The sequence below is a fragment of the Astatotilapia calliptera genome, chromosome 9 (assembly GCF_964374335.1).
Source record: "Astatotilapia calliptera chromosome 9, fAstCal68.1, whole genome shotgun sequence".
Lineage (NCBI taxonomy): Eukaryota > Metazoa > Chordata > Actinopteri > Cichliformes > Cichlidae > Astatotilapia > Astatotilapia calliptera.
In genome coordinates, this window is record NC_137430.1 from 29,576,438 (window position 1) to 29,648,526 (window position 72,089).

The 72,089-nt window shown below is 40.3% G+C and overlaps 2 protein-coding genes and 2 long non-coding RNA genes across 8 annotated transcripts in view; 3 read left to right on the forward strand and 1 right to left on the reverse strand.

Annotated features, from left to right (window-relative positions):
• The first annotated feature begins 769 nt into the window (after window positions 1-769).
• On the forward strand, window positions 770-47,207 carry LOC113029427 (C-C motif chemokine 3-like). Of its 2 annotated transcripts, none has more exons than XM_080306626.1 (4): window positions 770-1,102; window positions 6,343-6,469; window positions 6,540-6,598; window positions 46,870-47,207. In XM_080306626.1, the coding sequence occupies exons 1-4, from the start codon at window positions 1,033-1,035 to the stop codon at window positions 46,893-46,895; spliced, it is 282 nt and encodes a 93-aa protein (XP_080162752.1). In that variant the 5' UTR covers window positions 770-1,032; the 3' UTR covers window positions 46,896-47,207. The 2 variants fall into 2 exon arrangements, with proteins under 2 accessions (XP_080162752.1, XP_026036075.1); XM_026180290.2 differs by lacking the exons at window positions 770-1,102; window positions 6,343-6,469; window positions 6,540-6,598 and adding exons at window positions 45,265-45,437; window positions 46,513-46,645; window positions 46,716-46,777.
• LOC145431160 (uncharacterized) lies at window positions 21,721-24,155 on the forward strand. Of its 2 annotated transcripts, XR_013911494.1 has the most exons (5): window positions 21,721-22,350; window positions 22,448-22,565; window positions 22,834-22,908; window positions 23,009-23,096; window positions 23,950-24,155. It is a non-coding gene; the product is annotated as an uncharacterized LOC145431160 (long non-coding RNA). The 2 variants fall into 2 exon arrangements; XR_013911493.1 differs by lacking the exon at window positions 23,950-24,155 and having other exon boundaries at window positions 21,734-22,350; window positions 23,009-23,189.
• Window positions 47,208-52,443: 5,236 nt separating the features above from the next.
• Window positions 52,444-72,089, forward strand: part of LOC145431158 (uncharacterized) — a 59,799-nt gene continuing 40,153 nt past the window's right edge. Inside the window, exons 1-4 of one of the 3 annotated variants that reach the window (XR_013911492.1) lie at window positions 52,444-52,592; window positions 59,394-59,499; window positions 67,372-67,968; window positions 68,290-70,199. Coding sequence is in view for 2 of the 3 variants with exons in the window: in XM_080306624.1 (XP_080162750.1) it covers window positions 59,482-59,499 (18 nt within the window). In the remaining variant the exon portion in view is untranslated. Of the gene's footprint in view, window positions 52,593-58,914; window positions 59,039-59,393; window positions 59,500-67,371; window positions 67,969-68,289; window positions 70,200-72,089 lie in introns of those variants that run through there. The other 2 variants (XM_080306624.1, XM_080306622.1) reach the window with 2 other exon arrangements.
• Window positions 56,540-57,392, reverse strand: LOC145431161 (uncharacterized). The gene is made up of 3 exons (XR_013911495.1): window positions 57,067-57,392; window positions 56,860-56,980; window positions 56,540-56,728 (listed from the first exon to the last, which is right to left on the reverse strand). It is a non-coding gene; the product is annotated as an uncharacterized LOC145431161 (long non-coding RNA).

A 72,089-nucleotide genomic window follows, 5' to 3' on the forward strand; every position in this document is an offset into this window, starting at 1 on the left:
TGAGGGGACTTTTTTTTATTTTATTTTAACCTTTATTTAACCAGGAAGAGATTAAAATCTTCTTTTTCAAGGGAGACCTGGCCAAGATCCACCTTCACCAAAGGTGCCTTGACTTTCTGCAATAAACACTTCTGGAACTTTGAACCAATGAGACCAGAGAAGACAGTTTTTAGCTATAATGCACAGCATCACATCTATTGAAACTAAACACTGCAGGTGAGCACAAATAGAGCACAGCAACCACAGGAACAGTATTTTAGAGTCAAATATGAGGCCATCTGTCAGAAAGTTTATGCTTTATGTATATTTAAGTCTGAATAAAAGAAATGGGATAGCTAATGCGGCTATGAGGGGGGAAATTAGCAATGCATACACAAACCATTTTCCATGTGATGTATTTAGTCTGTGTTAGAAACTGTTGATCTGTGTGTGTGTGTTGGAAGATAAAGACAGTCGACATGATCACATTTCTGTCACACATTTCCTGCAGAGCAGAGTGTGAAACTTATCTGATCATCTGTCAAAAGTTAACATAAATAAAATAAACATTAAGAGTGAGTTCTTTTGTGTTTCCAGTGGTAAAACAGCTTGATGCAAACAAGAAACCTTAAACAATTTATGTGAAATTACAAGAAAAAGTTTAAGTCGTGGGAATTTATAAGAAAAAATAAGCATCCATGTGGATCAAGACTGTTAAGTGGCATCATGAGTCACTGACAAACAAAAGTCAATGGGTGATTTAGATTCATTACTCATGACTGTTGATATCAATCATCAGGCTCTACACCATATCTGAGTGTCTGTGAACTTCGTGTATTTGAGGCTGTTTGTCAGAAAGCTCTCAGTGAGGTGTCTATAGGTTGAAATACTGAGATATGCGTGATATGCCACACCCTGCACACAAATACACAGACCTATAATCACACCTCATCAGTTGTGCCTGCATGTGTTCCTGCACTTACCAATAAATAACCAAACACGAATCAACTTGTATATTTTGACTCTGATCAGTGAGACAGACCACCGGTGAAAATGTCTGTGAAGATCCTCTCCATCACTCTCCTCCTGCTCTCGGTGTGTGTGTGCTTCAGCTACTCTGCAGGTAACTATGCTCTCACTTTCTAATGGAAAACAAAAAGAAAAAAATACATAAAACTGATCACAGCATGACTTTTTCCAACAATGGCTTCTAGCTATTTGTGATGCTGGGGTACACGTCTAACTTTTTGGCGATTTTATTGGGTATGACCGCTCTGTAACGACTTTCAGATTTTCTTTAATTTATCTCAGACCTACCATTTATAGGCTCAAACATCCAACGACATGAATGCTTTAAAAGCATCAACATCAGCTCTTCTCTGACAGCGTGGTGGGAGTTTCTAAAATTGACGGCGTCTTCATTAGTCCCATGCAAACGTACACCTATCTGGAATAACCCTGACATATTACAAAACAATAATATGATAAACTTTTCAGATTGGAGTGGTAAAGGAATCAAATATTTAGAACATATACTAGAAGGAACAGAATTTATTTCATTTGACGGACTAGTTACACAATATGGGATCAACAAGAAAAGATTTTTAGAATATCAACAAATTAAATCCATAGTAAAAAAGAAATTTAAACCGGGTCAAGTTGAACTACAAACACCACCAAGTGTGATTCAATTTCTTACTCTTAAAACCCCCAAATTACTATCCAAAATATACAGAATGCTTTCTAAAACAGATGAATCAATATCACTTCCTATTGCAAAATGGGAAGCGGATTTATCAGTTAACTTAGACCTAAACTTCTGGTCTCAGATTTGCTTAAAAACCTTTCATCTAATTAGAAATCCCAGTCTTCAATTAATTCAATACAAAATATTACATAGAGTGCACTATACAGGTCATCGGATGTTCAAGATGGGCTTTACGTCTACCAACAACTGCTCACACTGCCAAACCAATTCACCGGACAATTATATCCACGCTCTTTGGTTCTGTCCACCAGTTCAGAAGTTTTGGCGCGAGATATGTGAAGACTTATCAAAGTGTCTGAAATGTAACATTCCAACTTCCCCCTTAGTGTGTTTGTTGGGCAGCTTAGATAATGTCACTTCAGAAAAGAATATCGCCCATATGGTTTTCACTGCCCTATGCATAGCCAAGAAAACAGTCCTCATGAACTGGAAAAATAAAAATAATCTTAATTCTAACCAATATAGAAATTATCTATTAGATTACATTAGTCTTGATACAGCCTCTGCCACCACATCAGATCAATTGCTCTGGGCTCCTTTGATCAGCTCCATCACCTAGTGGGGGTGGGGGGTCATAGTTTGGTCCCGCCTTCACTGTTGTGATGGTGTGGGGGTAGGGACAGGCTTAGGGCATCGGTCGGTTCCCCGGAGGCATCTTCCTTGGGGGGCTCAACCCGGGGTAGCGGTCATGTCCGGTTAGGGGCTCTGTTGGCTCTCGGGTGACTGTTTCCTCGCGGCTGCGTGCAGCGGGCTAGGGGAGGGTCTGTGCTGACGGACGTGGGTTACTGACCTTGTAGCCTGGCTGCCCCTGGGTGGGTCCGGGATGGGCGTGAGGTTCTGGGGGCGCTCCGTCTCTGGGTTGGGGCCCGGGCCGGGCCTCGGGGGCCCGGGTCCTGGTTGGTGTGTTGCCGGAGTTGTGGGCGGGTGGGTGCATGGGGGCCCAGTCCTGGAGCAGGGTGCCGCCGGTGCATCGAGCCACCTGGGGGGCTCTTCAACTGGTGGGGGAGATTGTCACATCTTGCAGGAGCTTTCCTCTCTTCAGGAGCTCTCTCTGCAGGAGGGGGAGATACAGGAGAGGTGGAGGAAGATCTCAGCCTGGGTGTTTATTGTTTTATATAGTCTGGAAGATGAGTGGATGGTGGGGTGGGTGCAGTTTTCTCTGTGGTGGGGTTGGGTGGACTGTCCCGAGCTCTGTGGGGCCGGGAGGCGCTGCTGCACTGGGCCCCGGTCTGGATGGGCCTGGGCCCCCTTTCCCTGGCGGGTCGCGGAGTATGAGGGTGCCTACTGGGGTCAGCGGGGGAGCTGGCCCCAGGGAGGGGTCACTTGCCCCTCCCTTCCTTCCCTCCCCATCTCCAGCTGCCTCCCTCTTCCTGCTCCACCACAACCACCCAAACATGCAGGACCTTGGAGTAGGGGTATGTCACCAGGGTGCAGAGGAGGCTACCACCCCCCCCCCCCCCCCCCACCCCCTCTGTCCCCTTCTGGCTGCCTCTGCCTCAATTTTATCCCACAACTTAGACATTCACATTACTCACACTCTCATTACACATACATATAGGATCTTGGGGGTGGGCACGATACACGGAGTCCAAAGTACCATCAGGGTGTACACCCCACCCCTGGCGTCGTCGCCCACCTCTCAATTTTAAATACACGTAGACATTGAGGGCTAGCAGGAGGGACCATGCGCTTACCTGCTGCTCTCTGGCAGGTAGCTCCATGCCCTCCTGGGTTTTAAATGCACCTTAGAACACACATGCATCAACATTACAATGAGCGGGTGGAGGGAGGTTTGGAGTCTTCTCTCACCCCCATTCTCTGCGGCCTGCTGGAGCGGGGGGGCTAGGAGGAGGAGTTGGCCATCCGACTGCGGTCTGGAGTGTGGGGCCTCCCTGCTGCTGCGGAGTCGCGGCGGTCTGCCTCCCCCCACCGCAGGGAAAAGGGTAACACCACCTGGGTCTGGGTGCAGTTCCCCCCTCCAGGGGCAAGGGTACCTAGACCCGAGGCTTAGAGTACGCTTGGGGAGTGTGATCGTGTGTACAGCGTCTCTTTATGTCTGTCTCCACGTTGGTTGAGTGTGGAGTAAGTGCATATGAGAGCATGAGGGTGGGAACGGATGTTTGTATATGTGCGTGCCTGTATGTCTGTGTCTATATGTCAGGTTGGGTGTCAGGCGCCACCTCTCTGGGGACATCTCAGGCCCTCCAAGGTTTGGAGGCCTATCTCCCCCTACCACCACTTCCCCTGCCAGTGGCGGACTCCCTCAGACATCGGTGTGTTGGTGGTTCTTTGTGTCTGGGGGTGGGCGTCCAGGTACACACTGGCTCACTCCTTGGCGGCCGCTTATCAGGGCCTGGAGCCTGGGGCTCGCTCGGGCCACTTTGGAGGTGGGGTGCCCCCGGCCTCTCGGCCTGGGGCTCGGTAACTCAGGCACGGCTGGCTGCCGGCGGAGCTCACGGGCGCGTCACTGCAACTCCCCCTGGCTTCTGCTCCGCGGCTGCTGAGTGAGCCCTCATCTGGGACTCTCCTCAGCTCTTTCTGGGACAGTGGCGCGGCTGCCCCTCTGTTGGTCTTCCTTGGTCTCTTGTGTTCTGGGGGCCTCTGGATGTCTGGAGTTTTGATCTCCTCCACACCTGCTTCATGCCCTGGAGGACGGGGCTGTGGCCCCCCCACACCCTCTAGCAGATCATTACATGAAGGAACCTTTTAAAAAAACAAGCGCGTCCATGCTCACAGGTGTACACACGAGTGATCACACCCACAAACTACACCCTTTTTGGCTCCTACCTCAAAGCACACTGTTCTGTTGATCTTATGTGCTGCACAATAATGTTTAATATTTAGTATTTACTGTCATATTCCCATATATCATTGTGATGTTGTTTATTCTATTACTCTTGTTCTCTTCTGCTTGCTTTCTTTTTTCTTTCTCAGCAGGTGATCCAGGTGATTGATATATGCATTTTTTTTCTTTTTTTTGCTGCCCATTCTTTTGGTTTTTGTCTTTTGCCCTTCTCCCCCGTCCCTCTTCTCAGCTGTTTCTCTTTCCCTCTTTCTTTCTCCCCTTCTTTCCCCCAGTCAAGTCTGTCCCGTATTCAGTAAGTGAAAATAAAATAAACAATAAAAGGTGAATCAAATGGACCATTACGGCAAGGCTGGGATGGTCAATTTGGTAAAGTAAATCCGTTGGGCATCTTTCTTTGCCTTTAGACAACAATTCTGATGGCAAAAGAGCCAAACGGGACAGGCAAAAAAAAAAAAAAGAAAAAAAGAAAAAAAAAAGAAAAAAAAGATTTTCTTTAATTTAGTCACATTCTGGTTGATTGGTTAATATTAACAATAATTAAACTATATATATTTTATTTCCAGTGACATTAGAGAATTATGTTTTATGGGGTGTTGCATGCTCGGCATCATTTGCATCGCCCTTTTGACTGTCATAACTCAAACCTTACTATGGTGGCACAGTGTGCAGTGGTTTCTTTCAAGCTAAATCTGTAGCCAGATCTTGATGCTGTTTTCATGGGGGTTTTTCTGTGAGGGGTGTATACATTGTGACCCATTGGTTAAGTGTGATGGTGTGATCTACAAGCAGGAAATAGTGACACAGAGACACAGAGTATAACATGATATGTTGCAGCTATGGGATAATTCTGTTCAGCGTTCAGCTACCTGCACCTCTTAATTCTGTCTTGTATGATTAAACATTATTAATTTTCAGTATAATCCAGTTTTATTCATATAATATGACATCACAGCAGCAGTCACCTCAAGGTGCTTTAAATTGTGAAGTAAAGATACAATAATACAGATAAAATTATATGACTCCCCATGAGGAAGTAACAGTAAGGAAGTAACCTCCTGCAGAACCAGGGTCAGGGAGGGGCAACCATCTGTAGGGACCTATAGGGTTGAGGGGTAGAAGACAGTACTACAAACATACTGTGAAAGAGATCCAGAGATTTAAAAATGCGTCATTAAACAGAAATTGATGTTTAAACACATAATAAGTGAGACTCTGAAGAAACACTGAGTGCATCATGGGAAGCCACTAACAGCCTAGACTCTGGAAAGTCATGTTTTTCATATAATAACCGTTGCTAGCAAATTAAGCTTAATGTGTTTTCTCATTTTGATCCTCTGGAAAGGAATTTGGTGTGCTGTACTGGAGAATAAAAGCCAGAACAATCTGAGACTTCTGTTAAAAAGTGTTTATGGAAACTTTCTCAGTGATCCAGGAAACAAACACAAAGGAAACGATCACACACCCTCCATTATAGAAATAATAGAAATAGAGAGTATTGACAATATGTGATTCACAACCTCAGAACAATGTTCATGCACTGTTTTTATCAGAGACATTAGAAGACAGAAACATGGTTTATTAGTTTTCATATCCTTTTTTGCCTCTCTGTGAGCTTCATTTTCTGTCGAAGTGTAAAAAAAATGCTTACATTCACATAATTTCAGGTAACATTTGTCTTGTTTTGCGATGTAAGGAGTTTCATCACGTTTTAAACCTGGAGTTAACTTTTGAGTTTCTAATCAGACTTTCTCAGGTCAGATAAATTAGTTTTTAACCTCCTACCTCTCAGGTCCACCTGGTCCTAGAAGTAAACGCCCGTGCTGCATTGATGTCACCGACATCGATATGAGCCCTGAGGTGGTGGGGGAAACATATCGTGAGCAGGCTGCAAGCGGACGCTGTGTGAAGGCTATAATGTAAGTCAGCACACGTTGTCCTACATACAAACATATACAATCTCTATAATTTTCTGTCTTTTATTTCCAGTTTTAACACAAAAAAGGGACAACTTTGTGCTGATCCGAAAGCTCAGTGGGTCAAAGATCGTAAGTCGTGCTAAAAATAAACACACACAGAAATAAATAATAAAGTATTTACAGAGAAAAACTAAAACTACTGCCAAAATGAGGAAGGAGTGAAGTCTGTCTGCTACATCAGTATTTTCAGCATTTCCATCACCTTTAAAGGCTTATTCAAACCAGAGCGCTTTCTCAGCCTGACTGTTTCAAAACATTTTTTTTTGTAGATTAATTTTTACTGTGGAGTAAACCTGTATTTTATTCACGCTGTTGACTTCATTGTTTTTTAATTGATAATTGGGGTTCAGGTTGCTTTGTCTTTTCTTTTTGTTTTTGCTTATTTGTGGATCTCTTTCTTTGCATTGTGTGTTTATGTGAAGCACAATGTGGCTGTGAAAAATAATATAAAAATTAACTTTTAAGCAAATATTTTCCTGCTGTTGTTTCAGTGCCCACCAGACCCTCACAAAATGTCACACACATCGCTGAATGTATTCCACTAGTGCTTTAATTGAGGATGCTCACTGAGTAGACTGTCCAGGTTTTTAATAAAACTTTATCTTCTACCCAAAAGTGGGTCAGCTCCCTTTTTTGTCAGTCTAAAGACGTTTAATGACAAATTTATCCCCAAGAAATCTCAATATATGAAAAAAGCACAATTTAGAACTTCATCTCAGTTTGCCACTTTGTTAAGGAAATACTGCTTCAGTTAATTAATAAAATGCATCAGCACAACTTCCAGACAGAAAAGTTCACCAAAAATATCTTGGGGTTTTTTCTCCTTTTTTTTATTCCTGTGGACCCATTTAAAAAAAGAAATTTCTATAGTAGTCTTTTTTAAAAACAAACAAAATGTCACACACATCGCTGAATGTATTCCACTAGTGTTTTAATTGAGGATGCTCACTGAGTAGACTGTCCAGGTTTTTTATAAACCTTTATCTTTTACCAAAGTTCATGCAGCTGACGAAAGAAAGAAGCAGAATTTTAGCAGACACCAAGACATAACATGGAGTGAGGGACAGACAGAGACGGAGAGAGAGAGATTTCCTCAGCTAGCCCCAAAAAAGTGTTGTATAACATTAATTTCCTCATCATTTCCCTCCTGTTTATGCTTAACTCTTACAATCATCCCAGAATGCAGTGCACTGTGTTTTTCTGCTAATATATATGGCTTATCTCTATTTAGTGCAAGGTCTATTTGCACTATTTACAATATATACAAGGCAACCAAGCTCTCATCATTGCAGAAACTTGCTCACACAGCACACAGAGGCTGTGTCCCAATCCAGCGACCACACGCGCAGTTCGCTTACTAGGAAGTACGAGAAGTGTGGAAGTGAGAGGCTTGTGAAATGGGACGGTCTGGCCTTCGTCGCGCTGCTCAGGTTGCCTAGCAACCATGATACTAACCACGAGAAACGTTTCATACAGCTTTGTTTGACAGAAATCATGGAGAAAAAATGTTTTTTTGTTCATTCATTTTTTTATGACATCACTTTGATTAGTTGAGTATCTGAGGCTGAGACCACAGGACTGTAAAACATGATTGTTGGGCTTCATTTCTGTACTGAACAGTCATTTAAGATTAGTTAGTAAATAACAATTAGTTAATGTTGTTCATGAGACTAAAGTGTCACTGTGGTAATGTAAATATGATATGGCCAATATTATAGTTATTGTCAGATTATTATGATATATTACAGCAGTGAACTTGAACTCTGTGTCAAAGATTCAAGTTGCAGTTATTTATATGTCCTATCACCTTAAATCTTCACTCAAAGACAAGCATCTTTGACAGTGTATATATAGATGTATCATATATAAGAGACAAATATTATTCATTTAATTTGTCGGCATTACTAAATTTGGCTGTGATAACTGTGTCTGATAAAATGAGGAAAAGACTGATATATTAAATATTCCTTTATTGGGTGAGAAAATCATACCATGTCATAACTGCTTTAAGTCATACAGAAAATCCAGATATTGTCATGGTCCTGGGCCATGTGGGCCCAGTATTCTTAGTTTTCATGTATTTTTGTATTTTGTTCTTTATTTAGGCCATGCTTCCTGGGTTGATCTGTTACGTTGTTCCTTATGTGTTTTCCCTTCGTGACTCTTACCCCCTGTGTGCCCCTCTGCGTATTTATGAGCCCTCGTCTCTCTTTGTGCTTTATTCTATGTTTTCCCTAGCCCGTTATGTCTGCGTTCTTCCCGTGCTCTCTCTCCTCCTGTCTGAACCTCTGTGCCTGTACCCGTCAGCGTTATGTTCACCCCGCCCTGTCTCGTTATGGTTATCTGTGTCACCTGTGTTCCCCGTGTGTTCCCACTTTCCTCGTTAACCCTCTGTGTATTTCTGTCTGCGTCTTCCTCTGTTCGGCGTCGCGTTCTCCCTCATGTTGTGTGTAATTCTCCCCGTGGTTCGGTTCCTTGTACAGTTCATGCGTTAGTTTTCCCAGTTTTAGTTTATTCTGTATTGCTTCCCGTGGCCAGCAATAAAGCTGTGTTTTTTGAGTTTATCTCCGTGTCGGTGAACCTGCATCTTGGGTCCTTCCCCTGCCTGCCACACAACGTATCATGACAGATATGTGGTGGTATATGCAGCATGCGAACGCACAACCCTCTCTTTTCAACCAACGGCAGTCACTCTCCTCTCCAAATAACTTCTGCTTAGCTTTCCGAGCTTTCCTTGGGTCCTCTTAATCAGCGGCCTCCAACCTTTTTTGCGCCATGGACCGGTTTATGCCCGACAATATTTTCATGGATCGGCCTTTAAGGTGTCGCAGATAAATGAGGGAGGGGCTAATAATCGGCTCAGTCATTTTTAATGATCGTTGAAAGCCCAGATCGTAATCGTGATTAAAATTCGATTAACTGAGCAGCCCTAAGTCAAAGCAACCAATAAATAACAGCATCCTAATGGGACAACTAATACAGCTATGAAGGGGAAATGATCTACAGATGTACAAACCTGTGGGTATTTAGTCTGTATTTTACTATTACTGAATGTAGTACAATAACATGTTACATTACTGAAAATTGGAATAGAGTAATGGGATTTAACATGTTGTTTTGTATCCTTAACTTTGTGTCCCAGTGCTCCCACTGACATGCAGAGGGTTGGTGAGAGGACTTTTTTATTTATTTATTTTAACCTGTATTTAACTAGGAAGATCCCATTGAGATTAAAAACCTCTTTTCCAAGGGAGACCTTCTACCTTCTACAGTTTTTAGCTATAATGCACAGCATCACATCTATTGAAACTAAACACAGCAGGTGAGCACAAATAGAGCACAGCAACCACAGGAACAGTATTTCAGGGTCAAATGTGAGGCCATCTGTCAGAAAGTTTATGCTTGGCCTGTTGGGTCATGAACAGGGAAATGAACCCAAGTACCCCAAACAGCCATGCCCTTATATTTAAGCCTAAATAAAAGAAATAGAACGTCTAGTGCAGCTATGAGGGGGGAAATTAGCAATGCATACACAAACCATTTAACATGTGATGTATTTAGTCTGTGTTAGAAACTGTTGTTCTGTGTGTGTGTGTTGGAAGATAAAGACAGTCGACATGATCACATTTCTGTCACACATTTCCTGCAGAGCAGAGTGTGAAACTTATCTGATCATCTGCCAAAAGTTAACATAAATAAAATAAACATTAAGAGTGAGTTCTTTTGCGTTTCCAGTGGTAAAACAGCTTGATGCAAACAAGAAACCTTAAACAATTTAATTGAAGTTACAAGCAAAAGTTTAAGTCGTGGGAATGTATATGAAAAAATAAGCATCCATGTGCATCAAGACTGTATAGTGGCATCATAAGTCACTGAAAAACAAAAGTCAGTGGGTGACTTAGAGTCATTACTCATGACTGTTGATATCAATCATCAGGCTCTACACCATATCTGAGTGTCTCTGAACTTTGTGTATATGAGGCTGTTTCTCAGAAAGATCTCAGTGAGGTGTTGATAGGTTGAAATACTGAAGTCTCCCTGATAAGAGGGGGAGGTGTGATATGCCACAACCACACACACAAATACACAGAACTGTAAAAACACCTCATCGGTTGTGCCTGCATGTGTTTCTGCACTTACCAATAAATAACCAAACACGAATCAACTTGTATATTTTGACTCTGAGCAGTGAGCCAGGATAATTGGGAAGGATCACTGTGTAAAGACCACAAACCTTTACATCAGTCATATGCTGGTATCTGCTCAGTCTATAATTGTAATTTTTTTATCCAGCATTTACTCGACTTTTACCCACAAAGCTTCAGACACCCTGGAAGCTGTTTTCTGGACTAAGTTTTGTTGGTCAGTCATGGCATTTTAAAAGGCGTCCTTTAGGTCTACATTTAGAGGAAGTCTTGGAGATTTTTATTATTTTTGAGTACAACATTCACCTGATGTAGGCAACACCAGACTGCAGATGAGCTGCATACAGGGCTGGACTGGGACAGAAAATTGTCCCGGGCATTTTGACTAGAGACTGGCCCACCATTATAGGAAAAATCATAAAGCCTTTGAATGCAAATAAACACTGTTGTGACAGTGATGTACACTGTTTTGATGGTATATATGCATCAATCTATCAATCGTTTGTTGTAAGATTCAGATAATTATTTTTTAAAAGCTAGACATTTTAAATGAGAATAAGAAAGAAAAGTATTTCTTTGTGCCCACCTCTCCCTGTTAATGCCCTACCTGGCCCCCCTGGCAACACTTTGCTAGACCCGCCCCTGCACAGTTACCAGCTGTCAGCTACTTAGAAAAGGATCCTGGTGTTATTTGTCTCTCAGAAACAGTTCATAACTTCCCTTCAACTCATTCATGTCACCTAAAAGGTAAACCTGTTTCTCCATCACCTGTTCAGCTCTGATGATTCAGTAAGGACATCTCCTGGTTTCATCCTCATGTTTCCCTCTCACCAGATAACCAAACCATATCATGACCAGCAGCTTTACAGCTGTGGCTCCAGCAAACATCAGCTGATACTAGAAATTAATATTAAATAAATTCTAACAATAGCTGATCAAGCTTAAACGTGCTGCTGTTGTTTAGCGCGACATCCGCTGGTTTCCTCTTTCGGCGCAAAGTGGGCAATAAACAAACAAGAGAGCCGATCAGCTGATCATTGATCAGTTTCATGATTGAAGTAGAAACGGGAGAGGGAGGGGGGCGATTGAAAGAAGAAGAGGCAGCTGTGCAGCAAAGACACAGAATAACTCCAGCTTTGTGCCTTTTTCATTGTAGCTGAATTACGGGACAAACTGTTCCTTTTCACCTCAATAAGAAACGCGTAATATTTTCTCTGAATACCAGACGGGACGGTTGACAACTCTAATAACTTATGAACAAAATAAAGTTTAACATCGTTAACATCATAGCACCCACCCAGCTGTATAGAAACTCAGTCATGCTAGCTAGCACGCAGTACGGAAAAAGTCAGAATAACGAAAATAAACTCCACCTAAACTTGGTTTATATCTGACCCAGAGAGACTGCAGGTCATAACTTCTTACCTGAAGTTCAGTTCACACTTGGACCGGCGGCTGCCTCGGGTCTCTTTTCCTTCTGCGTCCCTTTTCCTTCATCCACCTGCTGCCTCCACCACTTGCTAATGTTACTGAATCTGTGGAAGCTCCACGATGCCACCACACGAAGTAACAAGTAACGACCCTATCTAAATCCCAGTAACGACTAACGCGTTCCTGATTTTGGCATAATAACTAGTTACCGTGCTCATTACCACAATAATAACGTAGTTACTGTAACGCGTTACTTAATAACGCGTTAGTCCCAACACTGCAAATCAGCGACCAATATAGCCACCTTTCTTTGCAAGGACACTCAAAAGCCTGCCATCCATGGATTCTGTCAGTGTTTTGATCTGTTCACCATCAACATTGCGTGCAGCAGCAACCACAGCCTCCCAGACACTGTTCAGAGAGGTGTACTGTTTTCCCTCCTCGTAAATCTCACATTTGATGATGGACCACAGGTTCTCAATGGGGTTCAGATCAGGTGAACAAGGAGGCCATGTCATTAGTTTTTCTTCTTTTATACCCTTTCTTGCCAGCCACGCTGTGGAGTACTTGGACGCGTGTGATGGAGCATTGTCCTGCATGAAAATCATGTTTTTCTTGAAGGATGCAGACTTCTTCCTGTACCACTGCTTGAAGAAGGTGTCTTCCAGAAACTGGCAGTAGGACTGGGAGTTGAGCTTGACTCCATCCTCAACCCGAAAAGGCCCCACAAGCTCATCTTTGATGATACCAGCCCAAACCAGTACTCCACCTCCACCTTGCTGGCGTCTGAGTCGGACTGGAGCTCTCTGCCCTTTACCAATCCAGCCACGGGCCCATCCATCTGGCCCATCAAGACTCACTCTCATTTCATCAGTCCATAAAACCTTAGGAAAATCAGTCTTGAGATATTTCTTGGCCCAGTATTGACGTTTCAGCTTGTGTGTCTTGTTCAGTGGTGGTCGTCTTTCAGCCTTTCTTACCTTGGCCATGTCTCTGAGTATTGCACACTTTGTGCTTTTGGGCACTCCAGTGATGTTGCAGCTCTGAAATATGGCCAAACTGGTGGCAAGTGGCATCTTGGCAGCTGCACGCTTGACTTTTCTCAGTTCATGGGCAGTTATTTGGCGCCTTGGTTTTTCCACCCGCTTCTTGCGACCCTGTTGACTATTTTGAATAAAACTCTTGATTGTTCGATGATCACGCTTCAGAAGCTTTGCAATTTTGAGACTGCTGCATCCCTCTGCAAGATATCTCACTATTTTTGACTTTTCTGAGCCTGTCAAGTCCTTCTTTTGACCCATTTTGCCAAAGGAAAGGACGTTGCCTAATAATTATGCACACCTGATATAGGGTTTTGATGTCATTAGACCACACCCCTTCTCATTACAGAGATGCACATCACCTAATATGCTTAATTGGTAGTAGGCTTTCGAGCCTATACAGCTTGGAGTAAGACAACATGCATGAAGAGGATGATGTGGACAAAATACTCATTTGCCTAATAATTCTGCACTCCCTGTAAAGGACTGCCTTAACTAAATTAACCCTTTAAGACCTACCATAGAACCAAATCCACCAGAGTTTACTTTATATTTTTACATGCTGTAGTGCCATTTTTGGGAGCATTTCAAGTTGCTATACAGCCTCTACTCAATGTGGTCATAGAAGTAGGTGCAGATGTGTCACAAGTTAATCTAGTAGTAGGCTGTGGTACCTCCACGATCTGATATCCTCATGTTGGTGTTGTTCCCAGATCATCATATTAAATGTTGTTCCAGGATCAACATTGCAAGTGACCAATCAGAATGTTGTGACGTCATACTTTTGCGACTTTGGGAAAAACCGGGGTAAAACAAAAAACTGTACTTAAGCTGCGAGAAACCGCCTCTGTCCGCCGATCAACGGACCCTGACCCTAACCCTAACCCTTTAATAAACAGTAAGCAGAATTGATATTGTCCTTGCAACATTGGAATTTCATAAATGCACGAATGGCTTGGCGCGCAAAAGAATAACGTCACAACAATGTGATTGGTCTCTTGCAATGTTGAACCTGGAACAACATTTTCATGATGGTCTGGGAACAACACCAACACGAGGATATCAGATCATCCAGGGTACTTAGCCACAGGTGGCAGCAGTGAACTGACCTCATTTGAGACTGCTCCAGCTGCTATGTGATAGTGGATCTGCTACAAATTGAAGATCATATTCAAGTTTTGGAAATCAACTCTTGTATTATGTTGAAAAAAAAAATCACATTGATTATGTTGTGGGTCATTTTGACCCATACTGTGTAAATCCACTCACAATTGTCAAAAAACTGCAATAAAACAATGGCAACTTCATTTTCCATTAGATAAACATGTAGAACACAGACATACAACAGTTTGACTTTCCATAACTATTTTTAGGAACAATTTAGTAAAGGTTTTTCGTTCTTATAAACACATTTCTTTTGCATTTAACCGATGTTCTCAGTTTTTCAGTGTTCAACATTTTCGATTTTGTCCACATGATGGACCGAATGTAACTGTGTGCTTTCTGCAGATGTACTTCTTGTATTTCTGACAAAAAGTGCTTGTTTTTAAACATGAATCTTCCTAAGATTTAAAACAAAAGATTTCTACGTCTCCTCCAGACTCAAAAACTGATGACAAACCAATCGACACACCTGAGTCACTGACTTTCTTAAATCCACTCACTCTCACTGGCTGTTTATTACTAATCACTGTGTAACTGCTGTAAATTCACAGTAACTGCCATCTCCTTACAAATCTTCATTGGATTAACCACACTTATATAACTACCAATTCTCCAGCCATGTTGATGGATTGCCTAAATTGGCTGAATATATTCATTTCCAGAGAAAAGACACAGGCAGACTATGCTTACAGCAGTGGTTCCCAAACTTTTTTTGCTGGGCCCCCCTTTGTTTTACAAGAAAAATGTTCACACATACAGTAACTTTACTGTATAAAGAGCTAACATCTCAAAAATGTCAGGAGTAGTTAGTCATTACAACAAGTGTTTGTGAACTAAAAATGGAGAATGTGGGATACTGTTTGTCCATGATTTGAACAGCCAAGTGCTCCTGACGCAGTGAAAAGCAGGGAAGACCTACCTTGGCACTTGTGCAGGTGAAGCCAAAGGGAAGATATGCTTCACCATATTTTCTAGTCTTTGGCTTAGAAAATATGAAGTTGAAGTTGAAAGAAGTTGGTTTGGAAGTTTGGAAACATATTCAGCTATGCTTCATCTCCTGCTTTGCGTTTGTGTGGGCGCCCTGTGCTAGCGGTGTCCAAGCGTTTTTTTTTTCGCCCTTTTCATACTGCGCCACCCCTGCAATGGCTCTGCACCCCCCCCCCCCCCCCCCCCCCCCAGAGGGCGGCCCCCACACTTTGGGAAGGTCTGGTTTACAGGATGTGATGTGACAACACTAATGAAACATTGATGTGTCACATTTGTCCAAGGCGTATTTGATTGTTGTGGAAGACAAAAATATTAAAATCATGATGGACAACAGGAGTGGTAATTTCTATGACGTTGTGTATATAATTTGGCATTTCTTACTGATGTAGGCCAAAATAAATACATTATATAATTTCATTTAGTTCAGATGTTTATTTGCAAGACGCACAAACAGACAACATTGGAAGCTACAAATGTATTGTGCACGAAACAATTTCAAACATGGTGCAGGTGTGTGTGTCACAGGTTGATCTGGCTGTAGGCTATGGCACTTGGCCAGAGGTGGCGCTGCTTGACTCGAGTCCATTTGAGTGAACACAAAGTAAACTGCACGCTTTAGTTGTTAAGCAAAAACTCTGAAATCGGAGTAATAAAACGTACGAGAGGGGTGATAATGACGACAAGATTCTTCCGATCGTTTACTCTTGCTGTCCTGTGAACAGCATTGGCATGAGGATATCAATAGGTAAACTCGCGACATTTTTAAACACTTTGTTGTTCAACAGCATCAAGACTGATGGAGTGTGTTTGGGATAACCTCACAAGTGTCACAGATGACACATTTGGCGTTTTTTGCTGGTTTGTCAGTAGCAGCTCCTGAAACGCAAGACTGCCACACATCTGTTCGACCAACGCCAGTTAATCTGGAACCAAGAAAGCTGGCAAATAATTTTTTTTTGCACATGAAACCCGAGAAGTTATACTTACATCTTATGCCATTAACTTGCCCTAGGTCAAGGTTTCCTTCCACATATAGCTTTGCAAAAATTGCATAAAAAGCACTTGAAGCAACAAAAACATAACATTCCGGAAACATGCTTTGCCGATCTGATCAGCTGTTCAAAACACTTCCTACATTGGAATAGACGTCAGGTGAAGTATGGCATGTCCGCCATTACGTGCCCGAAACTGCAAGTGATGTCATTATTGCGGAAAATGTATTTTTTTTTTATCTTTGGGCCCTATAAGCATAAAGCCATGTTTGACTTTATGCTTTTCTGAATAGTTTCTGGGATGTTTAGAACTCAAATTGCACTGCTGTGGCGGCTAAGTACTGTTTAGAACACCAGAATAGGGAGGATGGTGTAGTTTATTAGATTGATACATATATACCAAAATGACACAGTATATCACTGTGACAACAGCGTTTGTTTTCATTCAAAGGATTTATGGTTTTTCCTATAATACCTGGTGGGCCAGTCTCTAGTCAAAATGCCCGAGCCGATTTTTTGTCCCAGTCCAGCCCTCTTGATAAGGTATACAATAGTATACTGTTAATTCTGGTCTAACTGTGTTCATGAACCATACTGGATAGAACTACTTATTTTAGTGCCAAAGGGTTGTTATACAATGCTGGGTTAGACATTGTTTGTTTTGTTCCTTTAATAAGATTTACTAGTAATTTCTTTTATTGTGTCAAATGTGTCAGAGTAAATATTGGACAAGGTGGATTTCTTTCTATATTTTTTTTGGTCACTTAAAATTATTTTATTCAATTGTAGTTACTTTAACAACTGTCGCTAAAACGTGGGTGAATAGTTCCTCGGTTTAGGGTGGACCTGTTCCAAGAAGACGGCGGAAGTATTTGGGGGTTAAGGGATGCTTGTATGTTCTTACACAGGCAGGGGTGTGGGAAGGGTTGCGCTCTCAAATCTGTAAATTCTCAACATGGTACAACGGTTTTTTGTTTTTGTTTTTTTTATATATTTATTTCTTTGCTAGTACAGCTATAACATATGTGATTATATATAGCAGAAGTCTTAATTGAGGTCTGCGTAAGTTAGTAAAAATAAAACAAGTCATTAGTAGGATCAAGAAATTAAAAGCCAAAATTGTGCTTCTACAAGAAACTCATTTGCTAGGCAGTGAGACAAATAGAATGAAACATAGATGGCCAGGTCAAATTTTTTCATCTCCTTACTCCTCCAGTTCTAGGGGCGTTATGATAATGATACACAAATCTATAGCTTTTCATGTTGAGCATGTGATTAAGGATTCTAATGGATGTTTTTTAATACTACAAGGTAACCTACTATCTACTAGACTGAATTTAATTAATATCTATGGCCCAAATGAAGATAATCCACATTTCTATAGCAATTTATTTCTTAAAATTTCAGATTTACAAGTTAAATGTATAATTTCTGGGGACTTAAATTGTGCTTTGAACCCATAAAAGGGTGAATCGTCAGGCATGGATAACACTCATAATAGAATACAAAAGGTGATCAAACAATTTATGAAGGAGTTAAATATAACTGACATGTAGCGAGATCAAAATCCAACCAAATTACAATATTCTTGCTGGTCAGGTACATACAAAGTGTATTCCAGAATAGATTACTTTTGGTATCAACTGAGCTGGTTCCTTATACAAAAGATTGCCCGTATAAGGAAATATTAATATCTGACCATGCAGCCATTACTTTGACTTTCATAGAGCCAAAACTCGAATTAAATGGAGGTTTCAATTGAAGTGGATGCAGGACAAACAGTTTCTTGAGTTTTTAGGCAAACAAATTAATGAATATTTTGAGCACAATTCAAATCAAACATCGGCAAGTGTGAGACCAGCTTTCAATCAGGCCAAAATAAGCAGGACAATGTAAAAGAATTATTACTATTGAGAATACAATATAACGAAATGACAAGTGAAAAAGCAGCTGCAAACTTATTGAGATTAAAGCAACAATTCTATGACCAAGGTGAAAAACCCAGCAAACTCCTGGCTTGGCGTATAAAACAGCAGGAATCTGAAAAAGCAATTACAAGCCTTGAAATTTACAATGGAAACATCATAGTAGACCCATTAGAGATAAACAATGCATTTAAAGTGTTTTATGAAACGTTATTTAATTCTGAATTCAACAACGCAACTAGAATGCAATCTTTATTTTTTAGATAAAGTTGATATACCAAAAATTTCTGATGAAGGCAAGGAAAATGTTGACAGGCAAATTAGTATACATGAAATTATTGATGCTATAAACTCTCTAAATGCTGGTAAACAGCTGGCCCAGACGGATTGCCAATTGACCTTTACAAAATACTCTAAAGATAAATTAGCACAGCCCCTCTTAGATATGTATATAGAATGTTTTAATACTGATGGGCCAAACGTATCATGAGCAGGTAGCAATATGACACTGTGTGAAGGCTATAATGTAAGTCAGCACATGTTGTCCTACATACAAACAAACACACGCAATCACCATAATCTTCTTTTCATTTACAGTTTTAACACAAAAAAGGGACCACTTTGCACTGATCCAAATGCTCAGTGGGTCAAGGATCATAAGTTTTGCTAACACAGATACACACAGATATGAAAAGTATTTGTGGAGATGAACTGAAGCTCCTCTTCGTCTCTCTTTCCTCTACAGTCATTGGCAAGATGAGTGGAGTGTCTCCCACAAAGGCTCCAGTCCACGATGAAACATTGCACCTCTTCTGCCACACCAGCATCTGCTCATACCCAGAAAGCAGACAGGTCTGGCCCGGTAAGTGGTATGTCATCCAGATATGATTAGATTAGATTAGATGAAACTTTATTAATCCCTCGGGTGGGTTCCTCTGGGAAATTCTGTTTCCAGTAGCACAGCACCGACAGAAGTTGCATGTTACAGACAGTGTTGGTGCCTTGAGGTGACTTTTGTTGTGATTTGGCGTTATATAAATAAAATTGAACTGAATTGAGTAACAGAATACATGTACGTGTATTTAAAATACAAAATATGAGTAACTGTATTCCGTTACAGTTACCATTTAAAAAGGTGGTATTCAGAATACAGTTACTTTGTTGAAATAAAGGGATTACACGACGGTCTTTTCCTGTTTCATATGTTAGGCTATGCCCTCTCAATTTTGGTAATTCCACGCCAGTGGAAACCCAAACAAAACACACATTAAGAGGCCCTAATGCCTGTGTCTCAATCTCGCATCTCATAATGGCGTGAAGAAATATTTTTAAATATGATTTAATATGAAGGCAATAGGCAGAATGCTACAGACACAGCCCTAAAGAATGTAGCCTCATGGGCAGTGTAGTCCGTGCTGCAGGGAGAATGGACTGCCATACCCGTTATGTGTCTTTGAGCACAAGAAGGGTGAAAAAGGAGAGTGGAAAAGTACAAGTTGTCACCGGGCAGAATAGGAGCTGGAAGCATGTAAATATAATAATAACCACTGCAGCCAAGAAGAGTGCCTGACGAGCCCAGTTGTAAGTAAGCTATTAAGACTCGACTGTACACTGTATTCGTGTTTTCATCCGAAACAATAAGTTCAGTTGGAGCAGTCTTTCAACGCCTCTCTCTGTCTCTCGCTAGCAAAGTTGACCCACACAACAAAGTAAAGCTATTTTTTGGCTACGAGCCGACAGGGACCCCGCCGTATTAGTCAGAGGTCCCTTTACTACAGTTTGGAGTCGCGGACCTTCAGTAAAAGTAATAAATCACACAGCAATAGTACATTCACGTTGTTGTAAAAAGCATGATAATATATTAAGTAATCCAAAGTATTCAGAATACGTTACTGTCATTGAGTAACGTAACAGAATACGTTACAAAATAAATTTTGGGGCATGTATTCTGTAATCTGTAGTGGAATACATTTTAAAAGTAACCTTCCCAACACTGCTTGTGGGTAACAGACTTCTCCGAAAACATCTGAGCACTTTGGCTCTGTGGCTTTGTGATGTCTTGATAAATCGAGCAGATATTTGAAGTTTACACAGCTACATTGAAAATGTGTAAATATGTTAAAAGTTTATTTTGTGACCCAGAAAGAGTAATATTTCAAACTCTTTAGCCGAGCTCCTCCATCATTGCTGTGTTTGAAAAGTATTTTTTATATTATTATACAAATATTATGAATAACAACTTAATTAATAAAGTATTGAAAAGAGAAATAAGAGTAATATTACAGCTTAGTAGCTGCCGCCATTGTTGGAAACTGGAATTGGCTGGGCCATGCTATGAATTCTGGGATAGGTTGGGCCACAAAGGATACAGCTGACCCATCCCTCAAATTCGGGGAAATGAAGGACACATTTGTCGGCTACATTTGGAGCAAGCCTTCAAATTGGGACAGCCTTCACCGCCTGGCTCTGACGTAATTGGCCTTCAAATGCAGGCCTCAACTGGGACAGTAATTGTTTGTTGTTAGATCGTCTGTGTATCACCCTCTGCTTTCCTCCATGGTCTGCGCCTCAGGGTTTCATGATCTGTGTTACACATGTCTCAGACTCTAAGGCTTTGTATTGCTTTTTGTAGTTGCTCCCAGTTTAGGTTTTTTTATTTTAGTTCTTAGTCACTTTCTGCTTTTGTTTCTATTCTGCTCCTGCCGCCATTAAAGACACTTTCAACTCCTTTCATCAGTGTCTGCATTTGGGTCCACATTCTCTCATGCCGTCTGCCTTAGCAGACATGACACTGATGCTCTGTTATATTTGACTTATCTCATAGTGTATGAACTGCATTTTGATGTTTTATTCAAATGGCTTGAAAAACAAAAACAAAAAAAGAAAGTAAGGGTACCATTTTTGCCTGCATGGTAAATCACGAAAATCCTGTCATCTTTGTCAAATTTAGAAAAATAACTTTTTCATCTTGTTTAAGATGATTAAGACTATATTTTAATTTTCCACATTATCCTAGTTATATTTTGACTTCCATTATCCCAACAGAATAAGGAACCTTTCTGAAGCCTTTCTTTAGTAAAACACTGAATGCTGATGTCAGCATTAACATCTGTGTGATGGGAATATGGCTGCAGCAAACTTCTTTACTTCCCTCTTCTTTCACTTTTTAAAAACACCAGATGCTGAAAGTTAAAATAAAGTTAGTGATGGTGTTCTTGTAAGAAAAGTTTCTGTTCCTTAATCTTTACACTCTAACGTGAAACACTTCTCAAAACTCCGAAGCCAAAAATGCTAATATTGTTATGTAGCAGACAAAATGCATATAACAGACTCGACTTAAAATGTAATGCCTTCAAGATTCTGAATGTGGTTTGGTTACATGTCTACCTGCTATATTTGCATAAAGACAGAAACTAGCAGCATTGCAATGGGCCAATAGTTCAATGTAATGATGCAATGACCACAATGAGTATCATTCACAGAGAATTAGGGAACAGCTGCAACCACAGCAGTGGAAAATGCCTTCTCATTTCAGAGGAGCTCAAACCAGCGTCCCTCTGTGTCCAGGATGTGTACGTCCTCATCAATGAAAGAGTGGCCACTGGCCTGAGGAGGAACGCCAGTCACTTGGATGAGTGATGAAATGTTTCTCCCACTAAAAATGCAACATCCAGAACCTGACAAATTTAATTTAAGTTAGAAAATTGATTAACAAAATTTGTTCTCCATTAATTCTCCAACAAATACACTGATAAAGTATCATGCTGTGACCTCTGGATTCTGAAAACCTCACATTTCAGCAGTCTAAGCCGGGAAGAGAAATTGCCCAATTTTCCAATAAAAATCGTGTGATGAAAGTTGTCATTTTGCGCAATTCCTCTTAAATCACTGTTTACTTGCATGCAAAGAGAGGAGGAGAAAACAGAAGATGACTAATAACTTCTGCTTTTAAGACCTTAAATATCCACCATTTCCAAAAATCTCTAGATCTTCAAGCTCTCCAGGGAAGAAAGTAGATCGAACAAATATAATTGTGTATTCAGAATTTTTCAAGCTGTTTGAAAACGGTAAACTCTGGAAGCCTGTCTGTGCTGCTCTGCACAGTCTTGGTAGTTTTGGCCATGTCTGGATCAGAAGGTAAGATTGAACTTCATATAAACACCATGTAAGGTTTTTCTGTCGGCTCTTCTCTGTTTAAAAATCTTTTCTTTCTTTTTTCTTTTTTTTGTTCCAGGAAAGAATGACGTAAAACTGGCCACGTGCTGCAAAACTGTCAGCAATAAGGAGATCACTGAACCAATTTTGGGATACTTGATCCAGAGAGCAAACCGACCCTGTGTCAACGCAGTCATGTAATTTTTTTATGGCACATTAAAAGCATCAACTGTAGCCCAGGAATGATTTATTACAAATTGTTAATTACTAAGAAATATGAAATCTTTTTTTCACATTAATGTACTGGCTACATAACTTTAGCCTAAAGATGTAGATGTGATGTTTTTGTTGCTCTTAAGTTAAACTTAATACATAACATGTTCATTTACTTATTGTTAATATTATCTCAAATGAACTGATTAAAGTGTTGCTACTAAGTTCATCGTTCATTTCTCGTTCCTGCAGCTTTAAGACACAGTCCGGTGATTTCTGCGTCAATGTGAGAGCTCCCTGGGTTCTTGCCAAGATTGTTGCATTCGAGTGAGTTTTACATCACCTTCCACTGACTCGCATGCTCACTTCGACTTTTCAAATTTGATCAGTCCTCATATACTTTTGTCTTTTGTTGTTTTTCTCACAGGAAAGCAAAAGCTCAGCTTACAACTGCATCTGAGGTCTCCTCATAGAAGATGACTGATGGTGAAACCTTTTCAGGAATGCAGGAAGAAGTAAATACACCAATACTTGAAGCCTTATGCCCTCATTGGGCATTTTTGTACATTTTTTCAACTTTAAAAAAATAAAATAAAATTGGTGATCAATTTGGGCAATTCATTTTCTTTTAAGTCAGTTTTTGGAACTCTAGTGTCTTTTACTCTAACTTGTCATCCATACTCTCTTGATGCATGCCCATAATATTCATTACATGGAAAATAACTGGGTTTTTGTGAGTTTTTAAAAATAAGTAATTAATAAACCAGTTTAAAACTGTTTAAACTGGCATTTAAAGGGCTAAAATCCTGAAAATAATTTAATGTTTGATCATTTTTTAAAAGGGTTCGAGATGATTAAGTCCTTTATGAAAAAAGAAGCAGAAAAAATATTGTTGTATGACGATTTTCATGGCAGATATTTGCCATCTACATTTTTGTACATGAAAATGTTGAACGGATGCAAAGGAGGAGGAGGGCACAAGAGCTCAGCACGTGATACTGACTGGAAGCAACACAGCTGCTGTTGACAAAGCAGCAGAGTCAGATATGAATGTGTATTGAATTCATCGTGTAAATATACCAGATTTATCCACATACGCTAGTTTTCACCTTTTTTTTTTACTTTCAGTAAGTTTACTTTTAGTTTATTTTTACTTTCTTAAGATGCAGGAGAATCTGATTCATCATGATTGAGCATTTCATTAAAGTAATGTTTAAAAGACATTTTTCGTTTGTTCTTTCAGCTGCAGCCTCGCTGGTGTTTAACTGTCTGACAGTAAAGAAGATAAAAGATACGTGCAAACACAAACACATGAAAAGTATTTGCAGAAAAGCTTAAAGCTCTTGTTTGTCTGTTTTTTCGTTCCAGTCATCGCCAACATGGCGAAGATGTGAAGCTGCCTTCCTGCTACAGTATCTCCTTACATACATTTGCTCATATCGTGGGAATTCTTATAGAGTGTCTTTCTTTGACCATGTCTCACTGTGTTTTATTCTTGATGTTGCATTTGAGTCTTTCATGACTCTATTTTAACTTATATTAAAATAAATGGATGTCTAGACGGACCCCCTGAATTAATCATCTGAAATCTTTTTATTCCTTTATTCCACTGCTTTCAGGCATTTCTGTGCATCCAAATTTATATATAGATATCGAAACACACATACACTCATATCTTTACAGTTTGTTAATATCTTCATAGTCTCCAATAATGTTACACCCCAGTGCTTTCATTTGAACCCCAAGTGTCATTGTCTTTGAAAAAGCACAGAGTATAATGCATCTATTTTGCGAAAATAAATAATTACACAAATGTTTCAAGACTTCCAAAAGGGTACCCTGTTGTTCCCTTCGTAATAACAGAACTATCAGATCATACAAACAGAGATAATATAATTATCTGAGAAACAATTGTCAATAAGCAGAGGAGTTATTAAAATATTAATGCAAGACATGGAAGCAGCTGGTGTTGTTCCCAAATTAGGAACAATATTTTAAAATTGTTCCTTGGTTACATTCAAGAGATGTAACCAAGATACTGCCTCTATTAGATAGTTATTAGATAATAACTGCGAAATGGGGTGAGACTGAAATTCTTCTTCTCTTAGACAACCTTTGAGGCTGTCACAGGGCAGTTGTGGAGCTGTTTTGCAAAGAAGAATGGGCAAGGATTTCAGTCTCTTGATGTGCAAAGCTGGTAGAGACATACCCTAAAAGACTGGCAGCTGTAATTGCAGCAAAAGGTGGACTCAGGGGGCTGAATAATTACGCACACCCCACTTTTCAGTTATTTATTTGTAAAAAAATTTTTGAATCATGTATGATTTTCATTCCACTTCTCACGTGTACACCACTTTGTATTGGCCTTTCACGTAGAATTCCAATAAAATTGATTCATGTTTGTGGCTGTAATGTGACAAAATGTGGAAAAGTTCAAGGGGGCCGAATACTACGGAAGCGTAGAGCTGCCACCCAGGCAAAAGAAAAATAGAGGTATATCACGTTATAACGTGAAAACTTTATTGTTCTAACAAGATACTTTTCATGTTTGTACAACATAATATCACATTATTACAATATACATAATTATCACGGAATCTGTAGAAATGGAGCTATTGATGGCTTTTCGAGAGTTATGATTTGCCGTCATGCTTATTCAACAAACAATGACCCCAAAGTCATTGCTGGATTTTTCATAGCAGAAGTTGAAAAGAGGATGGGAACACCTGCTAGGATTCGCTCTGATTTGGGAACAGAAAATGTCACAATGGCGGAGATGCAACGATTCTTGCGATGGATTATGTATCCGAACGTCAGAAACTGTTTTATTACTGGATCCAGCAATCACAATCAGCGTATTGAAGGCTGGTGGGCCTTTCTGTGACAACATCATGCTCAGCACTGGATAAATCGTCTCCAGGAACTAAAAGACCATGACTGCTTTTCTGGATGTTTTTTGGACAAGCAGCTCATATTGTTTACGTGCCTCAATGTCATCAAGGTATGTAACCATGTTTATATTCTTTTAATGAGTCATTGTGTGTGTGTGTGTGTGTTAGAGAGAAAGAGAGACACGGAGACAGAATAAAAAGTTTTCTTTAACACCATCCCTATTATCACTGTGTTCAGGATATGAAAAAATGCATATTTCACTGACCAGAAACATAAAATCACACTGTCTAAAACAATTCACGTTTAATAATTACTTTAAATTTTCCACAGTATCACATGTCTACCACTGTTATTCTTGTTGTTGAGTTTTTCTGACTGTCACTGTGTGGTGCTTTTGGGTAACATGTTGAGCCAAGAGAAATGTGTTCTTTTACTGATATAAGATTTTTAAATTTTTAATATTTAATAGGAAGAGCTGCAGCAAGTTGCACATATGTGGAACACCCACATAATACGCAGAAGCAGAAATCCAGTTACTCCAAGTGGACCTCTGATTCTCATGTACACCATCCCTCATCTCTTTGGAGGCAGTGGATGCTTGTAAGCAAGAATGCCAACAGAGAGGACCTTATACCTGTGATGAAACCGTTTTTAGCTTGTGTTGCCTTATAGTGTCAGAGAACTTCTTACTTCCACCAAGCACAGCAGATGAATCCATTGAACTGTATCTCTTCCTGAGAGCCTATATACTGAAGGACTTATAAACCTAAATATAATTGGGCTTTGGGACTTTTTACGCACATGTTTTTTGGTACAATGTTTTATTTGTGCAATAAACAATAGAAAAGACAATCATTATTATTTTGTTTGGATTTTCGGTTCAAGATAGTAGCAAGCAAGCATGTCTAAATATATTTAACCAAATCTGTGTACTCCAGTGAAGAATCAAAATTAAAGCAGGTCCTTGTATTAGTATTGCTTTTCTATTTTTTAACATTTTGACATTTATTCAAAAAACAGGTGTTTGCTTCCCATCTAAAGAAAACATCTGAAACCTGTTTATTAATTGAAATGAGAACATTGACGTAAATGCTTGAATATGCAAAATGTTTTAAAAATAAATCAGTAGAAAGACATGCATTGAATAATCGCTACCTTTTGACATTTCCAATTATTTTTTAACTGGATTTCTATTATATCTGATTTCTGTTTTAAGACTGTCGAAAACATATTTTTTTAAACTGCTGATCCTATACATTCTCATTCATGAAATATTGTTTTCAATTTTACTGAACACATTGTGCAACTGTTATTCACCCACGAACAGTTTCTTGTAAACTGGCAAATATAAAAATTCTGCATTATTTAATAATTAACAAACACTGTTAGATGTTAACCTCCCTTTTATTTGTGCTCAAGGAGAAGAAAACACAGACTCTTGGTAAACACTACAAAACTTAACTTATGTGCCAATTTCCTGTGTCTTTTATTCCAGTCAACTATTGCATCAAACACATTGCCTTCCAAAGTTATTCCCTTAAAATATGTTCTAAACAAATGACTGGTGGAAAGGTTAAAAAAAAAAGATACATGAAAATAATTAATATTCAATCTGTTGAATTATTACTAAACAAAACATCCCCTCTAGCAGACATCTTGTATCCTACAAAACTGTACCACAGACCTGTGGAAATGACCTTGACACATGATAAGAACTTATAATAAGCATAGTTCATCTCTTGCTGCTAACCATATGAACTTATTAAACATAATTAATTAACATTTAAACTAGTAAAACTTTTAAGTATGAAAATTTACAATTTTCATGGTGGAAACAAATTGATGTTATCCACATTTTCTTTAAAATAAATATGAAAAAAAAAGGTTGTTTTTTTGGGGGGGGGGGGGTTACTAATAAAACACTTCCCTGAAATCTAAGCTCTTTCTTTTTTTATACAATGATGTGTTCCCATTTTGTGGGTTTAAGAAACTTTATAGCTTCGTAGCCCGTCACTCTTAGTGCAAACCTTTCATTCTTTGGTTTAAACATGATGGACTTTAATCAAGCTATGCTGAATTCATAAGAGCTTTTAGCAGCCAAAACATTGTCCAGTTCATTTCATAGTCCTGGGTAGGATGTGTATGTCCATGGTAGTTCCAGAAGAGGGCCGCATGTGTGTGCCACAGGTCATCGTGCCAGTCCATCCACAGGTGTGAACAAAAGCTTTCTCGTTGTTGGCTTTTTATCTTCATACATTAGTAGGACATCTTGTGGGCTTTGAAAAGCTTCTTTTAGGAAGTCCTTGCAACTAAGGACATTTTCTCTGCGGCATATGCTGGTTTTTGGATTAATTGTTTGTGTGCGACTTTTTTTTTAAAATCAATGTAGGTGTATTTTAGAGGGTGTATGAGGAGTGCTGGATCGTTGAACTGACTGATCATCTCCTCCAGAATAGTACCCCTGTGAAGTTTGATGGTAACGCAGACAACATCATATGAACCTGCAGAGCTTATTGCTTCCTTGCTTATAGATGTATCTGGACTACTGACTGCTGTGTTTGTTGGAGGAAGTGTAATGGATGTGATGACCAGATCATCTTCCTCAAACTGCAGGAATGGTTCATCTATTACAGTGTCATCAAGTTGACAAGGCAGAGGCTCTCCAAGGTAGGGTCCAATCCGATTATTAAGTGATGACGTGACAAATCCTACTTCCGGGCCTAAAGTAGTCTGCGTTTAATATGGCTTTTGTGTTGTTAACATGTTTAATGCTTTGTATTTTCTTCTATTTAATCTCAAAAAGCTCCTAAAACAGTCAGTGATCACTGTTGACCTCCCTCGGCTTTTATTACCACTAATCATTTATTTAAGCTCAGTTTTTAAAACCTTAGGATGTAACTACAGCCCAGCCCATGCAGCAGTATATGAACGACTAACCTCGTATTGTGGATGGATTATCTCAGTTGTTCTCCTGGCTGAAGTTTGGTCCTTTTACAGCATCCTGCCATGCGATTACATTTGTTCCTGACCACCGAGAACACTCACGTTAACTTTTATCGAGTGGAAAAAAGTTAGCTTGTTTATATTATGCTAACATGGCTGTGTCGCTAGCGGTCACGTAGCACATCATTATATACCAGCTAGCCCAACTTCAGTAACCCTACAAACGTCACTGCTGTTAAGTTTTCTGTCTTCATTTATGTTGGAAGTGATAACAGAGCTGTACGTTTTAATTTGTTTCCAAAACCCCGCAGTCAGGACATGCTATATTGTATTTAGATGGAAGCTAGCGAGTTAACTTCCTGCTAACTTCTAACTCCGTTAAATGTCATAAATTCCATTTTCATGGATGCCTGGACGTTAAACTCAGTTGTTACACCTGGTAGAGCAGAACGCTGATCATTTTATTAAAGATGAAAGACTTAAGACAGTGTTTTAACTCTCAGTAATGCCACAGTGATCATTTGATATATGGACCTGCAGCAGAGTTTAGGCCCAGACACGGCTAGTGACGTCAGGCTGAACGATCAGATCATTACCTTAGATGTGTCTAATAATACATCTTCATCAGCATTCCTAGATTCTGATGATGAGATCACAACAGTGTGAGAAGCTTCTTCATCTCCATGATGTGAGTCAGTTAGTTGTGTAACATTGTTTACATGTGTTTTCCCTCTATCATAAACTTCTTCATCATTGGAAAATCTTCCTGTGCACAAGTAAAATCTCAACATTCCCATTTTAAGTGCTGAGTAGAGTTCTCCAACTGTGATATCTTCATCAAATACATATGGAACTCCAAAGTGTTCAAAATTAAATAAATAAATAGGACATGATGAAATAAATAACTATGTGAATAAATAAGACACATATATAATGCGAGAATGATATTGTGAAATAATGGAACACATTTTGAAAAAAAAAAAGCTTGTTATTGTGAAATATATTGCATTTTGCTATATAAATGTACTTATTATTGTGAAATATTATTTCATGGTCATTATTTTTCACAATAACAGAGATTATTCCTGAGGCATTTTATTTATTTCCAGCTGTTTTTAATCCAAAATGTCCTTTTTTCAAAGTCAGTCTTTATTTCAAAATCCCGTTTTTCCCAATGGCCTATTTATTTCATAATGCGACTTTTCAGCAGAATCACTTTGTCTGTCAATCAAGAAAGACAGGGCGGAGCCAGTTGTGTGATTGGTTGCTCCTTTACTCAGACATAACTAATAGCAGATGAAGTGTCAATTTAGGTTTAATGGTGCAATGCGTCTCCTACGCAGACGGCGTATGCAGCTCGAAATAAAGTTAAGGCACCGACAAGTGTAAAACACGTTACAGGTGTATCAATGCTTGTGAAGGGCATGGCTGCAGGAGACAAGTCAGTTTCTGAGTTACTCAGAGAAGTTGCTAACCGCTTAGATTGTACGTCTTCACCTCAGTCTGAGAGAGTATTGCAGCAGCGTACTGGAGATGAAGCAGTCCCTGGTCCAAGTTCTCATCAAAACAGCACAGTGTTAACGTTAGCAGATGCTAATGCTATCACAGCTATCTCCACTCCACGAAATGCGGTTCAGGGTAAGTAACGATGTTATTACTGCTTTGTTATTCTGTCTGTCTGCCAAAAATTTGCTTTTTAATCAGTTCAATCACATATTTTTATACTGTTTATATCATAGCAAAGAAATCAATAAATTAGGTAAGAGAAGATAATCGTTTTCTGGGTTAATGTCTGTATCACTATTTACATAGTTGTAGGTAAGAGTTAATCATGACTGTTTTAAAGTGTCTTATCTTCTCTGCTAATACGGAAGTCAAGTAATCTATGTGAACGAAAGGAAGGCAATTTTATTTCAATGTAGTGATTTTGTAAGCGGGTAAAATGCTTGCAAATTAAATAGCAATTAATCTAAGCTTTTAGAATTTTTTTTCAATATTGTTTTTCTCTTTTTAAAGCTGAAGTCGCAAGACTGTTTGCCCCCTTACAGAGCGAGGCCTTCCTCAGCACCACTTTCATCTCTGACCCCGCAATCTTCCAAGAAAGCATGCCGCTCCATTTACACACACACCTTCTTCTGTTTACATGATCATATGTCAGACACAGTGCCAGCTAAAGCAGTCAAATTTGACCTAGCAGCAGCTGGACTTGGAGAGAAACAGATTTCATTCCAAGATGATGCTACATGTCATTTGATAATATTTCAAGATTTAGTTTAACTACCTTTTTACTCTTATGTGTACCATTTTTTGTTGTAATGTACAGTAAGTAATGTGTTTTACAGGAAGGGATGATGACCCAGAAGTGGTCAAGGCAAAGATTGAGGATACCTTCCCTCAGCTAAAAGACACAGGAGGGTTTGAACTGCTGAGAATCTCGAGTACAACACGAAGTCGTAAACTGTGCACAATCCCAAGCCCAGACACTGGATATACAGTGCGATATCTCCGCAGTCCATTGAGTGGAATTGGACAAGCTTTGATCTATATAAGGCCACTGCAGAAAAGTATTGATTTGGAAGACGTGAGTAATGACTAGGGTCACAATATATTATTTGCATGTATTAATAAACTAGTTCAAATGGCTAGCAGAACTCAACTATGTGTCAAATCACTTTAGCTGTCAGCTGGTTAGAAACATGACTGCATATGAGTAATAATGGTTCTGAATGCGTATGTAAGCAATTGTTAGAAAAGGTGTAGAAGGAGATGTCATTTTGTGTTTACAATTTGTTTCTGCTGCTCACATGTTGACAAATGCAATTGCAGAACTGTCAAAATATTTTTATAACAGCATGCACCAGATGTACATATACATACGTATATATTCTTTTTTTTTTCTCCATATTCTCTGTAGAGCCTGACAACCCTCCAGCAACAAGGACCCCCCACAAAATGCCTGAAATGTGACATTAACATTCCTTTAAATAAAATGAAAAACCACATCACTAAATGCACAAAGTAAGGAACATCTTTGATTTTCTGTATATTTTAGTATACAGTGTGGAAACTAAGTAAATCCATCCATCCATCCATTCGCTTCCGCTTATCCTTTTCAGGGTCGCGGGGGGCGCTGGAGCCTATCCCAGCTGTCATAGGGCGAGAGGCAGGGTACGCCCTGGACAGGTCGCCAGTCTGTCGCAGGGCTAACACATAGGGACAGACAACCATTCACGCTCACATTCACTCGCACATTCACACCTAGTGGCAATTTGGATTATCCAATTAACCTATCCCCACAAGCTGCATGTAAGTAACTAAGTAAATCCACTTTATATATTGGTGATGGATGTTGAAACCTCTGCCAATCCCTCTCACAGTTCACTGAGTGGTGCTGAACCTCAGTCTGTTACTGAAAGTCAGGCTAGGCAGACTCGTAGTACAACAGCAAGGTCAGAGGTCCCTGGAATCTGTCCTGCGGGGTAGAGGAACCAGATGCTATCATCTTGGACTCCACCATAAATTCAGCAAGAGCAGAGCAATCATCAAGTGATATGGTAGTACAGGAAAATGCATCTCATCAAGATGAGGAGAAGTCAGTTCTAGGGGGAAAACCAGGTAGTGACAGGAATTAAGTTGGGAACATACCAGACAAATGGCAAAAATTACATATATTTTATTTCTTTTGATTGATCCATACAAATGTGTACCTTTCAGAGTGAAAATGTGAACAAGATGCAACCAGAGCAGCCTGGCTCTACAAGTTTAAGTTACTTTCAAAGTATGAGACCAGAAAGGCAGTAGTCCTGCAAATGGACTTGCGGGAAAGTATTGTGGATCAACGGAGGTCACTTATCTCCCTCTATAAAGCCCCAAAGGTAGAGTGGGCATGCCCTGTCAGCTGCAAACTGGAAGGTATTGTTTCTGTATTGGGAAAACATTAGAAATCCAGTGACTGACTAATCCAGAACTTCACAAGTTTTGCTGTTGGAGAAGGGGTGAAGAGATTGTTCTTCTCAAAGGCAGTTTCTCTAGTACAGTCTGGTTTGCATTTGAATTTTGATATGTATGTATGTATGAAATAGACTGGCCACATGTATAGTGGATTAAATAAGAGAATATTTCATCATGTAAAGAAAATGTGTTTGTTATGTAAATGAGTTAATTGTGTTAAAATTACTGCCTGGATTTCTCATACGCAACATAACCTAGCTGTACTCTTTTCAGGGAACACAGATCTTACAAGACTGTTTGACGGTGAGAACACTTGACTCCATCCACTTCTCAGACCTTGCTTGAGAGTGACTTGTTTTTGGTGGCAGGTAAGAAAGTTATGTACAGAAATAAGAGGAAGAGTAATTTAAAATAATACATGTGCAGCACTAAAGGAAACAGCATTACTTGTGTTACCTTATCCTAACTGTAACCATAAAGATGAAAAATAGATTGAATACAGTTACAAAACTGTTTGTTTTTACTAGAGATGGCACGATACCACTTTTTTATGTCCGATACTGATATCATAAATTTGGATATCTGCCGATACCGATATGAATCCGATATAGTGTTTTTTAATCAACAAAACTGTTTTTTAATATCTTGCTGCATTTTGTATAAGTTCATACTCAAATTTAAAACAACAACTACACTAAAGCTATTCTGTTATACCTGTATGTAAAAAAAAAAAATTTCATAGTTCAGCAATACTGATCAATCTAATAAACTTAAACCTACACCATCCTCCCTATTCTGGTATTTTAAAGAGTACTTAGCATAAATATTAAGCAACCTAACTAATAGGGTTCCAACTCCCAGCAACAACAAAAATAAATAAATAAAAAATAGGGAACCACCCCTCACGCTCCACCTCATGATGCTTAATCGACGTAATCAACCTTAATTTGATGCAGTGTGAAAAAAAAATGCACAGAAATCAATTATTTTTCAAGAATAATTAAATAGATTCAACATCTTTCTTTAACAGAACTGCAGACTGCACAGATGGTACCTTCCCAAAGGAAAAAGTACTATAGCTTACTAGGGTATATATATATTAGACTTAATAGTTACTATATACACAGTAATGGACTTCTATTCATTTTGCATCAAATTAAAACTTTGGGTGTCAGATAATTATTTATTAAAAGCTAGACATTTTAAATGAGAATAAGAAAGAAAAGTATGTCTCTGTGCCCCCTTTTCCCTGTTAATGCCCTATCGGCCCCCCTGGCTAAACTTTGCTAGATCCGCCCCTGCACAGTTACCAGCGTCAGCTACATAGAAAAAGATCCTGGTGTAGAAAGTAATATTAAATACATTCTAACAACAGCTGATCAAGCTTAAACGTGCCGCTGTTGTTCAGCCGCTGGTTTCCTCTTTCTGGTGCAAAGTGGGCCAAAAGCAAACTAGAGACACGGACTCGCGACAGAAAAGCCGATCAGCTGATCGTTAAGCAGTTTCATGATTGAAGTAGCAGCAAGAAGAGGCAGTCGCTTGTTAAGCTTAACGCAGGAATGCTTTACAAACATTCAGAGATGGACTTACACACTTGCTTTACTTCTCTCGGGATAACTTTGTCGGAGATGAAATGCCAGGTTGCTAGCGAAGCTCCAAATGCTATCCAGACCACCGACAGGTCCCGCATGCCACAGCCGCTCTATCACGTGATGCATACTGCTCCGACGTGCTAACGTTCTGAGGTGAGTTACGGCGTGTTGCAAGTTTTGTGAGGTGCTTTCGTGATATTTAATGGATCGGATTACATTTTTTATTTTTCTCCGATATCCGATCCAGTAATTTAGGTCAGTATCGGACCGATACCGATACGTAATATCGGATCGGTCCATCTCTAGTTTTTACCCCCTTGCAATGTTAGGCTAAGTGAATTTATTATGTTTGATCTTAGGAAGAATAATGGGACATTCATTCATTCATGGTGGACCGTGTGTGTCTGGTATAAGTCCTGCAATCATCCATGTCCTTTTTGGTGGCTCACCTGAAACAGCTACAGTTCAGATTGAGGATTGCCCTGATATTGATATCCGCCCCCTGAGTTTGATGGGTGAGGCTGACAGATAAAATTATTTCAAGATGAGAGCCAGGCGCCAGGACTGCCAAAATGAAATAAATAAATATATCATTAAATAATGAAATATCGCGATAGAATATGAGTAAAACGCGCATGCGCAGTGCCTTTGTTTTCATACGCACATGGCCGATTGTTGAGTGAAACAGATGAACCAGAATTGGTTTGTAAAAATGGTGCAACTTCAGTGATGTGGAACTGGTTTGGTGTTTGTCCGTCAGATACATGACAAAGCACATTTTTTTGCAGAACACGCAAGCGGCCGTCGTTATTGTCGTATTTGTCGGACTAAGATGCTCTTAAATCTGGGAGTAATCTGGGTCCTAAACTCCGTCTTTTTCAGGTCAAACAACACTGCAGCATCACTGAGAGTTAAAAACTGTCTAAATTCTTTCATCTTTAATAAAACGATCAGCATTGCTGCTTTACCAGGTGTAACTATGAAGCTTAACTTCCAGGCATCCATGAAAACAAAATTTATTACATTTAACGGAGTTAGAAGTTAGCAGGAAGCTAGCGGAAGTTAGCTCGCTAGTTTCAACAGGGATCTGTGTTAGGCCCTACCCTGTTCTCACTGTATATGCTTCCTTTAAGTGTCATTTTTGAGAAATACCACATTGCCTTTCACTATTATGCCGATGACATCCAGATCTATTTTGAGCTGAATGATGATCTAGCTATGTCCGTGAGTAACTTTCGAGAGTGCATGTGTGAGGTCAAGCAATGGCTTCTGGCAAATTTTCTTATCCTTAACGATAAGAAAACTGAAATTATGATCTTTGGCAGTGACGCTCTTCGTGCCAAACTTCATGATGCTTTTGGCTTCCTCACTAGTTCTTTCCCTGACACTGTTAGTAATGCATATGGGACAGATCTTCATTGCTTCAGGTAAGTATCCAGGTGCTGTACAGATTTACTGAGGAGAAAGAATCGTGTACATACCGGTTCAAAAAAACATAATTGCATAACAGTGATGAGAACATGCCTAGTCATTTTTAATGGAAACATTAAAATATCACATCATGATACAAATGATCATTAGAGTAACCACACTTATACAGACTGTATATAACAACCAACTCTAAAATGTTTGTTCGCAGAGAAAAGACACAGACTACGCTAACAACATGTGATGTTACAACACTAGTGAAATATTAGTGTCATGTCATTCTTTTCAAAGGTTTATTTGCGTAACGCACAAACAGACACAATTGAAAGGTACAAATGTGCATGACACGAATTCAAACATGGTGCAGATGTGTGTCACAGGTTGATCTGGCTGTAGGCTGTGGCACTTGGCCAGAGGTGGCGCTGGTTGACTCGACTCCACGTTAGTGCACAAAGTAAACTGCTCGCTTTAGTTGTGAAGCAAAAACGCTGAAATCGGAGAAATAACGACGATAACGATGACAAGAGTCTCCCGATCGTTTACTCTTGCTCTCCTGTGAACAACATCGGTGTGGTGTTAATTGTTTGCCGTTTTCGCGATCACGTTGCGCATGAGGATATCACCAGGTAAACTCGCCACATTTTTAAACATTTTGTTGTTCAACAGCATCACGACTGACGGAGTGTGTTTGAGACAACCTCACAAGTGTCACAGGTGACACATCTGGCGGTTTTGTGCTGGTTTGTCGGTAGCAGCTCCTGAAACGCAAGACTGCCACACATCTGTTCGACTAACGCCAGTTGATCTAAACGCCAGTAGATCTGGAACACCGGCATTTGGGTGATGACACTGAATGTCCAGCACTTTTGCATACAAGTCTTCATCTCCAATAGAAGAATATCTATCAGATTTTCTGCACATAATTTTTTTTTTTTAGTTTAACAGCAAATCTCAACACAAAGTTTACCAATTAATAATGAAAGAACTAAGGACGTAAATGTATTCTTGTTTTAGCTTCACTGAAGACACCAGCGAAAGCATGATATTTATAAAGCTGCTGAAATACACAAAACCATTTCAATAAACCCACTACTTAACATCAACTTTGTTATGTGTTATCAGAGAACAATCAGCTGCAAACAGCAATGAGACATTCAACTATGTACTATTTAAAGCACTAATGACCCTGCTTTCTACCAAGATGTGATAAGTAAGTAGCCTGTGGAAAGCTGGTGGGTCTTCTCTCTGTGTAAAAGGTTTGTATAGGCTCCACTGGCTAAACGTGTCTCAACGCCGAGATGGCGCCGATAGCTTTAGCCGTAGCTACCCCACTAGGTTTAGACAGTCACAATAAAAAAAGCGATAATATTTCAAACGTCATAATTAAGGTCAACATCTAAATAATGCTCTGTACAGACTCACGCAGGTGTTAAATTACACCGTAAACTTACCTTGGACCTTCCTCCGTCATTCTCCTAATTGTGCTCGGAGACACAGAAAACATATCGGCAATTACCCCGATGATAAAGTCCTGAGTGCTGCAGCCGGGATTTCAAGACGTGGACGACCAACATTTGAAGACCGTTCTTCCTCGGCGTATTCCAAATGAACACGGTGCTGAATTGATCTTAAACTTTCGACAATGTTGTCATCGATGCTAACATCTTGAAGAGCAATTATCATCCCAAGCATTTCAGAAACGTCATCTAAACGACTCAAAACAGTATCTACTGGTAAATGATCCCTCTCTATCTGATCGGCTAAAATGAGCAGAAGTGACTGAAGTTCACACCAGTCTGCCATCTTCCGTGACTTTTGACCTAGCACGTTTTTGCTAGCTGTGGCAGCCGTCCGCGGAGCAGGTATCCAGGAAAACTAGTCGATGGTAAACGATCAGCCAATAGGAGCAAAGGTCCAGCCCACTCACACTGATTAACAGACAAAGTGATTCTGCTGAAAAGTCGCATTATGAAATAAATAGGCCATCGGGAAAAACGGGACTTTGAAATAAAGACTGACTTTGAAAAAAGGACATTTTGGATTTAAAACGGCTGGAAATAAATAAAATGCCTCAGGAATAATCTCTGTTATTGTGAAAAATAATGACCATGAAATAATATTTCACAATAATAAGTAAATTTATATAGCAGAATGCAATATATTTCACAATAACGAGCTTTTTTTTTCAAAATGTGTTCCATTATTTCACAATATCATTCTCGTATTACATATCTGTGTCTTATTTATTCACATAGTTATTTATTTCATCATGTCCTATTTATTTATTTAATTTTGAACACTTTGGAGTTCCATAAATACAGCCTCTTCTTGATAGTCTAATATGTCATGACTGAGCTCCCATCTTCCAAATTTGCTTTTTCCACTAGGAAAGAAAAGATCTTTAGCATACTGTAATATGTCAGCTTTTTTGGAGTCTTTGGGCATATCAAAGGTCCTTGTTCCTCCTCCTCTACGCTTTCTCACTTGCTTACCATCAGGGATACACCATAACTCAATTTTTCGAGTCTTTTTCTCAGCCCATTTGTTGTTTTTTGCATATGTTCTTTTTCTTTTAGAAACGAATGCATCCTCATGATCAGGTTTCTTCTCATTTTCATTGATTCCCATCTTTTCCTTCAATTTTTCGAGCAATGAATTTTTTCTTGATTCCTTAGTACTTGCACCACTGTTTTCCAAGCAGAACCGTCTGGCAGCTATCCGATCACCATATGTTGGGCTGTAACCAGACAGGGTCTTGTCATCCATGAAATCAATCACTGTGGCATCAATCTATAATAACAGAGATATTTATTAATATACAGAAGTACAAGGTATACCTGCTGCCACACCACATGAGGTACCTCACTAAAAAAATTTATGTACATTTCACATGTGTTTTGATAATTGTCTGTCATTATTTTAGTGGCACCCATCAATATTTAGCATTTATTCTTTTCCTCTCTCTATGCCAGCAGCATTAATCAAATTCTCTAACATGTCATTAATAGAAATATTACAGTATATACAACGCCCACTTTTGAAAAAGTAAATTAGTATTCACGTATCTTTCAGTTGCACAGTGCACAAAGGGTTGAACTCGTAGGTTTTTAAAATTGAAGCCAAATATCAATATAAACACAGTTTAATTCATTTGTTTTTAGATAAACAAGGAAACATTGTGCATCACATAATATAGTGATATATTTAAGAAACCTGGAATCTGCATACGGGTTAATTAGTAACATTTAATAACTGTGGTCATAACAACGACCCAGTTTTATAAAGCGGGTTAATTTGTTTTACATTCTCGTTCATTTCTTGTAATAAGGTGCTTCCTTTCACAAAAAAAATCTTAAAATTATTTAGAAATCGAATTGACGTTTCAGCACAGACGAGCGGGATGAACTGTGTGGGGAAAAATAAAGGAGGATCCAAATGCAGACATTCGCTGAGATGTGAAGGAGGTTTATTGAAAATAAAACATAAGTTGAAAACGGCAAACAGAACTAAAGATAATCTGAACTGGGAAAAACTAAACTACTAAACACGAACATGAAGGTGTCATGAATCGCTGTGCGGCAGGCAGGAGTTGGACCCAAAGTGCAGGACTCACAGACTCAGGGAGGTGAACTCAAAACTCAGCTTTATTTGCTGGCAGGGAAAAAACATACAAACTAATCTAAACTGGGAACTTGGAAAACTCACAGAGAGACACACAGGGAGATCCACACAGCAAGAGGGACGACACGACACTGACTCAGAGAAACACAGGGTTTAAATACACTGGGAAGTAACGAGGGGAATGAGACACAGAAGGAGGGCACAGCTGGGAGAAATCAGGACTGACGAGACAAGCAAAGCAGGACGCATTCACATGAGACACGGACCATCAAAGTAAAACAGGAAGTATCACACAGAGACGCGAACTTGACACAGTGGAGACAGCAACTAAGAAATACAGAGACATAAACCATAAGGCAGAGGTCTAAGAACCAAAATACACAGGGAAATACTCAGCTGGGAACACAAGAGACTAGACTAGAGAGAGTAACAAAAAACCAACCATGAGAACATAATGCACAATGCAGAGTGACAGAAAACAAGAAACTCAAACATGCAAAGACACAATTACACAGAACAGAGGGGACACAGAGAGACATGAAGGGCAAGGGATCAAAACTAGAAGCCATAGAATAAATCACACACAAGTACAATAATACAAAAATCACAAAGAACTAAAAACGCTGGGTCAGGAGACCCAGGACAGTGACAGAAGGAGGGTGAGCAGAGGCATATGATGGTAGACAGCAGGGAGAACACATGGACAAGGCAGAGTAGATTCACAGGAGATAAACAGATGGACCAACAACTACAACATAAGAACACACAACTTAAATACACTCAGAGAACACAGGGAGATTACACACAGGTGGGGAACACAGCTGGAAGTAATTGACAATAGGGCTGCCACGATTAGTCGACTAGTCACGATTACGTCGACTATCAAAATCGTCGACGACTAATTTAATAGTCGACGCGTCGTTTGTAGCCTTGTAAGATCCCAAAAGACGCAGGAATAAGTACTAGGATTTAAGAGTGTAATAACGGACTGAAACAGAAGATGGCAGCACTGCATGTACAAGGATGCCAGCTGTCGTTAAACCCCAAAGAAGAAGAAACTGTGTCCCAGAATTCATAGCGCAGCCCAGCTCAGTTTCCAACAATGGCGGCAGCTAGTTAGTTTTAATATTACTCTTATTATTCTTTCTGGGTCACAAAATAAACGTTTAACATATTTTCAGGTGAGAATGTAGCTGTGCCAACCTCAAATATCTGCTCAGTTTATCAAGACACCACATATTTTCAAAAGCGCTCCGACGTTTTTGGAGACGTCTGTTACCCACTAGCTCGACAGCTAGCCGGGGGCAAGGCTCACTAGAGCCGGTGAGAACACCAGACTCCCGGCAAATTGCTTTCAAACCCACCGGCATCTTTCACTACTCAGGTTAAACATGATGTATAAGTTACTTAGATAACTTAAAAATGTTATTGTTTGGCTTTTTCCAGTATTTTATTTGTTCCTGAGTAAATCGGTAGCGGGGCTGAAGACTGAGCTACAGAGAGCAGAGCTAAGGGCTGACCCGCGGTGAGCGGAGACGATTGTGGTGGAGGTGTAACGTGGTGGTGTCTGACTGAACAGAGGGCAGCTGGGCTGCTGACTGAACTGAGGGTTGTGATGGAAAAATAAGTTCAGAAACAGCTGTTTCAGTGGGTTTTCTCTCTTTCCCTGAATGAAGTCTACCTCCCCTGTGGATAATGTTGGTTTTGGAAATTTTCACTCACAGGCTGTTGGATCTGCTGTCGTTTGCTCCTCTTTGCTCCCGTCTCTCAGTCCGGATAGGGGCAGCAGGGGCTACTCATGTCATAAAGAGCGTTTCCCTGAGCCTTAAAACTGCAAAGACGGCAGGGCACTGTATGCTGATGGTAAAACCACAGGCCTTTTCTGCAGTGCCGTCGTGTCGCAATCCCAGCCAGCATCCATGAATCGGAGGCTCCCAAGAGAATCGGTGGGGGCCCAGGAGATGCCGTTGGTGAGTCGGAAACTATTGTTGAAACTCCCAGTAGCCAGGAGAATGCTAGGAGGGGCTTGTTCACATGAAATAGAACAAAATACAAAGCATTAAAACATGTTAAAAACACAGCCTTTATAAATGCAGAGTACAGTAGTTTGGACCCGGAAGCAAGTTTCATCAGGTCATCACTTAAGGACTGGATATCACTTGTCACATTCTGACAGTTAAAATGAATAACATTCATATATGAAATAAATTTGTCTCAAGTAAACTGTATATGGTGTTAAATAGGCCTAAACTACTGTACTTCAATGTCGGCAATAAGGGCGGTACTTCAAGTAGAGCTGGGCGATATGAGATTTTTTTATATCACGATATGTTTTTTTTTTTCATTTCAGGCGATAACGATATATATCACGATATAAGCCAAATAACTATATTTGTAAGATTTAAATGTGCCGTTGCTCACAAGTAAAATGTGAAATAATCAGCAGCTTGTTTTTATTTAAATATTTATTTCCCATAATAAGTTCAACAGGGTAGATGTACTTAAGGAACATGAGACTTTTTCAGATAAATAAAGGCAAATATTGCAAACTACACAAAAGGCAGCCGCTAAAGCGTTTAAGTTTCAAAATAGAACAAACGAAACAGACGACTAAATTGTCAATTCCACTTAGAAACAAAATATTAATTCTAAAAATAAATCTTAGTTTGTTTTACAGAAGAACAGACAAAACTGACTAACTTTTGTCAATATCAAATAAACTGAGAACTAAAAGGAAATTCTCAATCTCTCCTTGTTGTATAGCTTAGCTTTTCAAACAGTTTTAACAGTTACTTTAGTCTGACAAAAGCCGAATGACGAATTAGCGCTTCCAGTCAGAGACTGAGGCTACGTCCACACGTACACGGGTATTTTTGAAAACGGAGATTTTCCGTTTTCGTTTTAAAAAATAATCCCGTCCACACATAAAGGCAGAAATGAAGGAAAACGCTGCTATGAACATGCCAAAGCAGCAGGTGGAGCTAGATTCCTAACCGTGCAGAAATGTTGGCCAATCAGAAGTGTAGAAGCCTCGGTGGGAAAAAGTAAACAAAGCTGGGGCATAGAAGCAGAACCGAGTCGTATGTGTGGAGGGACAGTAACTGTGTGTATATGTAAGCATTTAAACACTGCAGAGAGTAGAATTAACAGTAACAGTATTGTAGAAATTCATTTCACCGAAACAATAACGTGGCGCACAGTGTGACGCATGCACCAGTTTATTGTATTTCCAGACTTGCTTTCGGCACAATTTACAGTGCACGCTACTCTGTTTTTTGTCAGACTTGAAATAGCCGAAATACCTTCACACTACGGAACTTCTTTGGCTCTTCCGTTCGACAATCTCTCCGGCATTGGAACCATCATCTGTTTTCTCTTCGGTCACGCTCGGTTGATTTTTCTAGTCGGCACACTCATTTCCTCCATTACCCGGGCGGTACGGTCGCTGGCTGCTTCCCAAACAAATACACATGTGCGGCTTGGCACTTGTGCTGTACGTAACAAGTCACGTGACGTGACGCTGCGGCTGTGATTGGTTCGGCTCTGCGCTACTTAATTTGGATTGGCTGACTTTTTTTTTTTTAAGAGGACAAGAGCGGCGAGGTCTATCGCGATAGTTTAATTTCTCTATCGAGTAAAAGTTATATCGCGATACATATCGTTATCGTTCTATCGCCTAGCTCTAACTTCAAGAGCCATATATTTTATGAGGTGGTACTCATTTTGATATATAGAGGACAGCAGGAGCAGAACAGACACACAGCACCAACCAACAACAATCCTGCAAGTGGATCTATTTTGGGGAGAATTGTGTATCATGTAAAGCACTGTGCAATGCTCTCTGTGACAAATATTAAACATTAAATTTCATTCGTAGAGAACAAATATTTTGTTCTCTACGAATGCCCAACAGCCCTGAAACCGTCTGAACTCTAATGTTCACAATCCAATAAATCAATAGACTTTGAGGAGCATGAATTAGACTGGAAAAGAATACAATTTTAATTTATAAACCACTCGGATGAGTTTAGTGGACTTTCCTAATCTTCAAGAATATTCTAGGAGAATCTGAACCTCAATATAGTGGTGGGCACACCTTGGAGCTAATTTATCCACTGGGTCTAAATATTGAATCAGTCTGTTGTGAGGACGTTTCTATTAATGCTCATAAATGTCTTTTATTTGCTCTTTACTTCAGCCTTGACACATTGCCTACTGCACACGTGAAGTTCCTTGTGACATATTCCTGATTCTGTGGTGGAAACATTTGGAAAACACCGACTTGTTTTTCTTTCAAAGTGTAAAATGGTTACAGAGTGAGGCACAAAACAAGGCTGATCACTGTCAAATGGTTTCAAAAGCGATCTTTTTTTGTGATGTAAGGAGTTTCATGTATGTTTCCTCTTTTAAACTGGTAGGGGGTTTAGTGAGAATATTAATCAAGTCTAGAATCTAGATTTAACTTTGATTTTCCTTGTAATCAGACTTTTCTCAGAAAAGGTTAATCAATTTTAAACCCTTTACGCCTCAGGTCCAGCTGGTCCTGGAAAGAAACATCTGTGCTGCGCTGAGGTCACCAACCTCGATATGATCACTGAGGTGGTGAGGCTGATCCGACCGGCTCCTCTTGGAAGTTGAAACCGATCGAGCTCTGTCTTAGTTCGTTCATGGGCATAAGTCTCTGAACCAGTTGGGTCTGCAAGTGCAGACCTAACACAGAAAGACACACACACACACACACACACACACACACACACACACACACACACACACACACACACACACACACACGCAGAGTATGTAGTATTTGCAGAGACAAACAGATTCCTCTTTGACTCTTTTTCCTCTCCAGTGATTGTGAGCAAGACGAAGGTGTGAAACAAAGAGATTAGATTCTGTGGAGAAGCAATGCTGCCTTTCTGCTAAACCAGGATCTCCCTATAGTTTTTCATTATGTTGTTCATCATTTCAAAAGGCTTTCTTATGAGTTTTCTTATATTCTTTATGTTACATTTGACTCTTGCATTGGTCTTTTTAAATTGCTACCTAATGCTGGAAATGGCTCAAAGCTCAGTGGATTTCTTAAATTATTTCTTAAGTTGAAGTTGTTGCAGAACTGTACATGCTTTGCAAATAAACTTAATTAATATTGAACAAATATTTTCCTGCTCTTGTTTGAGCATGCCCACGAGACACACAAAATAACTCATACACTCATATCTTAATCTGCCAGAATACAACACCCCAGTGCTTTCATGCGATCTCATATCTGTACAATCCAAGAAATCAATAGATTTGGTATTCTTACCCATTAAATGTCACTGTGTCACCCTCACCAGAGGTTTGGTGAGGGGACTTATTTTTTTTATTTTAACCTGTATTTAACCAGGAAGATCCCATTGAGATTAAAAACCTCTTTTTCAAGGGAGACCTTCTACCTTCACTTTCTGCAATAAACACTTCTGGAACTATGTCCTTTGAACCAATGAGACCAGACAAGACAGTTTTTAGCTATAATGCACAGCATCACATCTATTGAAACTAAACACAGCAGGTGAGCACAAATAGAGCACAGCAACCACAGGAACAGTATTTTAGAGTCAAATATGAGGCCATCTGTCGGAAAGTTTATGCTTTATGTATATTTAAGTCTGAATAAAAGAAATGGGATAGCTAATGCGGCTATGAGGGGGGAAATTAGCAATGCATACACAAATCATTTTTCATGTGATGTATGTTAGAAACTGTTGATCTTTGCGTGTGTGTTGGAAGATAAAGACAGTCGACATGATCACATTTCTGCCACACATTTCCTGCAGAGCAGAGTGTGAAACTTATCTGATCATCTGCCAAAAGTTAACATAAATAAAATAAACATTAAGAGTGAGTTCTTTTGCGTTTCCAGTGGTAAAACAGCTTGATGCAAACAAGAAACCTTAAACAATTTAATTGAAGTTACAAGCAAAAGTTTAAGTCGTGGGAATGTATATGAAAAAATAAGCATCCATGTGTATCAAGACTGTTAAGGGGCATCATGAGTCACTGACAAACAAAAGTCAGTGGGTGATTTAGATTCATTACTCATGACTGTTGATATCAATCATCAGGCTCTACACCATATCTGAGTATCTGTGAACTTCGTGTATGTGAGGCTGTTTGTCAGAAAGCTCTCAGTGAGGTGTCTATAGGTTGAAATACTGAGATATGCGTGATATGCCACACCCTGCACACAAATACACAGACCTATAATCACACCTCATCAGTTGTGCCTGCATGTGTTCCTGCACTTACCAATAAATAACCAAGCATTGGTCAGCGTATAGTTTCAACTTGATCAGTGAGCCAGACCGCCGGTGAAAATGACTGTGAAGATCCTCTCCATCACTCTCCTCCTGCTCTCGGTGTGTGTGTGCTGCCACTCCTCTGAAGGTAACTGTGCTCTTACTTTTCTACAGAAAAATGAGGGAAAAAAAGAGATAAAATAGATCATTTGATCACAGCAATGAATATTTCCAACAATGGCTGCTGCCTGTTTGCGAATAAGGTTCACTTCTGACATTTTGGTGTTTTATTGGGCAGGACCACTGTGTAAAGACCACAAACCTTTACATCAGTCATATTCTGGTATCTGCTCAGTCTATAATTGCACATGTGTTTTCCAGCATTTACTTGACTTCTACCCACAAAGCTCCAGACACCCTGGAAGCTGTTTTCTGGGCTAAGTTTCATTAGTCAGTGATGGCATTTTAAAGGCGTCCTTTACATCGACATTTAGAAGAAGTCTTGGAGATTTTTATTTTATAAGCACGACATTCACCTGACTTTTGTGTTCGATTGCTGGACTGATTGACAGCCACACCATATCCATTCCCGCTATACTGCTTACCATTAACAATGTTTGTACTATTTATGTTTTCTACTTTTGTTTTCTGTCACTTATGGGGTTATGTCTCACGCTGCGTTGCATGCCAGGCATATGTTGACACTTAAACTATCATAACTGCCAACTTATTAGTGTAGCACAGTTGGTGCAGTGGTTTCCTTCAAACAAATTCACTCTGTAACTACATCTCACTGCTTCATTTTAGTTTTTAGCAAAGTCATCATTTCAGTGGGTTTTTGGAGGGGTGCATACATTGTGACTCATTGCATAAGGCATGAAAGCAGAAAATGAGAGAGACACAGAGAGAGTATAAGATAATATCTTGCAGCTACGAGAAAATATTTTTCACCTTTCACTTAATTAACATAATGCCAGAATTGCCCAAAAAGTAATCGAGGGCCCCAAATTGTGTTGAGAACATTGATTTGTTAAACTTGATGATTGATTTGCACAAAAAATGCCTGTGCACTGTAACATAATTTCAGGTCACATTTTAAAAGTCATCTTCTGTTTAGTGATGTAAGGAGCTTCATATTTTAAAACTAGATCTAACTTTTATTTTCCTTCTAATTATACTTCTCCCTAGTAAGAAAAATCTCTTTTTAACCTTTTATCTCCCAGGTACTCGTCATCGTCATCCTGGACTGAAACCACCGTGCTGCGTTGACATCACCAAAGGCAATAAGACTGCTGAGGTGGTGGGGGAAACATATCGTGAGCAGGCTGCAAGCGGAAGCTGTGTGAAGGCTATAATGTAAGTCAGCACACGTTGTCCTACATACAAACATATACAATCTCTATAATTTTCTGTCTTTTATTTCCAGTTTTAACACAAAAGATAGGAAACAACTTTGTGCTGATCCAGACGCTCAGTGGGTCAAAGATCGTAAGTCGTGCTAAAAAGAAACACACAGAAATAAATGCAAAGTATTTACAGAAAAAAACTGAAGCTGCTGCTTGTCTGTTTTTCCTCTGTAGTCACTGCCAAAATGAAGAAGGTGTGAAGTCTGTCTGCTGCATCAGTATTTCCAGTATTTCCATCACCTTTAAAGGATTATTCAAACCAGAGCGCTTTCTCAGCCTGACTGTCTTAAAACTTTCTTTTTTGCATTTGTCGATTAATTTTTACTCTAACCTGTGGCATAAACCTGTATTTTATTCATGCTGTTGACTTCATTGTTTTTTAATTGATCATTGGCGTTCAGGTTTTATTTGTCCTTTTTTTTGTCTTATTTGTGAATCTCTTTCTGTGCATCATGTGTTTATGTGAAGTGCAATGTGGTAATACAAAAATAAACTTTGGTATTATTGAGCAATTTTTTTTCTTCTGTTGTTTCAGTGCCCACCAGACTCTCACAAATAGTCACACACATTGCCTATTGCATTCCACTAGTGTTTTAGTAGATGATGCTCACTGAGTAGACTTTTAAAAAGTTCATGCAGCCCACAAAGAACATTATTGGGCCCGAGTAGCAAAACGAAATATATATATATATTCAAGATTCAACATTGTTTATTTGTCACATGCGTAGTTATACAAGTACAACACACATTGAAATGTGACCTGATATGCTCCAGGACTGTGCACAAAAACAGAGAGAACATTATATACAGTGAGTGAATATATAGAAAAAGGACATTATGTGCAGTAAGTGAGTGAGTTATATACATTATATAAATGAAATCAAATAAAACAATCTGGAAATTTGCAGTTCGAAATCTTAGAATGTACATTGTGTGAGTGGGGTGTTAAAGCTAAACTTGGCAGCTGAGCAGAGGACAGATCAGAAGATCAATGTACGCCCGGTGGAAGATGAGTGCAGGGGCTTTGCTGCCAGCACAACAGCAAAACTCCTTAGAGAGATTTGGATCAGACGACAGGCATTTATTTCTGCTTTTTATGCATTTATGCAAAACAAATTTTACCTGCGAAAAACAGGCAGGCTATAAGAGAACTAGCTAACACTGCTGAGAGGACCAGTCACTGGCTATGGTTAAAAAGGGCTGACATCACTTGAGCAGCTAAGGCAGTCAGCTAACCGCGCGAGAAAAGTAAATATTCTGCTCTTCTCTCCTTTTCTGGGAGGCAGTGGGGAGGTAGAGCGAACAGCCCGATCCGGTGGGGAGGAGTGGGAAGCCAGATCAGGCGCCCCCCTTCCGGCTCTCCTCTCTGCTATCTTGTCCAATTTGTCTTACTTCTCTCTATCAACTTTTCTATCCCTTTGAAGAAGTGAGGCTCCATAAATGTTAAACAGTGAGTGGAAGAAGAAGAAAAGAAGAAGAGCTGAAGAGGTGGAGAATTTTACATATCTTGGCAGCATCATCTCGAATGACGGGGTCTCTGATCGGGATGTCGACACCAGAGTAGGGAAGGCAGTTGGTGTCCTGCGACGTCTCCAACCTATTTGGAACTCGACCTCCCTGAATGTTAGGGTCAAGATCAGACTACTGAACTCTATCGTCTTCCCTACTGCACTTTACACTAGTGAAACCTGGCGCTCAACAAGTGCAATTATTCTACACCTGAACGTTCTTCAACAACGTGGCCTGCGGCGAATCCTGAGAATTTCCTACCGGGACCGAATAACAAATGAGGAGGTCCTGCGAAGAGCAGGCACCCTCCCATTAGCCGATGTTGTTGCAGAAAGGCGCTTCTGCTTTGCGGGCCATATTTTACGCCTACCCCCTCATCGCCCAGCTAAGATTGCCATGACATGGCGTCCACGCACTGGCAAGCGAAAGCAAGGCCGACCAAAGACCACATGGCGTCGAACATTCATGGACGATCTGAGAACTGTCGATATTACCTGGGACGAAGCTGAAGCAGTTGCTGCTGACCGACATCGATGGAGATCACTAGCTGCCCAATGCGCCGCCCGGCGTAGGAGGAACTAAGTACTAAGTAAGTGCAGTGAGTGGACAGAAGAAAGTAAACTGTAGAAAACTAAACAGAAGAAAGAAGAAGAGAAATAACAATTTAACATAAACCAGTGAAACACTCCGGGGCCTGATCAACCCTGGCAGGGTCTCCTTGGATGAGGGTGTCTCAGCCTTACCAAGGAAGAAACAACGGCAGATTAGCTTGGGTAAAAAACCAAAAGCTGCTGATGGAGTTTCTGGGCTGCCTTTCCTCATAACAGCAATCCTTCAAGATTCTCTCAATTCAAAGCAATGCATTATCAGGGATTAAACATCTAGTCCTTTTACTAAATCAGTGTCTTGTGGTCGCAGCACAAGACATATATATATATATACATATATATATGTATGTATGTATACACACACACAGCTGTGGAAACGCTAGTGTCTCTGTTTCACCAATAGGCAGAGCTCTTGTAAAGCTAATGCCATTAAGAGACTTCATAAGTGTAAATAACGCATTTGATATTCCTGTTTTTATAAAGGATTAGCATACTGTTGATTTGACATTTAGGGAAATAATCAATTAATTTAGTAAGTTTAAGGTAAGGGCAGAGGTCACTTCCTGTTTAGCGAAAAGTCAGAGAAGCTACTCAGTGACGGTCTAGCTCAAAATTTCCAGTGTTTCAATCACTTTTAAAGGCTTATTTAAACCAAAGCATTTCTTAGCATAACTTTCTAAGAAATGTTCTTTACATTTGCAGATTATTGTGTAGTCTAATCTGTGGAGAAGCCCTGTATTTAATCTCTGTGTTGACATCAGTTTTTCATTGTACCAAATATTTTTAATCCATCATTGGAGTTCTGGCTTTATTTTCTTTTTTTCTTGCTCTTATGTCACTTTATTTCTGTTTTTTTATGCATTTCTGCAAAACAATTTTTACCTGTAAAAAACAATATAAGAATAAATCTTAGTATTATTGAGCAAATATTTTCCAATATTTTGAATGCTCACCAGACACACACAAAATGTCACACATGTTCTAATAGAAGAACTGGAGTTCACTTTCTTTTCTTTGATTTGACGACATCCACCAGCCCTGGACTGCTGGTGAACCTTTATTTGTTTGTGTAATAAATGATTTCACTTTAACGACACTTCTTTCAAGTTGGTTAATTGTTACTCACCTTCCTCTACAGCAGGGGTAGGCAACCTTTTTGATGACGAGTGCAATCTAAAATTTCCTCAGAAGTCAATGTGCGATATGATTGCATTAGCAATAAATTTAATAACGCTCTATATTAACAGTTGCTGCACTGAGCGGACAGCTCCTGAGGCATTTGAAGCGTCAGAATGTGGAAATTTCAACATTGCCTGAAAGAACTACCGTATTTCCCGGACTACAAAGCGCACCTGAATATTAGCCGCACAAGCTAAAATCAGGGGAAAATCCTGTTTTGTACATACATTAGCCGCACCTGACTAAAAGCCGCAGGTGTTTCAATGTTGACTTATCATATGTAAGAGAATATGCACAAAGCGAAATGTCAGGAAAGAGATGGCTGTTTGGAGACACACCCCTTTTATTAATATTTTGAAAAACAAGTTATGGGTACATATTTGCACAACTTTTTAGGTATATGTAAAAGTAGCGGTAATTACAAGTACGAAACATGTACTGTGCTTCATAAATGAGTAACAAATGTAGTACATAACAGTAACCTACAGCACACCAGAAAAATAGATTCGGACTACCTTTTAGGCTCAGGTGCAGTGACACGGCTTTAACAAGAAGAAAAGTCAGTCATTCACCACCATCTTCCTCCGCACTAAAACCACCAAAGTCCTCTTCTCCAGTGTCGGAAACGAACAGGCTCAGGGTGGCTTAGTCATCCACTCTCAGCTTCTTTCCTTCGTTGTCAGTGTCAGAGTCGAACACCCTCTGAAGGGCCGTGGCGGTGTCCTCCTCTCCATCATGCAGCAGTCCAGCCCTTCGAAATCCGTTGGTGATCATGGATGTTTTCACACTTTTCCACGCTGTCAGATTCCACCGGTGGAGTTGGGCATAACTTGCTTTTCGCAAGTTTATCGCCGCACATCATCCACGCCTCCCGCTGAACGCGTAGCGCTACTTTGAAGTTTGTTTTTCGCGCTTCTTGTACAGCACTATGTTGCCTGGCGGATGGACATGTGACCAACATACCACTCTTGAACCCCGATACTGTGTGTCTGATCACATGCCCTTCCGCCAGGCAACGTAGTGCCGTACAACAGCGGAACAAACAAAACAAATCGTCTTACGATATGACAAAAATCATGGACAATCCATAGAAAAGCCACACCTGACTAAAAGCCGCAGGGTTCAAAGCTTGTGCAAAAAGTAGCGGCTTATAGCCCGACAATTACGGTAACAGGTAGCAACACCCCTCTCACCAGTAGGCTAAGAGATTTTTAGCCAATTACAAGTTACCACCTATGCTTCTATTTTCTATATTTAAAAAAACAACAGGAGTTATGCAGGTTTACTATGATCAAAACTTCAGACTCACAGTGAAACATCATGCTGTGTAACACTATACACCAGTGTAAAGTTCAGGAAAGTTTCTTCATGGTTCAGAGGCTGCTCGGCAGAGGATGATTTAAAGATGTGTGTGAAATGGGCTGTTATGATGGGTCAGAAAATGTGATGAGGGTTGCCTTTTTATAAAGAGTAGCTTTTCCTTTTTGCCAGCGGTCATGACCGCTATAGAGCGTTTCCCTGAGCTTTAAAACTGCAAAGACGGTATGGCGCTGTCACGCTGATGGCTCGGGAGATACCGTTGGTGAGTCGAAAACTATTGCCTGGATGCCGAAACTCCCAGTAGCCAGGAGAATGCCAGGAGGGGTTTGTTCATATGAAATAGAAAAAAAATACAAAGCATTAAACCATGTTAAAAACACAACAGCCTTTATAAATGCAGTTTGGACCACTTTGCAGTTATTTATTTGGAAAATATGTTTGGAATCATGTATGATTTTCCTTCCACGTCTCACGTCTACACCACGTTGTGTTGGTCTTTCACGTGGAATTCCAATAAAATTGATTCATGTTTGTGGCTGTAATGTGACAAAATGTGGGAAAGTTCAAGGGGGCCGAATACTTTTGCAAGCCACTGTAAAATAGAAAAAAATACAAAGCATTAAAAAATGTTAAAAACACAGCAGCCTTTATAAATGTAGTTTGGACCTGGAAGCAAGTTTCATCAGGTCATCACTTAAAAGACTGGATATCCCACCTGCTGTGGAGTTTTAATGCAGTACAGTTGTTATTATTTAACCCCTGTCACATTCTGACCGTTAAAATGAATAACATTCATATATGAAATGAAATTGTTTCAGGTAAACTGTATATGGTGTTAAATAGGCCTAAACTACTGTACTTTAATGTCGGAAATTAGGGCTGTACTTCAAGAGCCATATATTTTATGAGGTGGTACTCATTGTGATAGACGACAGCAGGAGCAGAACAGACACACAGCAACAACCAACAACAACCCTGCAAGTGGACCTATTTTGGGGGGACTTATATATATATATATATATTTGTATATATAATACAAAATTTTTAATTTATTTTATCAACTTTCCTTCTGACGATGCTCTCTGTGTTGAGCTCAGGGGCTCTGCGCTCGACAGTGCAGCCTAGGCGGAGTAGTCGAACGCAGATTCACTGAGCGCAGGGCAAGCTAGCTAGGCAGAAGTTAAGCTCTCCTTTCAACACGGGAAATTGAACCTCCCCCACCCTGATTCAGATCTGGCGTTTGGAACTATTTTGTTTTTCATGTGACGTATGACCCTGAAGGTAAGCGCGTCATGGACTAAAGTAAAACAGTATGTCGGATGTGCCAGCAATGCTCAATTACATGGGTGGGAGCTAGTGTGTTAGCAGTTAGCTCGTTAACGTGTTGGACGGTGTTCCAGATCTATTGGCGTTTAGATCAACTGGCGTTGGTCGAACAGATGTGTGGCAGTCTTGCGTTTCAGGAGCTGCTACCGACAAACCAGCAAAAAACGCCAAATGTGTCATCTGTGACACTTGTGAGGTTGTCTCAAACACACTCCGTCAGTCGTGATGCTGTTGAACAACAAAATGTTTAAAAATGTGGCGAGTTTACCTGGTGATATCCTCATGCGCGACGCGATCGCGAAAACAGCAAACAAGTAACACCACGCCGATGTTGTTCACAGGACAGCAAGAGTAAACGATCGGGAGACTCTTGTCGTCGTTATCGTTCCCCTCGCACGGTTTATTTCTCCGAATTCAGCGTTTTTGCTTCACAGCTAAAGCGAGCAGTTTACTTTGTGCACTAACATGGAGTCGAGTCAACCGGCGCCACCTCTGGCCAAGTGCCACAGCCGACAGCCAGATCAACCTGTGACACACATCTGCAGCACGTTTGAATTCGTGTCATGCACAACACATTTGTACCTTTGTGTCTGTTTGTGCGTCATGCAAATAAACCTTTGAAAAGAATGAAATGATATCATATATTCCTTATTGGCCTACAGTGATAAAAAATTCCAAATTATATACACAAAGTCATAGAAATCACCACTTGGTCATCATGATTTTAATATTCTCTTTTTCCATAACAGTGAAATACGCCTTGGACAAATATGACACATCAATATTTCATTAGTGTTGTCACATCACATCCTGTAAGCATCGTCTGTCTGTGTCTTTTCCCTGGAAATGAATACAGGGAGTGCAGAATTATTAGGCAAATGAGTATTTTGTCCACATCATCCTCTTCATGCATGTTGTCTTACTCCAAGCTGTATAGGCTCGAAAGCCTACTACCAATTAAGCATATTAGGTGATGTGCATCTCTGTAATGAGAAGGGGTGTGGTCTAATGACATCAACACCCTATATCAGGTGTGCATAATTATTAGGCAACGTCCTTTCCTTTGGCAAAATGGGTCAAAAGAAGGACTTGACAGGCTCAGAAAAGTCAAAAATAGTGAGATATCTTGCAGAGGGATGCAGCAGTCTCAAAATTGCAAAGCTTCTGAAGCGTGATCATCGAACAATCAAGCGTTTCATTCAAAATAGTCAACAGGGTCGCAAGAAGCGTGTGGAAAAACCAAGGCGCAAAATAACTGCCCATGAACTGAGAAAAGTCAAGCGTGCAGCTGCCAAGATGCCACTTGCCACCAGTTTGGCCATATTTCAGAGCTGCAACATCACTGGAGTGCCCAAAAGCACAAGGTGTGCAATACTCAGAGACATGGCCAAGGTAAGAAAGGCTGAAAGACGACCACCACTGAACAAGACACACAAGCTGAAACGTCAAGACTGGGCCAAGAAATATCTCAAGACTGGTTTTTCTAAGGTTTTATGGACTGATGAAATGAGAGTGAGTCTTGATGGGCCAGATGGATGGGCCCGTGGCTGGATTGGTAAAGGGCAGAGAGCTCCAGGCCGACTCAGACGCCAGCAAGGTGGAGGTGGAGTACTGGTTTGGGCTGGTATCATCAAAGATGAGCTTGTGGGGCCTTTTCGGCTTGAGGATGGAGTCAAGCTCAACTCCCAGTCCTACTGCCAGTTTCTGGAAGACACCTTCTTCAAGCAGTGGTACAGGAAGAAGTCTGCATCCTTCAAGAAAAACATGATTTTCATGCAGGACAATGCTCCATCACACGCGTCCAAGTACTCCACAGCGTGGCTGACAAGAAAGTTTTTCTTCTTTTATACCCTAATGACATGGCCTCCTTGTTCACCTGATCTGAACCCCATTGAGAACCTGTGGTCCATCATCAAATGTGAGATTTACAAGGAGGGAAAACAGTACACCTCTCTGAACAGTGTCTGGGAGGCTGTGGTTGCTGCTGCACGCAATGTTGATGGTGAACAGATCAAAACACTGACAGAATCCATGGATGGCAGGCTTTTGAGTGTCCTTGCAAAGAAAGGTGGCTATATTGGTCGCTGATTTGTTTTTGTTTTGTTTTTGAATGTCAGAAATGTATATTTGTGAATGTGGAGATGTTATATTGGTGTCACTGGTAAAAATAAATAATTGAAATGGGTATATATTTGTTTTTTGTTAAGTTGCCTAATAATTATGCACAGTAATAGTCACCTGCACACACAGATATCCCCCTAAAATAGCTAAAACTAAAAACAAACTAAAAACTACTTCCAAAAACATTCAGCTTTGATATTAATGAGTTTTTTGGGTTCATTGAGAACATGGTTGTTGTTCAATAATAAAATTATTCCTCAAAAATACAACTTGCCTAATAATTCTGCACTCCCTGTATTTCCAGCCAATATAGGCAATCCATCAACATGGCTGGAGAGTTGGTAGTTATATACAGTCTGTATAAGTGTGGTTAATCTAATGAAGATTTGTAAGGAGATGGCAGTTACTGTGAATTCACAGCAGTTACAGTGATTAGTAATAAACAGCCAGTGAGAGTGAGTGGATTTAAGAAAGTCAGTGACTCAGGTGTGTCGCTTGGTTTGTCATCTGTTTGTGAGACTGGAGGAGACGTAGAAATCTTTTGTTTTAAATCTTAGTTAGGAAGGTTCCTGTTTGAAAACAAGCACTTTTTGTAAGAAATGCAAGAAGTACATCTGCAGAAAGCACACAGTTACATTCTGTCCATCATGTAGACAAAATAGAAAATGTTGAGCATTGAAAAACTGAGAATTTGGGCAAGTTCAAAAGAAATGTGTTTGTAAGAACGAAAAACCAAATTGTTCCTAAAATACTTATGGAAAGTCTAACTGTCTGTGTTCTACATGTTTATCAGATGGAAAATAAAGTTGCTATTGTTTTATTGCTGTTTTTGGATAATTCTGAGTGGATTTACACAGTATGGGTCAGAATGACCCGCAACAAAATCAATGTCAATTGTTTGTTCTTCAACATAATACAAGGGTTGATTTCCAAAACTTGCTTATGATCTTCAATTTGTAGCAGATCCACTATCACACAGCAGCTGGAGCAGTCTCCAATGGAGGTCAGTCCACTGCTGCCACCTGTGGCCAAGTACCACAGCCTACTACTAGATTAACTTGTGACACATCTGCACCTGTTTCTAGGATCACATTAAGTAGAGGCTGAGTGGCTGCACTTACCCCTGGTACATCCAGATCTACCCACAAACATGTTGAAAGATGCAATGCCAGCAATGTGGATTGTCAACGCTAAAAACAATCAGTAAGCAAAGACAACAGGGATCAATTCTTTCTGTTTATTTAGCACCCACAACATTTGTAGTCGCCTTCTGCACAGGGGAAGTCCACACACACTGTGTGGTACCACTTTCCACAGAAGGTGCATTCGATCTGCAAGACTGAATGAGATTGTCAGAGTCATTGTCTGACTGTTTATTACTAATCACCTGCTGTACATTCACAGTAACTGCTAGTGATGGGCAGATGAAGCCCCATGAAGCACTGAAGCTTTTCATCCAATTGGTTCACCCCAACGCGAAGCTTCATGAAGCTTCATTTGCTCTAGCAGGACACCTACTGGACGTAAAAATAATAGCTGCCATGAATTTGAAGAGTGTGGCATTTTGCACACAGCCTGTAAATGTCAACAACAAAAGGAGTGTGTAAAACATGTATATTGTAGTGATGGCAGTATACTGTGTATATTTATAGTGGCAGTATGGGAAATGATTATTTGGAAATGCTTGAAATGGAAATGATCATTTACTGTGAGGTGAGGTGTGGTTGGGGTGTGGACAGTGGTTGTGCTTTTGTAACGTTGAGGTATGGACAGCTACACACTGCCTGTTCACATTTTATTCTGTAAAAACTAAATTTTCACTGCTTTTATGACCTTTTTAGTGGGGAGAACATAGCTAGGATTTAATGATTTAACAAATCTTTTGAATCCTTTGTCCTCCACAATGCTAAATGGCTGGGAGTCCTCAATCACCATGCTGACCAGGTCTTCATCTATTTGAGATTGTTCTCCTGAGGAAAGACAATAAAGATAAAGCACAAATATAAATATCACACACGTAACTTATAACAGTTGTATAATATTGTTATATCATTTAGTAACATTACTGCATCCTATATTATCATTGCATTTGATGGCTCACCTGGTCTTGCTCCACAATCGGTGTCCCCCTTATTCTCATGCAAAGCTCTGTAGTGCCTAAGCATGGATAAGGTGTTGTTGTTGTTATATCCCAGCTCCCTGGCACATAGAAAACACTTCACCTTGTACAAAAGTCAAGACAGCTCAACATAAATTGTATTGCACCATCAGTATCATGAAAATACATCTTCTGTAGAAATTTACATACCTTGTTGGGAGGAATAAGATCAAAATGTTCCCACACAGGGGAGGACATCCTCCTCTTCTTAGCTGGCTCCATTCTCTCCCGACTTTCTCTCCTCACTCTCATAAACCTCCAAACGGTCTCCAAACTCTCACTAACTGCAACTCTCCATCAAACACCCACATTTTTGAATGAAGTCTGAGGGGTTTATATCGCTGTCATATCTCGCGGCAAAGTTCGAACCACTTCATGAACCAGTCACGTGGTACAGCCGGGCAGCGAGGCTTCGGACGTCATCATTTTCAGCTCCTCCCATAAATGAAGCAAGCCTCGATACGCGCTTCGCGGAAACGCCCCCTCCATTACTCGACACACGCTCCGAAGCCTCGATACAGAATGTCCCATCACTAGTAACTGCCATCTCCTTACAAATGTTTATTAGATTAACCACACTTATACAGACTGTATATAACAGCCAACTCTAAAATGTTTGTTCACAGAGAAAAGTCACAGACAGACTACGCTAACGACATGTGATGTTACAACACTAGTGAAATATTAGTGTCATTTCATTCTTTTCAAAGGTTTATTTGCATGACGCACAAACAGACACAATTGAAAGGTACAAATGTGTTGTGCATGACACGAATTCAAACGTGGTGCAGATGTGTGTCACAGGTTGATCTGGCTGTCGGCTGTGGCACTTGGCCAGAGGTGGCGCTGGTTGACTCGAGTCCATCATCGTGCACAAAGTAAACTGCTCGCTGTAGTTGTGAAGCAAAAACGCTGAATTCGGAGAAATAAACCGTGCGAGGGGAACGATAACGACGACAAGAGTCTCCCGATCGTTTACTCTTGCTCTCCTGTGAACAACGTCGGCGTGGTGTTAATTGTTTGCTGTTTTCGCAATCGCGTCGCGAATGAGGATATCACCAGGTAAACTCGCCACATTTTTAAACATTTTGTTGTTCAACAGCATCACGACTGACGGAGTGTGTTTGAGATAACCTCACAAGTGTCACAGGTGACACATTTGGCGTTTTTTTGCTTGTTTGTCGGTAGCAGCTCCTGAAGCGCAAGACTGCCACACATCTGTTCGACTAACGCCAGTTGATCTAAACGCCAGTAGATCTGGAACACCGTCCAGCCCCACGCATGGGGCGATCCGCGGTAGCTCGTTAAGGGAGATTTGCCGTGTTGTGGCGTTAACGTCATTTCAACAAGATTAACCCTGACAGCACTAGTGGGAACACAACGAATATGACTGCACATTTACGCCAACATCATCCTAGTGCAAAGACAAGTGGAAGCAGACAAAAACAACAAGCACGCTACTAACTTTACCCGAGTCATTTAGACAGCCGTTAGCACATGATCCTCCTTATGGGGACCTGGTATGTTTAATATGCTGCTGAGAATATAGCCCAGAAGAAGCGTATAGTATAGCTTTTATTTTGGAAAGAGCCATTTCTCTGTAATAAACTCTCTTTTCCAAAGATGAGTGATTCCTCAATCAGATACAGGGCTCGCAAAATCGCTAGCCCGACGTCCCGGGGCTAGCGATTTTTCCAGTCGGGCTACCAAAATCTATCTCTTCCCTGCCTGTCCGGCTATTGTAGGAAGGAAAAATATATGTCAATGCTTTTGCATTCTTTCGGAAATGTAGCTGGGTAATTATGTCATTGGCATCGGTGAGCCACTGTCAATATGTGACATATTGAAATCGCGTTTGAATTTGCGCTTGTTTTTTTGCTTTCACTTTGCAATCGCGTGAACTGTGTATAGAGAGCGACAGTACTGATTGGTGAGTGATGATAATTTGCGCACCAATTCCTCTGGCATCGTCTTATTAATCGTTAGACATTTGTTTAGAACTCTTACAGATGTTGAAGAAGCTCCTTTAAGCAATTACTGTGATGTTCCTCCACCTCCAAAGAAATGTCAGAAGTCCGAACCACAAAAGAAGCGCGTATTCTCGGAAAAGTAGTTGCAGGAGGTGAGCTGGCTTCAAACAAATGATGAACGCGCAGAGATGTGGTGTAGAATGTGCCGTGAAAATTTAATAAATGACAAATTAAAAAGGCATGAACATTTTTTTTTTGGTATCGAAAAAATATCGAACCGTGACACCAAAGTATCGAACCGAACTGAACCGTGAATTTTGTGTATTGCTGCACCCCTAATAAATAAATATATATACTGCTAAATTTTGTATCGGTGCGCAAACCTTTTGTGTTTGTTTCCAATAAGTTGCCAAAAATGTGTTCTTTTAACTTGTCAGATGAACATATGAGACACTTTGACTCTTCAGTGCAGTGTGGAGCCTAACAAAGATCTGTTTTGTGTCCCAGCTGATCAGCAGGAGGAGAAGAGTCTGACGGAGCAGCAGAGGAACATTTTCAGCTACTTGGACTCAGCTCAGCCACTACAGAGGAAACAATGAGCTCAACACAGAAGGTGACAGACAGAGCAGGGCGATATGACCAAAAATATTTATCATGATATACATTTGAAAATTTGCGATAATGATATAACTGATGATATAATTGACGCTAGAGCTGGGCGATATGAGATTTTTTCATATCACGATATGTTTTTTTCATTTCAGGCGATAACGATATCTATCACGATATAAGCCAAATAACTATATTTGTAAGATTTAAATGTGCCGTTGCTCACAAGTAAAATGTGAAATAATCAGCAGCTTGTTTTTATTTAAATATTTATTTCCCATAATAAGTTCATCCATTAAGCGGACGCGAATGGATGGATGAAGTTCAACAGGGTAGATGTACTTAAGGAACATGAGACTTTTTCAGATAAATAAAGGCAAATATTGCAAACTACACAAAAGGCAGCCGCTAAAGCGTTTAAGTTTCAAAATAGAACAAACGAAACAGACTAAATTGTCAATTCCACTTAGAAACAAAATATTAATTCTAAAAATAAATCTTAGTTTGTTTTACAGAAGAACAGACAAAACTGACTAACTTTTGTCAATATCAAATAAACTGAGAACTAAAAGGAAATTCTCAATCTCTCCTTGTTGTATAGCTTAGCTTTTCAAACAGTTTTAACAGTTACTTTAGTCTGACAAAAGCCGAATGACGAATTAGCGCTTCCAGTCAGAGACTGAGGCTACGTCCACACGTACACGGGTATTTGTGAAAACGGAGATTTTCCGTTTTCGTTTTAAAAAATAATCCCGTCCGCACATAAAGGGAGAAATGAAGGAAAACGCTGCTATGAACATGCCAAAGCAGCAGGTGGCGCTAGATTCCTAACCGTGCAGAAATGTTGGCCAATCAGAAGTCTAGAAGCCTCGGTGGGAAAAAGTAAACAAAGCTGGGGCATAGAAGCAGAACCGAGTCGTATGTGTGGAGGGACAGTAACTGTGTGTATATGTAAGCATTTAAACACTGCAGAGAGTAGAATTAACAGTAACAGTATTGTAGAAATTCATTTCACCGAAACAATAACGTGGTGCACAGTGTGACGCATGCACCAGTTTATTGTATTTCCAGACTTGCTTTCGGCACAATTTACAGTGCACGCTACTCTGTTTTTTGTCAGACTTGAAATAGCCGAAATACCGTCACACTACGGAACTTCTATGGCTCTTCCGTTCGACAATCTCTCCGGCATTGGAACCATCATCTGTTTTCTCTTCGGTCACGCTCGGTTGATTTTTCTAGTCGGCACACTCATTTCCTCCATTACCCGCTGGCTCCATTACCCGCTGGCTGCTTCCCAAACAAACACACGTGCGGCTTGGCACTTGTGCTGTATGTAACAAGTCACGCGACGTGACGCTGCGGCTGTGATTGGTTCGGCTCTGCGCTACTTAATTTGGATTGGCTGACTTTTTTTTTTTTTTTAAGAGGACAAGAACGGCGAGGTCTATCGCGATAGTTTAATTTCTCTATCGAGTAAAAGTTATATCGCGATACATATCATTATCGTTCTATCGCCCAGCTCTAGTTAAAGCCGTGTCACTGCACCTGAGCCTAAAAGGTAGGCCGAATCAATGTTTCTGGTGTGCTGTAGGTTATTGTTATGTACTACATTTGTTACTTGTTTATGAAGCACAGCACATGTTTCGTACTTGTAATTACCGCTACTTGTACATATACCTAAAAAGTTATGCAAATATGTACCATAACTTGTTTTTCAAAATATTAATAAAAGGGGTGTGATGAAAGATTTTTAATTTTGTGAATTATGTTTAGTAGTAATTTGCACCAGAGGTACACTTCAACTGTGAGAGACAGAATGTGAAAAAAAAAATCCATGAATCCACATGGTAGGATTTGTAAAGAATTTATTCGTAAATCAGGGTGGATAATAAGTATTTGGTCAATAACAAAAATACAACTCAATACTTTGTAACATAACCTTTGTTTGCAATAACAGAGGTCAAACGTTTACTATAGGTCTTTACCAGGTTTGCACACACAGTAGCTGGTATTTTGGCCCATTCCTCCATGCAGATCTTCTCGAGAGCAGTGATGTTTTGGGGCTGTCGCCGAGCAACACGGACTTTCAACTCCCGCCACAGATTTTCTATGGGGTTGAGGTCTGGAGACTGGCTAGGCCACTCCAGGACTTTCAAATGCTTCTTACGGAGCCACTCCTTTGTTGCCCGGGCGGTGTGTTTTGGATCATTGTCATGTTGGAAGACCCAGCCTCGTTTCATCTTCAAAGTTCTCACTGATGGAAGGAAGTTTTGGCTCAAAATCTCAGGATACATGGCCCCATTCATTCTGTCCTTAACACGGATCAGTCGTCCTGTCCCCTTGGCAGAAAAAGAGCCCCATAGCATGATGTTTCCACCCCCATGCTTCACAGTAGGTATGGTGTTCTTGGGATGCAACTCAGTATTCTTCGTCCTCCAAACATGACGAGTTGAGTTTATACCAAAAAGTTCTACTTTGGTTTCATCTGACCACATGACATTCTCCCAATCCTCTGCTGTATCATCCATGTGCTCTCTGGCAAACTTCAGATGGGCCTGGACATGCACTGGCTTCAGCAGCGGAACACGTCTGGCACTGCGGGATTTGATTCCCTGCCGTTGTAGTGTGTTACTGATGGTGACCTTTCTTACTTTGGTCCCAGCTCTCTGCAGGTCATTCACCAGGTCCCCCCGTGTGGTTCTGGGATCTTTGCTCACCGTTCTCATGATCATTTTGACCCCACGGGATGAGATCTTGCGTGGAGCCCCAGATCGTGGGAGATTATCAGTGGTCTTGTATGTCTTCCATTTCCTGATGATTGCTCCCACAGTTGATTTTTTTCACACCAAACTGCTTGTCTATTGTAGATTCACTCTTCCCAGTCTGGTGCAGGTCTACAATACTTTTCCTGGTGTCCTTCGAAAGCTCTTTGGTCTTGGCCATGGCGGAGTTTGGAGTCTGACTGTTTGAGGCTGTGGACAGGTGTCTTTTATACAAATGATGAGTTCAAACAGGTGCCATTCATACAGGTAACGAGTGGGGGACAGAAAAGCGTCTTACAGAAGACGTTACAGGTCTGTGAGAGCCAGAGATTTTCCATGTTTGAGGTGACCAAATACTTATTTTCCACCCTGATTTACGAATAAATTCTTTACAAATCCTACCATGTGAATTCATGGATTTTTTTTTTTTTACATTCTGTCTCTCACAGTTGAAGTGTACCTCTGGTGCAAATTACTGACCTCTGTCATTATTTTAAGTGGGGGAACTTGCACAATCGGTGGCTGACTAAATACTTTTTTGCCCCACTGTATGTGCGAAACAGGATTTTCCCCTGATTCTAGCTTGTGCGGCTAATATTCAGGTGCGCATTGTAGTCCGGGAAATGTGGTAATTATTGTGGAAACATGATTGATTATTTCTGTGCATTTGATGTACACGTGCATTAAATTAAAGTTGATTATGTCGATTAAGCATCATGAGGGCGGGGGTGGTTCTGGGAGATTTTTGCTGGGAGTTGGCAACTCTATTAGTTAGGTTGTTTAATATTTCTGATAAGTACTCTTTATAATACTAGAATAGGAAGGATGGTGCAGGTTTAAGTTTATTAGATTGATGTGTGTTGCTGAACTATAAAATATTTGAATAGAATAGAATTCAACTTTATTGTCATTGCACATGTCACAGGTACAGGGCAACGAAATGCAGTTTGCTTCCATCCAGAAGTGCTTTAGCCATGATATAGATATATTAGCAATAATATAGATATGTAAGTATATTACAGAAATGGGTCTATTATGGTATGTTATAATGTACACGGTATGAAGTATGTTATGAATATGCTATAACTATAAGTATGTACAGGCTGTAGTGAGTACAAGCTATGAACAGGATATAAATAGGAAAAACTATACAGAAATATGAGATGTACAGCTATACAGAAATGGGAAATATGCAAGTTATAAACAGTTGTTGAATTAAAAATTATCGTATTTTACAGAATGATTATTTATACAGTGGTGCAGTTAAGATAAGTGAGATATGTGGATAATTTCTACAGAGGCTGTATAAAGTGCAAGTGGTTGTGAGTGGTGGTTCAGTCAATGTTATTATTGTGTGTTTGAGGGTACAGTTGTCCATTGTGTGTGTGTGTGTAGGTGGTTGTGGGTGTGTGTATGTTCAGTCCGTGAGTTTAACGTGGGTCAGATGTCAGGAGGCAGAGTTCAGGAGTCTGACAGCTGTGGGGAAGAAGCTGTTCCGGTTCCTGGTGGTCTTAGTCCGGAGGCTCCTGTAGCGCCTCCCAGAGGGCAGGAGGGTGAAGAGTCAATGTGATGGGTGACTGGGGTCTTTGATGATTTTCCCAGCCCTTTTCAGACACCGCTTCCTATAGATGTCTTTTATGGCAGGAAGTGGTGCTCCGGCGATGCGCTGGGCAGTTTTCACAACTCTCTGCAACGCCTTCCGGTCCGAGGCAGAGCAGTTCCCGTACCAGACTGTTATACAGTTGGTCAGGATGCTCTCGATGGTGCAGCGATAGAAGTTCACCAGGATGTCTGAGGACAGGTGGTTCTTCCTTGGAGTCCTCAAGAAGAAGAGGTGCTGGTGAGCCTTCTTGACCAGCTTGGAGCAGTTGGTCGTCCAGATGAGATCCTCGGAGATGTGGACTCCCAGGAACTTGAAGCTGCTCACACGCTCCACAGCCGTCCCCTTAATGTAGATGGGTGGATGTGGGTCAGCATTGCTCCTGTAGTCCACGATGAGCTCCTTGGTCTTCTCGGTGTTAAGCAGCAGGTTGTTTGTGTCGCACCACTCAGCCAGACCATCCACCTCCTCCCTGTAGGCGGCCTCATCGTTGTCACTGATGAGGCCAATCACCGTGGTGTCATCTGCAAACTTAATGATGGTGTTAGAACCATCGGCAGGTCTGCAGTCGTGGGTGAAGAGGGAGTAGAGGAAAGGGCTCATTTGGTATAACGGAATAGCTTTAGTGTCTTGTTTTTAAAACTTGAGTATGAACTTATACCAGTGGTTCTTAACCTTGTTGGAGGTACCGAACCCCACCAGTTTCATATGCGCATTCACCGAACCCCTCTTTAGTGAAAAAAATTATTTTTTTTCAAATTCAAGACATAGATATGTTTTTTTACTGGTGCACAAAATGAGCCGTACATGAACATCACCTTGTTCAAAGAACAAAACCAACACAGTGCATGAACTTACAACAAATTACATACCTGCAAATCAGTGTGACTTTTGCTGTTGCCTTTGAGAGACCAGTTCAGATATGCGTGGCTTCACCTTGGCAAGTGCCAGTCTCATGTCATTTTCACAGAAAAGTCTGTTCCTTTTCTTCGTTTTTATGTCCAGCATCGTCGAAAAGGATTGCTTGCAAAGATATGTTGTAACAAATGGTATAAAAAAATCCACGGCTTTCTTAGCAATAACTGGATACTCGTCCATTTGTCGACACCAAAACGTTGAGAGTGTTGTTGTTCTGAAGAGTTGCTGTTGAACCTGGCTCTGCTGAATTTCAATGAATTCGTCAAGGTATTCATCATTGACATCTGCTGTCTCAACAGCAAACGTGAACGGCTGTCTCACCCATGCTGGATATGACTCTCTTGTAGGGAAATATCTGTCGAGAGACTTTGCAAGCTCATCTAAGTGCGTTGCAATTGTTTGCTTCAGTTCCGTGGATACAGAAACATCTCCGATTCCAGACACATCTTCGACCTTACTTACACAGTTGTCCAGAAGGGGGAAGTTTGCAAAGTTGTTGTTCTCTGTTCGTCGTTTCCATAACGTCTGTACAAACTGCAGAAACCATGTCCCCTGAAAAATTGTTGTCTCCGAAGACGTCATCCACAAGCTTCTTCACATCGGCTGCCTTAGTTGTTGTTGTAAGAGGCTTACAAAATAAAAAATCTTCTTTTATCATGTCATCTTTCACATAGCGCACAAAAACAGTAAGCTGGCTTAGATTAGCAACGTCTGTGCTCTCATCGAGCTGAAGGCTGAATTTTGCCGGGCTTGAAATCAGATCGGCGACTACTTGAGCCAAGATGTCTTTACTCATGTCTTCTATTCTGTCGCTGACGGTGTCATTTGAAAGAGGAATTTGTGATAATTTACCTTCGGCCGCTGTTCCGAGTATCAGATTTGCCATCTGGTTTCACGAGTGTTTCACCAATGGTGTGTGGCTTGCCCTGCTTTGCGATCAGGTAAGCAACTTCGTACGATGCTGTGAGGATCGGTTTGTTAACGGGTACAAATCCAAGAGCAGGCAGAGTGGGCCTTTCATCGAATCTGGCTCTCTTCACCTTGAATTCAGCAAGTGTTGTGTTCTTGTATTCCCCGTCTCCATGCAGCTTCAAGAAGTGTTCCTTTAGTTTTGCCGGTGCGAGACTAGAGTTGCTCAACTTGGCGTTGCAAATCATGCAGATAGGATGCTCACTCCCATCACGTTCCATGATACATGTAAATCCATATTGTACATATTCGTCCAACCACTTTCTTTTTTTGCCCGACATAGTTAGTATGGATTAAAATGTTAAAAAAAAAATCACGCGAAGTACTACCACGACATTCACATGTTGACTACTGCGCGCGCTACATTCCCCGCACCCCTGATTGGCCAAGCAGTGTAGCATGATCGTCTGCAGCCAGTGATGGCCAGAAGGGGGCGTGTCATCACAAATTTACACGATAATTCGGGCGTGGCTGGACCTCTGCGACCTCCGCAGTGGAGGCTCTGCCGAACCCCTGAGACCGACTCACCAAACCCCTAGGGTTCGATCGAACCCAGGTTAAGAACCACTGACTTATACAAAATGCAGCAAGATTTTTATTTAAAAAACTGTTTTATTGATTACAAAAAACGCTATCGGATTCGTATCGGCAGATATCCATATGATATCGGTATTGGACATTAAAAAGTGGCATCGTGCCATCTCTAATACGAATATCGATAAAATGCATTATCAGCTTTCTTGGCTTCCTGTACAGGCTAAAATATTCTATGGCTTACTTGTAGTTATAAAGAACGCAATTCTGTTAAACACGCCACATTTATTTTTGCTCAGCTGCAGTATCCAGATGAAATACATAATGATATTATACGATTTTCAACAAACTGCAATTTAGTAAATCCTCGAGTTAAAAGTAACTTTTTGTAAAACTGTTATATTTAGAGCAACTTTCAGGTGGAATAAATTGCCTTATAAAATTAGAGAATTAGCAACTATTCAAAACTTCAATGAACATTTAAAAGCCGATTTACAGAACTTTTAGTTGTTGTAAATATTGTAAGAGATGATTTGTTTTTGAAATTTCTGTAATGTGCCTCAATGTTATTGATAATATTATTATTATTATTATTATTATTGTTGATTGCTTATATTTTAATTGTGAAACCTCACTGTGGATGTAAGAGCCAAATTATGTGGATATCTTGATTCCACTTTATTGTATAATATTTTATGTGATTGTATTTGATGGAAGACGAGCAACATCTGTTGTGGAAGCTAATGGGGTTCTTCTTGAATAAACAAACATAGGATTTATTATCACTGAATAATTGTGTGTGTGTGTGTGTGTGTGTGTGTGTGTGTGTGTGTGTGTGTGTGTGTGTGTGTACAATCAGGAGGGATGGGCTTGATTTTAGTGTTTAAACAATCATGAATTATTTTTAACAGCAGGTTGGATCTAATGTGTTAGAACTACCAGCAGGTAGGGATAAGAGACCTTTAAGGTGTTTGGTGCCACACTCCACCTTCAGGTTTAAAACTAGTGTTAATGGAGGGAGTTTGAAGGTTGAGTTTGTTCCACGACTGCATTTCACTCACTGCCTCTGTTTGTATCTCTGTCACTGCAGGACCAACATGGAGCGAGAAGTCAGCGCTCTCAGGAGGCCGACAAACCTCACAGAAGAAAGAGAGAGAAAAAACACACCTGTGACGAGTGTGGGATGGGTTTTATTTCCAAGTGTCATCTAAAACAGCATCAGGTCATCCACATTGGAGAGAGACCATTCAGCTGTGACTTGTGTGGAAAGTCTTTTTCCAGGAAGCGTTCCCTAAAAACACACCAACTCATCCACAGTGGAGTTAAAGCGTACAGCTGTGATCAGTGTGGCAGAGCTTTTAATCGCAGTAGCAACTTACAGAGTCATCTAGTTACCCACTCTGGAATTAAGGCATACAGCTGTGACATCTGTGGAAAAACTTTCAGCCAGAGAGGGCACCGAAATATACACCTACGCATTCACACCAGACATGATGTGTACTGCTGTGAACAGTGTGGCAAAGAGTTTATAACAGACACACAGTTAAAACAACACATGTTTAGCCACACTGAGCAGAGACCTTATAAATGTGACTTGTGTGAGAAGACTTTTAAAGCTCCACATTACCTGAGAAAACACCAACAGATCCACACCAGAAAGAGACTCTACAAGTGCAGTTACTGTGAGGTATGTATTTATATTGTTATCTTGTCATTTTAGCCTGACTGTTTGGAACATCTCTGCTCATTAAACTGTGTTAGCATGTTAGCAATTCTACTGCATGGAAAAGCAGCTCTGAGTGATTATTCAGATTTTCATGTCAGTTATGATTTTAGTATTACTGTAGTATTCTGGTGGTAGTATTGTAGTTATTGCAGCCCAGTAAACTGTGTTAACTGAAACAGTAAAATGTAATTGGACGTCTGCAGAGATGCTCTTTATTTCAGGCGACGTTCAGGATAAAAATGTTGAAGGACTGACTTACACTGTCTTTGTGTCTTTGTTTAGAAGCAGAGCGACACAGATGGATCCAGTTCTCAACCCTGTCATCACTGTGGTGGTGGGAAAGACTTTCGTTGTGACCTCTGTGGAAAAACTTTCAGTCACCAACACACCCTTAACACATCAACGTAGACACACTGGAGACAAACTGAAATACTGCAAAGAATGTGGGAGAAGCTTCCCCACATCAACTGAGTTAAAACAACATGAACTGATTCACAGTGGGGTTAAAAAGCACCTCTGTGATCAGTGTGGGTCATCCTTCACCACTGCAAGTAAGCTTAAAACACACAAACGAGTCCACACAGGAGAGAAACCACACAAGTGCAGACACTGTGACAAAAGCTTCTCAGATTCATGTAGTCGTAACAAGCATGAACGTACACACATGGAAGGAAACTACAGCTGTGACCAGTGTGACAAGAGCTTCAGGAATCTCAGTTCATACTCCGAACACAAACGATCCCACGTTACTAATAAACTGTTTCACTGTTACCAATGTGCCCAAACATTCACCTCATTGTCTGCTCTGTGCAAACATCAGCGTGATCACTCAGGGCTGAAATCACTCCCATCACTGGATCACAGTGAATCTGAAGAGACAGAAAGATCCTCTGGTTTCAGTGTCAGACTCAAAAAGCTTGAGATCAGGCTCCACAGAGTTCAGATAGAATCATTTAAACTTGTGTTGAACTGAACTGGTTGCTGGGCTGAACTTCTACATAATACAGATTTACATGGGATCTTATTTTCTGTCGTTTTACTGAGTCAGTTTTTTCCTTTTTTCTCTGTCCTGCTTTTGCTCGTCTGTAAATAATTGAAACTCAGTCAAATAGTTCATTGTTCTCCAGCAAAACGTTTTGGAAACTCATGTTTAACCTTTAAAACTCTGACATGTTTTAGCACACAAGGCTTCATCGGGGAGTTCACTCATGATTGGACCATGAGAATAAAGGTTTTCAGTTCTTTCAAAAAGAGTCTTGGAGGTGTTTGATGTTTCTGTTTTTTCTGAAACCACCTGAAAGAAAAACCATTTTTCTTCCTTCATGTATTGTGGAAGTTTTTAATGTTTCTTCATCTGTGATGTTCTTGAATGTGTTGACATGAAGCTGGTACAAATAAACTGTCCTTTTAGCTTTAGCTCCTAATTTATTCATTATTTATGGATGTAGCACAGCAGCAGTTTCTTGATTAACACATGGAGGGCTCGGGATCTGATGGTAAATAATGTTTTGTGTCCTTGTACACATCATACAGCTCAGCTGTTCCACAGATGTCAGGTTTACACAGTGGGATGGTTTGTAAGAACGCAGCTCTCCTGTGGATAAATCCTTACTCTTAGCCTCAGGACCTCACACAGTCCCAGCAGGTTCGGTCAGAAGATTTATCCCTTTTTCATTTCTATATGATTCTTCTTGCATCTAAACAAAGATGAAGATGATGATGATGAGTCGTTTATGAAAAAAGAAGCAAAAAACAATATTGTTTTATGAGGATTTTTATGGCAGATTTTGTGCATCAACATTTTTGTAAATGAAAATGTTAAAAGGATGCAAAGGAGGAGGAGGGCACAAGAACTCAGCACGTGATACTGACTGGAAGCAACACAGCTGCTGTTGACAAAGCAGCAGAGTCAGATATGAATGTGTATTGAATTCATCGTGTAAATATACCAGATTTATCCACATACGTCAGTTTTCACCCTTTTTTTTACTTTCAGTAAGTTTACTTTTAGTTTATTTTTACTTTCTGAAGACGCAGGAGAATCTGTTTCATCATGATTGAGCATTTCATTAATGTTACACCCCAATGTTTTCATTTGAACCCCAAGTGTCATTGTCTTTGAAAAAGCACAGAGTATAATGCATCTATTTTGCAAAAATAAATAATTACACAAGTGTTTCAACACTTTCAAAGAGGTACCCTGTTTTTCCTTCATCGTATCGTACAAATAGAGATAATATAATTATCTGAGGAACAATTGTCAATAAGCAGAGAAGTTATTAAAATATTAATGCAAGACATGGAAGCAGGTGGTGTTGTTCCCAAATTAGGAACAATATTTTAAAATTACTTCACAATTCTTCTTGCACTTCAGATTGTTACAAACTATCAGAATGTAAAGAAAGTCAGAAAATGGACAACCTCAGCTTATAAAACTGCTATTTTTTACGGAGCCCCGCAGGGGACATGGGAGAAAAAAAAATTAGGGAGGAAAAAAAAAAATTAGGGAGAAAAAAATAAAAATTAAGACGGACTTTTGCGAGCTCTTGCAAAAGTATTGCGAGAGCTCACAAAAGTTTTAGCCGCATTCTTCGGAGGCCGCCAGCTCGAAGCCGACCGGGAGGTCGAGGCACGATTTGCCGGGAAAGCGGTGTTCCTCCCGGCTGTAGTAGGTCTCGACCTCCCGTTAGCTTCGAGCTAGTGGGTGTCAGATCTCCAAAAACGTCGGAGCACTTTTGCAAATATGTGATGTCTTGTAAACCGAGCAGGTATCTGACGTTTACACAACTACATTCACGCCTCAAAATATCTTAAAAGTGTATTTTGTGACCCAGAAAGAGCAATATTACAACTAAGTAGCTGCCGCCATTGTTGGAATTCAACTTTCGCGAGAAAGTTTTGCGAGCTCTCGCAATACTTTTGCGAGCTCTCGCAAAAGTCCGTCTTAATTTTTTTTTTTTCTCCCTAATTTTTTTTTTCTCCCATGTCCCCTGGGGGGCTCTGTAATTTTTTTAACCACAAACCACTGGATCAATTTCAAGGGTTTTGCACTTGATTTTTATTTTATCATAAAACACTGCAGAGATGCAAAGAAATAATCATTATAACAGTGTGCAACTGCTCCACATTATACTGTGTCCAAGCTTCAGACGTCTCTGAAGCGACACTTTAAGAAACTCCTGCATAACTTCGGGGTGCACAGTCCACATTGCACAGTGACAGCACAAAGACCCACACAGCTGGATTTGGATATTTAACATTCTTTCAGTAAAAATTAAATCCTGCATGAGTTCATGAATGGGGCTCGGTCACTCAGGCACAGCTGGCTGCCGGCGGAGCTCACGGGCGCGTCACTGCAACTCCCCCTGGCTTCTGCTCCGCGGCTGCTGAGTGAGCCCTCATCTGGGACTCTCCTCAGCTCTTACTGGGACAGTGGCGCGGCTGCCCTCTGTGGGTCTTCCTTGGTCTCTTGTGTTCTGGGGGCCTCTGGATGTCTGGAGTTTTGATCTCCTCCATACCTGCTTGATACCATAGAGGACAGGGCTGTGGCTCCCCACACTCCCTAGCAGATCATTACATGAAGGAACCTTTGGAATACAAGCATGCTGATCCACACAGGTGTACACATGGGTATTCACAGACGCGGACTACAGCTTTCTTGGCTGCTGCCTCAAAGCACACTGTGCGCTGTCTATCTTGCGTGCTGCACAATATCGTTTATTATTTAGTAACTATTGATATCTACTGCTAGCTAGTTTATTGTGATGGTTCTGTTTTTTTTTTTATTATGTTGCTCTTTGCTGTTTGCTTTCTCTTCTGTTTTTTTTTGTCCATACAGGTGACCCAGGAGTTTTTTTTTTTCTCTCTTCCCCCCCTTCTCACCCTCTCTTCTCCCCTTTGGTTTTCTTTCTCTCCCTCTCTTTCTTTCATTCTTTCCCCCTGTCCTATCCCACAGTCATGTCTGTCTCGTTTGTAGCAACCGAAAATAAAATAAATTCATAATTATAATAAAGGTCAATCAAATGGACCAATATGGCAAGGCCATGATGATCCACTTGGTAAAATAAATCCGCTTGGCATCT

Bases quoted from the DNA above. Each gene is read 5' to 3' on its own strand.
- LOC113029427 (XM_026180290.2), top strand. From the start codon at position 45,368: ATGACTGTGAAGATCCTCTCCATCACTCTCCTCCTGCTCTCGGTGTGT. The intron at 45,438-46,512 runs GTAACTGTGCTC...TTTATCTCCCAG, and splicing joins GTGCTGCCACTCCTCTGAAG to GTACTCGTCATCGTCATCCT. The intron at 46,778-46,869 runs GTAAGTCGTGCT...TTTCCTCTGTAG, and splicing joins CGCTCAGTGGGTCAAAGATC to TCACTGCCAAAATGAAGAAG.